Source organism: Schistocerca nitens, chromosome 4, assembly GCF_023898315.1.
Source record: "Schistocerca nitens isolate TAMUIC-IGC-003100 chromosome 4, iqSchNite1.1, whole genome shotgun sequence".
Lineage (NCBI taxonomy): Eukaryota > Metazoa > Arthropoda > Insecta > Orthoptera > Acrididae > Schistocerca > Schistocerca nitens.
The window spans coordinates 79,880,989-79,953,077 of NC_064617.1; the positions used below are offsets into that span (position 1 = coordinate 79,880,989).

General features: G+C 39.9%; 1 protein-coding gene across 1 annotated transcript; it reads left to right on the top strand.

Moving 5' to 3' along the window:
• The first annotated feature begins 24,028 nt into the window (after window positions 1-24,028).
• LOC126251451 (leucine-rich repeat-containing protein 38-like) lies at window positions 24,029-53,820 on the top strand. Its single transcript, XM_049951879.1, has 4 exons — window positions 24,029-24,182; window positions 24,638-24,884; window positions 33,036-33,310; window positions 53,478-53,820. Coding segments are annotated over exons 1-4 (723 nt in total). The 5' UTR covers window positions 24,029-24,180; the 3' UTR covers window positions 53,677-53,820.
• The last annotated feature ends 18,269 nt before the right edge of the window (window positions 53,821-72,089 follow it).

The window sequence follows — 72,089 nt, forward strand, 5'->3', positions numbered from 1 at the left end:
AAGAAGTCCTAAAAAAGCTTGCACTACACACACTGCAAAAACCAACAAGAAATAGCAAAACATAGTGTCGATGAAATGAGGTGAGCTGTGTAACTCAATTTGAACTGCTAATATTAATTCAAAAATCCTGAAAGAAATCACACTACAAAAAGCTGAAAAGTAAAACCAATACACATAGCAAAAAACTGCAAAAACTAACAACAGGCAGTATTGAAAGATCTGTCAATCTCCAGAATGAAATCTTCACTCTGCAACAGAGTGTGTGCTGATATGAAACTTCCTGACACATTAGAGCTGTGTGCCAGACCGAGACTCAAACTCGGGACCTTTGGCTTTTGAAGGCAAGTGTTCAACTGACTACCCCCCAGGCTGAGGCTAAGCCATGTCTCTGCAATATCCTTTCTCCCAGGGGTGTGAGTCTTGCAAGGTTCACAGGAGAACTTATGTGAAGTTCGGATGGTAGGAGATGAGGTACTGGTGGAAGTAAAGCTGTGGGGATAAGTTGTGAGTCATGCTTCAGTACCTCATTCAGTAGAGCACCTGCCTGTGAAAGGCAAATGTTCCGAGTTTGAGCCTCACTCTGGCGCATAGTTTTAATCTGCCAGGATGTTTTGTTATCTGTCATTCTGTCCATAGTACCACAAATCCATAACTTCCCCATATAACTAACATTAAAAACCTAACCTCACCAATGTAGGTAAAATAAACTTCACAATACCTGCCACTCACAACCGAAGATAATTACCAGCACAGCCAAAATGTTTATAAAAGGTTGCACTAACACCAGTTTCATTATAGACAATAAATACAGTTATGAAAATAAACACACACCTTAAAATATATATATATATATATATATATATATATATATATATATATATATATATATATATATATATATATATATATATATATATATATATATATATATATAAAAACAAAGATGATGTGACTTACCAAATGAAAGTGCTGGCAGGTCGACAGACACACAAACAAACACAAACATACACACAAAATTCAAGCTTTCGCAACAAACTGTTGCCTCATCAGGAAAGAGGGAAGGAGAGGGAAAGACGAAAGGATGTGGGTTTTAAGGGAGAGGGTAAGGAGTCATTCCAATCCCGGGAGCGGAAAGACTTACCTTAGGGGGAAAAAAGGACGGGTATACACTCGCACACACACACATATCCATTCATATATATATATATACTACCAAAGTCAATAGACACATAAAACTGGCAGTAGCGAAAACAATATGACACACAATCTCTTGAATAGCAAGTCTAGATTTCTCAAAGCAGGCACACCGCTATTTAGAGCACTGTACATCGTTCTGTTGATGATGACACATATACTGCTCCCTAGTTCTAGTTGCAACAACTTTGGTCAGTCTCTATTTTATCCACAAACATAACACTTCATGTACTTGGCAATTAAACAATCTTTTTGTTTTTGTTTTTGGGTCATCAGTCTTCCGATTGGTTTGATGCGGCCTGCCATGAATTCCCTTCCTGTGCCAACCTCTTCATCTCAGAGCAGCACTTGCAAACTCCATCTTCAATTATTTGCTGGGTGTATTCCAATCTTTGTGTTCCTTTACAGTTTTTGCCCTCTACAGCTCCCTCTAGTACCATGGAAGTCATTCCCTGGTGTGTTAACATATGTCCTGCCATCCTGTCCCTTCTCCTTGTCAGTGTTTTCTACATATTCCTTTCCTCTCCGATTCTGCGCAGAACCTCCTCATTTCTTACCTTATCAGTCCAACTAATTTTCAGCATTCATATATAGCCCCACATCTCAAATGTTGCACTACCATACAATAGTGAACTCCAGAGGTACATTCTCAGAAATTTCTTCCTCAAATTAAGGCATATATTTGATACCAGTAGACTTTTCTTGGTCAGGAATGCCTTTTTGCAAGTGCTAGTCTACTTTTGATGTCCTCCTTGTTCCATATTTCACTGGTTATTTTGCTGCCTAGGTAGCGAAATTCTTTAACTTAATCTACTTCATAACCATCAATCCAGATGTTAAGTTTCTCGCTGTTCTCATTTCTGCTCCTTCTCATTACTTTTGTCTTTTTCTATTTACTCTCACTCCTTATTCTGTACTCATTCGATTGTTCATTCCATTCAGCAGATCATGTAATTCTTCTTCACTTTCACTCAGTGAACCATATCATTGATATACTTTCACCTCGAATTTTAATTCCATTCCTGAACCTTTGTTTTATTTCCATCATTGCTTCTTTGATGCTCAGATTGAACAGTAGGGGCAAAAGATCACACGCTTGTCTTACACCATTTTTAATCCGAGCACTTTGTTCTTGGTCATCCACTCTTATTATTTCCTTGTGGTTCTTGTACATATTGTATATTACCCATATCTCCCTTTAGCTTACCTCTATGTTCCTCAGAATTTCGAACCTATTGCACCATTTTACATTGTCGAATGCTTGTTCCAGGTCAACAAATCCTAGGAACGGATCTTGATTTTTCTTTAGTCTTGCTTCCATTATCAATTGCAAGATTCGACTTGCCCCTCTGGTGTCTTTACCTTCTCTAAAGCCAAACTGATTGTCATCTAGCACATCCTCAATTTTCTATTCTTGTGTATATTATTCTTGTCAACAAGTTGGATGCATGAGCTGTTAAGCAGACTGTGTGATAATTCTTGCACTTGTTAGCTCTTGCAGTATTCGGAATTGTGTGGATGATATTTTTCCAAAAGTCAGATGATATGTCACCAGACTCACACATTCTACACACCAACATGAATGGTTGTTTTGTTGCCACTTCCCCCAGTGATTTTAGAAATTCTGATGGAATGTTATCTATCCCTTCTGCCTTGTTTGATCTTAAGTCCTCCAAAGCTCTTTTAAATTCTGATTCTAGTACTGGATCCCCTTTCTCATCTAAATGGACTCCTGTTTCTTCTTCTATCACATCAAACAAATTTTCCCCATCATAGAGGCTTTCAATGTACTCTTTACATCTGTCCACTCTCTCCTGTGCATTTAACAGTGGAATTCCCATTGTACTCTTAATGTTACCACCCTCATTTTTAATGTCACTGAATGTTGTTTTGGCTTTCCTGTATGCAAAGTCAGTCCTTCCAACAATAATTTCTTTTTCGATTTCTTTACATTTTTCATGCAACCATTTTATCTTTGCTTCCCTGCACTTCCTATTTATATCATTGTATTTCTGTATTCCTGAATTTCTCTGAACAATTTTGTACTTCCTTTCATCAATCAACTGAAGAATTTCTTCTGTTACCCATGGTTTCTTGGCAGTTGTGTTCTTTGTACCTATATTTTTCTTTCCAACTTCTGTGACTGACCTTTTTAGAGATGTCCACTCCTCTTTAACTGTACTGTCTACTGAGCTATTCCTTATTGCTGTATGTATAGCCTTAGAGAATTTCAAGCCTACCTCAACATTCCTTAGTACTTCTGTATACCACTTCTTTGCGTATTGATTCTTCCTGACTAATATCTTAAACTTCATCCCACTCTTCATCAGTACGACAGTGTGATCTGAGTCTATATCTGCTCCTGGGTATGCCTTACAATCCAGTTTCTGATCTCAGAATCTCTGTCTGACCACAGTGCAATCTAACTGATATCGTCCTGTATCACCCAGACTTTTCCAAGTACACCTCCTCCTCTTGCAATTCTTCAACATGGTATTCACTATTATTAACTGAAATTTATTACAGAACTTGATTAGTCTTTCTCCTCTCTCATTTCTTGTCCCAAGCCCATATTCTCCTGTAACCTTTTCTTCTACTCCTTCCCCTACAACTGGATTCCAGTCCCCCATGACTATCAGATTTTCCTCTGTCTTTTCATCCTGTATTATCTTTTAAATATCCTCATATACTTTTTCTATCTCTTCATCTTCAGTCTGTGATGTTGGCATGTGCACCTGAACTATCATTGTAGGTGGACCTAGGAATTTAGTCATGTTCAACATGTTGTCCTCCCACTGTGAGATGAAGGGTCCTACTTGTGCACTTCATTGTCACATCCATAATTAATAAAAAACAAACATAAAATTAAATATGCAACCACAAGCAACATACTGCACTAATAATATGAACCCAAGATTGAATCCGTTGTACATAACTGCCAACATTAAAATAATTCTCTAGCAAATCACCACAAACTCTTTCAATAGTATTATCCCAAACAGCACTCAAAGTGTCAAATATCACTCACATACAATTTATGAACATAAACACTTTGCATTAAAGAATGTAACATGACCTCTGAACATAATAAATTTCAAATACACTTTTATTTATTTATTTATTTATTATCATCCCAATGATCACATTTGTGATATAGGATTTGTCAGGGTACATTTTAACAACTATATAATATCTTTACAAAATTTGTATCTGTGCTGAATTCATATTAATCTATCTTATGTTTAATACAATATACAACTAATAAGTGTTTTTATAACATAATTTATTATGCACTGATGTAATTTCATTTGTCACATTAACTTAAACATATATTTTATACAGTTGCGCAGAGATATTCGCTTATGCTGTAATAGCATTTGTCAAGCATGTGGTTCTATAGAACAGTTTTAAATTTATCCTCATTTTCCAGCTCTTTGATATGTTTTGGTAGTGCATTAAAAAGTTTGATGCCTTGATTACATACATGTTTCTGGCTTCGGGTCCTTGTTACAGCTTGTATGTGGAGATCTTTACATTGCCGTGTATCGTAATTATGGAAGTCTGTATTGGTTTCCATTTTGTCCTGATTTCTTTTGATCACCAACAGACATTTCAGAATGTATAATGATGGAATTGTTAAAATTTTCAATGCTTTAAAAAGGGGCCTACAATGTGTTTGAGGTGGGCTGTGGGTCATTATCCGAATAGCACATTTTTGTAATTTGAAAATCTCATTTAGACGACAATTTGTTTTTCCCCAGAATACTATCCCATAGGATGCAATGGACTGAAAATAGCCAAAATATACTAATCTGGTACAGTCATTACTACAAACTCTTGAAATTATTCTAAGCACAAAACATGCTGAATTTAGTTTTAGTGCTAAGTTCACCACATGGTCCTTCCAATTAATCTTCTCATCAATGTGCATACCCAGGAATTTTGCACACTGTACTCTTTCAAGTTGTTTGCCCTCCATGGTGGGATTTAGGTCGTCCTGTTCACTTATTTTTCCATATTGCACGTAATTAGTTTTCTTTGCGTTCAGTGTTAGCTTGTTAGCATTAAACCATTTTTGTATATCTTGTAGGGCATGGTTCACAGTACTGTGCAATGACTGCTTCGTATCACTAACTATTAAACTAGTATCATCAGCAAATAACATGATTCTAGCTTTTCTCTCTGACACCTGAATATCATTAATGTAAATGAGGAACAGCAAGGGGCCTAATACACTTCCTTGGGGTACTCCTACTGTGACCTCCCTCGGATCTGATCTTAGTTTAATTTTTTGATTAATATTTAGTGCTGTAATTTCAACCACCTGCATCCTCTTTTCCAGATAAGACTCAAACCACTTTTTTACCGGTCCTCTGATACCTATAGCTTCAAGCTTTTTCAAAAGTATGCTGTGGTCAACAGTGTCAAAGGCTTTTGACAAATCTAGATTTATCCCAACTACACTGTTTCCCTCTTCCAATTTAGTGATTATTTCTTTTGTGTATTCTAGTACAGCTGTTTCGGTACTTCTCCCAGCTTGAAATCCATGCTGATTACTGTTTATCAGGTTGTGCATGTTAAGATAATGTGTGACTCTATATTTCATTAGTATTTCTAAAACTTTAGAGAAAGTTGAGAGGAGTGAGACAGGTCTGTAGTTTTCTATTTTAAGTTTATCCCCCTTTTTTAACAGGGGAATGACTTTAGAAATTTTCAGTTTTTGTGGAAACACGCCCTCAGCCATTGACAAGTTTGCTATGTGCGCTAATGGTTTCGCTATCTGATTAGCTGTTTTCTTTACTAATATTATTGGCACCTCATCTACTCCAGCTGACATCTTGGACTTCAGACTTTTAATCACTTTTAAAACTTCCTTTTCGTTTGTTGGAACTGCCATCATACTGCTGGCTGCCTTGGGTGCTTCCATCTTATTCTGCTCCCCAAGATTCCTGCTTAAAGTCTGCGGTACATTTAAAAAGTAATTATTTATATAATTAGGCATGGCATATTTATCTACCATTTTATTCTCCTCATCTTTTAGAATAATTTCCTTGTCTTTGGTAGGTACCCCGGTTTCTTTTCTCACAATTTCCCATGCTATTTTAGTTTTATTTCTGGACTGTTTAATTTCCATATTATTACTTAATAACTTTGCATTTGCAATTACTCTGCGGTATATTTTCCTATACCTCTTTACATATTCTATAAAATCAATATTTGTACACTCCCTCAACTCTGAATTCAGTTTTTTCATGTTTTCACATGATTTCTTAATTCCAAGAGTCATCCAAGAACTTGATTTTACGTATCCAGTAGACTTGATTCTGGTCAGTTTCTTTGGAAAACACATCTCAAAGTTCATCATATAAATCGATGCAAATACACTATATGCCTCATCTGTACTTCACTGTTTCATAACATCTAACCAATTTTCATTTTCTAAGATACTTATGAACTGATTACAGCTGTCCACAGAGAAGTTTCTTTTGTAAATATTATTTACACCTTTACCTTCCTTTGACCTTAAAGGGATTTCAATGCTGAGAGCATTGTGGTCAGACAATCCTAAATCTATGTCAGTTTCTGACATATTTGAGAAAATGTTATCTATGAGGCTATTGGAGGTGTTTGTTATTCTAGTTGAATTGTTTATATGTGGTGACATGTTGAAACTCTTTAATATGTCCAAAAATTGCCTTTTTTTGTTGACTTTCAACTAGAAGATTAATATTGAAATCACCACAAAGAATAATCACAGTTTCTTTTTTGTAAATAGTATTTAGCAACAATTCTAATTTATCAAAAAAGACTTCTATGTTTCCACATGGTGACCTATACACTGTTATGACGATGACTTTTTTCATCAGGCCATATAGCTGGACGGCACCTGCTTCAAAAAACTTTTCAACACTTAAGTTCTGTGCTTCACATCTCTTTTTAAATTCTAACTCTTGTCTAAGGTAAATACCGACTCCACCACCTTTTGCAATTTTCCTACTATAATTATTTGCCAGTTTAAATGGAATATGAATACTACTAATTTCTTGGTCCTTACACCAATGTTCAGTAATCCACAAGACATCAGGTTGGGTGTTACTTACTGCTATTTCAAGTTCACAATATTTGTTCTTGAGGCACTGCACATTTAGAGTCATAATCTTTAGAACAGGGGAGTGAGCACTGGTGGTATTTCTCCTTTCGTTTAACACTGTTATCTTGGAGTTTTCATTATGGCTGGATACCAAAAATCCTGTTGTACCACAGGTTTCTTGTTTCTGTTGCTTTTCCTACTTGAAGTGGATGATGCTGATTGATTGTTTATACTAGCTGTGGCAGCTGATGACATTTTAATATTTACAATAGCAGATGATGATGTTTTTAGTGTTTCAGCAAATGTGGCTCTTGTTAAGGTTTTCATTTCTTCTGCTTCTGCCCTCATTTGGAGTGGGATTTTAGGGAACTTTTCTACTGTTATGCGGCTTATTTCTTCTAGTATCTTTTCACCCATCATCTTTTTTCCATAATAGTTCCTGTGCTGTCCATGCCTCGTGAAATGATTTCTCACTGAGCTGTTTGCATCCACAAAAGTTGCACACTTAAAAGCACAGCAGATCTTCCTGAATTTATTATTTGTTGACTTTATTTCTTTGTTTACACATGATTCCTCGATTAGATCATGTCTATGTGGCACACTTACAACGAGAACCTTTAAATTTAGATCTGACAGCTTTTTTAGAGTTGTTTGAAGTGCCCTTGTCGCTAGTTGGCTTTCATTTTTGTATATGTCATTTGCTCCACCTATTAGCACACAGCATGTTCCAGTCTTAACTAAGTTTTCACAATTATTTACTATTTCATTAAGGGGAGCACCAGGTTTGACAATGGCTGTTACTCTGAATTGCGACTGCCGATCATTTATTATTTGTGCCACACCCTTTGCATGACTATCACCTAATACACAGACTTGATATTTGTTGTTCTCCAGGTGCCCTCGTTCTGTCGTTTTTATAGTACACTTTGGAGAAACATTGCTCTCATTAGAACACACAGATGATCTAGATTCACTTTCATATGTCTTATTTTTTGAGTTCACATTTCGTCCTGTCGTGTCTTTATTACCCGTTTTTCTTTGCACTCTATTTACTGACGATGTCAAACGGCCTAAAAGATTTCGTTTACTACTAGCAGAAGTTTTGTTTGAAACGAAAATTGCCGGTATGTTTTCATTACACTCGTTTTTTAAATCGTCATAATTCCGCTGCTTTATCAGTTCCTCTAACTTATTTACGTAACGATTTGCAAGCACAAGGTCTTGCTGAAGTGATGTAGTAACACTTTCTTCTATGCAGTTATCGTATCTTGACAAAGCTACCGTTAGTAGATCGCAGCATTCCATGCCACAGTCACATTTCGCGTCCCATTCTTCCGTTCCCGCGAAACACTTTGTATGAATCCATTTTTGCGACACTGCACATAACTTGATACCTTTCGCGATGTAGTTATTGCACTTTATACAATTTATACTCGATATGTAGCCATTTACCGGGGAACTATTTATACACACTTCGACACGCGACGCCATCTTTAAACCTGCCACCAATATATCTCTAAAAACAATACAGTTATGCCATGGATAAAAGCAGATGAGTGATGTTGAACACTCAAGCTGATCCTCTTGTTTAGCTTACAGTACAGTACAGTATGTGAGATAATGAAGTTCTGATCATCTCAAGGTAAGCTAACATGTCAGCGAAAAAAGTTGTGTGACTTGATGCTATTTATAGCATAGTTTGAGTGACAGCACATCATTTTAAGGAAAATGTGTGGTTATACTCACTGTCCTCCTAAATGACGACAGTTGATTGTGATATTTAATACGTTTTTTTTATCAATAGTCAAGTTTCGGACAGCATATTGTTGGCTTCCTAGTGAAGGACGTGAGTGTAGTGGTGCTACATGGAGGGGGAGGAGGGAGGGGGAAGGATATTTTTTGAGAAATTTATTGAGAAGAAACTAGAGCAGTACGCTATTGTCCTTGACAATGAGGGTCAATGGCAACAGATAAGTTTCTGCGTAAACACTATTAAAACACACTGCCAGTGAAGAAAGAGAAGAAATTATAGGTAGTAGATTGGCTAAAAGTCTTTTTTTTAATACTACTACAGATTACAGTTCATGTCTAGGAAAAGCAATGACGGCAGTTCGTACAACCTCTGCCTGTTGCAACAGCTTTGCCACAACACATTGCTAATGGCCTGCTGTGAAGCCATACTGGAACCTGGCGCTGTTCCGGCTTTGGTGACACTTTCAAGCCTGCTGACAAGTTGTGAGCAGCAATGAGCTACCTTCAGGTCAGCATTTCCTCACAACTCAGGTGAGCTGTGTTGGTGATGAATGAGTTGTTTTTTGTGTTATTGAGTGTGGTTGTGTGGTAGTAGCTCAGCATTTAGCAATTTAATGATGAGTGAAGTTTTTAATTGATAGTACTGATTAGTGATTTTGTACTGCTATAAGACTAAGTTAATTGTTACTAGAAGCATATTGTTGAATTTACTGGAAGTGTTTTAAAAAATTGAGGAACAAACTAACCAAATAAACAATAAAATACATAATTCCAATGTTAGATTAAGAAAAGAGGTAACTTGTTGTGTGAAAACCTACATTGATGATGTTTATAATAACTTAAGTACTAAGTGAGAAACTAGTAAAGATGAATTGTCCGGCAGGCTAGGTACAACAAAGGCGAACCTGGAGACACATCAAGGAGTGCAGACAGGAAAGAAAGAGAGTAATGCTAAGATTTCAGTATTGCAAACAGCTACAAGTAAGCTGAATGAGGTGTTACATGCAGAGGGGAACAAGCAATGTGATTTAGTGTGAAATGAGGTCAATGAGCAATTTTGTGAATTAAATTTTGTTTTATCTTATCTATTATTGCAAATATTTGTCCTTTCATTGGGGTTTTCAGCTTTGGGAAAAAAAAAATAATTCACAGGTGCCAGATCTGGAGAGTACGGAGGATGAGGCAGCACAGTGATTTCGTTTTTTTTGTGGAGTAGTCACACACCAAGAGGGATGAATGTGCTGCTGCATTACCATGATTCAGGAGCAATTAATTGCCTCACCATGTTTTAGACTTTTCTCACATTTTCTCGCAGGCATTGCAACACGTCCTGATAGTACCATCAATTAACAGTTTGTCCCTGTGGCATAAATTCATGACAAACTAATCCTCCAAAGTCAAATAAAATTATTAGCATGGTTTTGATACTTGACCTGACCTGATGAACGTTTTTCGGTGTTGGAGAATGTTTCCTGACTCATTCTGGAGACTGAATCTTGGCCTCAACATCATAATCATAGACCCACATCTCATTACCAGTTATGATTCTCTTAAGGAGCATCTAGCTCTTATTTGCATGATCCAAAAGTTCTTCAGAAATTGTGATGTGGTCTTTCTGGTCTTGACTCATGAGCCATGGGACGAACTTTGCGGCAACATGATGCATTCCAAGATGCTGTGACAGGATTTTATAACTTGATCCAACTAAAATGTTACATTCTTCTGCAATCTATTGGACAGTCAGTCTATGATTGGCTTGCACAATTTTGATAAGATTTCCGACATGAGCATGATTGGTAGATGTCAAAGGGCGTCCTGAATTAAGGTTGCCTTTAACTTCCGTCCAGTCATTTTGAAACCATGTGAACCACATATAAAACCAAGTACATCTTAAGCACACATCACTGTACACTTCCTGTACATTTGGTGTGTCTCTATAAAGGCTTTATTGAGTTTCACACAAAATTTAATGCAGGTGCGTTGCTCTTCTAACTCTACCATCTCGAAATTCATAAACTGTGTGACACGACATTCTACTCAGTGCAGCACTGAACAATAACTAACAGATGTACAACAATGAAACTTCTGGCAGTTACACATTAAACACAGGCATGTGCAGGGATGCCAACTGCATTTTGCTCCAATACAGTACACGTGCAAAGTTACGAATGTTCCAGAATTTTTTGAAGAGACCTCGTGAATCTCTTGATAATCCATTATAATCTTTAACTTGCTTTTTGCTTAATTCTTCTTTGTTTTCTCCAGTTCCTCACAGATCTTCTGAAATTCCCTTTCTTTTTTAACAGTATGTTTAGCACAATTAGTTGTATTAATAGGAGAATCAATTCTATCCTTCAACTACCATTCAGCTACCTCATTTAAACGTTCCTCAAAACTAGCTAACATAGGGTGTGGATATTATTTACATTCCATTCATGTTGTTAGTCTGCTCTATGTTCATCCCTACCTTGGCATTGTTGAACATTGTTAAATTGCCGTTCCACACATCATATCATTTGTTTCAAGTCATTATTTAATTCACAAAATTGCTCATTGACCTCATTTCACACTAAATCACATTGCTTGTTCCCCTCTGCATGTAACACCTCATTCAGCTTACTTATAGCTGTTTGCAATACTGAAATCTTAACATTACTCTCTTTCTTTCCTGTCTGCACTCCTTGATGTGTCTCCAGGTTCGCCTTTGTTGTACCTAGCCTGCCGGACAATTCATCTTTACTAGTTTCTCTCTTAGTACTTAAGTTATTATAAACATCATCAATGTAGGTTTTCACACAACAAGTTACCTCTTTTCTTAATCTAACATTGGAATTATGTATTTTATTGTTTATTTGGTTAGTTTGTTTCTCAATTTTTTAAAACACTTCCAGTAAATTCAACAATCTACATCTACATCTACATCTATACTCCGCGAGCCACCTTAAGGTGTGTGGCGGAGGGTACTTATTGTTCCACTATCTGATCCCCCCTTCCCTGTTCCATTCACGAATTGTGCGTGGGAAGAACGACTGCTTGTAAGTCTCCGTATTTGCTCTAATTTCTCGGATCTTTTCGTTGTGATCATTACGCGAGATATATGTGGGCGGTAGTAATATGTTGCCCATCTCTTCCCGGAATGTGCTCTCTCGTAATTTCGATAATAAACCTCTCCGTATTGCGTAACGCCTTTCTTGAAGTGTCCGCCACTGGAGCTTGTTCAGCATCTCCGTAACGCTCTCGCGCTGACTAAATGTCCCCATGACGAATCGCGCTGCTTTTCGCTGGATCATGTCTATCTCTTCTATTAATCCAACCTGGTAAGGGTCCCATACTGATGAGCAATACTCAAGAATCGGACGAACAAGGGTTTTGTAAGCTACTTCTTTCGTCGATGAGTCACATTTTCTTAGAATTCTTCCTATGAATCTCAACCTGGCGCCTGCTTTTCCCACTATTTGTTTTATGTGATCATTCCACTTCAGATCGCTCCGGATAGTAACTCCTAAGTATTTTACGGTCGTTACCGCTTCCAATGATTTACCACCTATGGCATAATCGTACTGGAATCGATTTCTGCCCCTATGTATGCGCATTATATTACATTTATCTACGTTTAGGGAAAGCTGCCAGCTGTCGCACCATTCATTAATCCTCTGCAGGTCTTCCTGGAGTACGTACGAGTCTTCTGATGTTGCTACTTTCTTGTAGACAACCGTGTCATCTGCAAATAGCCTCACGGAGCTACCGATGTTGTCAACTAAGTCATTTATGTATATTGTAAACAATAAAGGTCCTATCACGCTTCCTTGCGGTACTCCCGAAATTACCTCTACATCTGCAGATTTTGAACCGTTAAGAATGACATGTTGTGTTCTTTCTTCTAGGAAATCCTGAATCCAATCACAAACCTGGTCCGATATTCCGTAAGCTCGTATTTTTTTCACTAAACGTAAGTGCGGAACCGTATCAAATGCCTTCCTGAAGTCCAGGAATACGGCATCAATATGCTCGCCAGTGTCTACGGCACTGTGAATTTCTTGGACAAATAGGGCGAGCTGAGTTTCACATGATCTCTGTTTGCGGAATCCATGTTGGTTATGATGAAGGAGATTTGTATTATCTAAGAACGTCATAATACGAGAACATAAAACATGTTCCATTATTCTACAACAGATTGACGTAAGCGAAATAGGCCTATAATTATTCGCATCTGATTTATGACCCTTCTTGAAAATGGGAACGACCTGCGCTTTCTTCCAGTCGCTAGGTACTTTACGTTCTTCCAGAGATCTACGATAAATTGCTGATAGAAAGGGGGCAAGTTCTTTAGCATAATCACTGTAGAATCTTACGGGTATCTCGTCTGGTCCGGATGCTTTTCCGCTACTAAGTAATAGCAGTTGTTTTTCAATTCCGATATCGTTTATTTCAATATTTTCCATTTTGGCGTCCGTGCGACGGCTGAAGTCAGGGACCGTGTTACGATTTTCCGCAGTGAAACAGTTTCGGAACACTGAATTCAGTATTTCTGCCTTTCTTAGGTCGTCCTCTGTTTCGGTGCCATCGTGGTCAACGAGTGACTGAATAGGGGATTTAGATCCGCTTACCGATTTTACATATGACCAAAACTTTTTAGGGTTCTTGTTTAGATTGTTTGCCAATGTTTTATGTTCGAATTCGTTGAATGCTTCTCTCATTGCTCTCTTTACGCTCTTTTTCGCTTCGTTCAGCTTTTCCTTATCAGCTATGATTCGACTACTCTTAAACCTATGATGAAGCTTTCTTTGTTTCCGTAGTACCTTTCGTACATGATTGTTATACCACGGTGGACCTTTCCCCTCGCTTTGGACCTTAGTCGGTACGAACTTATCTAAGGCGTACTGGACGATGTTTCTGAATTTTTTCCATTTTTGTTCCACATCCTCTTCCTCAGAAATGAACGTTTGATGGTGGTCACTCAGATATTCTGCGATTTGTGCCCTATCACTCTTGTTAAGCAAATATATTTTCCTTCCTTTCTTGGCATTTCTTATTACACTTGTAGTCATTGATGCAACCACTGACTTATGATCACTGATACCCTCTTCTACATTCACGGAGTCGAAAAGTTCTGGTCTATTTGTTGCTATGAGGTCTAAAACGTTAGCCTCACGAGTTGGTTCTCTAACTATCTGCTCGAAGTAATTCTCGGACAAGGCAGTCAGGATAATGTCACAAGAGTCTCTGTCCCTGGCTCCAGTTCTGATTGTGTGACTATCCCATTCTATACCTGGTAGATTGAAGTCTCCCCCTATTACAATAGTATGATCACGAAACTTCTTCACGACGTTCTGCAGGTTCTCTCTGAGGCGCTCAACTACTACGGTTGCTGATGCAGGTGGTCTATAGAAGCATCCGACTATCATATCTGACCCACCTTTGATACTTAACTTAACCCAGATTATTTCACATTCGCATTCGCTAATAACTTCACTGGATATTACTGAATTCTTTACTGCTATAAATACTCCTCCACCATTGGCGTTTATCCTATCCTTGCGGTATATATTCCATTCTGTGTCTAGGATTTCGTTACTGTTCACTTCCGGTTTTAACCAACTTTCCGTTCCTAATACTATATGCGCACTATTTCCTTCAATAAGCGATACTAATTCAGGAACCTTGCCCTGGATACTCCTGCAGTTTACCAATATTACGTTAACTTTTCCTGTTTTTGGTCTCTGAGGACGGACGTTCTTTATCAACGATGCTGATGTTCTCTCTGGTAAGCCGTCAGGTATTTTATCGTTTCGCCCAAGGGGGGGTCCCTCTAACCTAAAAAACCCCCGTGTGCACGCCACACGTACTCTGCTACCCTAGTAGCTGCTTCCGGTGTGTAGTGCACGCCTGACCTGTCTAGGGGGGCCCTACAGTTCTCCACCCAATAACGGAGGTCGATGAATTTGCAACCATTATAGTCGCAGAGTCGTCTGAGCCTCTGGTTTAGACCCTCCACACGGCTCCAAACCAGAGGACCGCGATCGACTCTGGGCACTATGCTGCAGATATTAAGCTCAGCTTGCACTCCGCATGCGATGCTGGTTGTCTTCACCAAATCAGCCAGCCGCCGGAAGGAACCAAGGATGGCCTCAGAACCCAAGCGGCAGGCGTCATTCGTTCCGACATGTGCTACTATCTGCAGCCGGTCACACCCAGTGCGTTCAATAGCTGCCGGAAGGGCCTCCTCCACATTACGGACGAGACCCCCCGGCAAGCACACCGAGTGCACACTGGCATTCTTCCCTGACCTACCCGCTATTTTCCTGAGGGGCTCCATAACCCGCCTAACGTTGGAGCTCCCTATAACTAATAGGCCCGCCCTCTGTGACTGTCGGGACCTTGCCGGAGAATCGGCCACTGGCCCAACAGGCGATGCATCCTGTGGTGGCTCGGAAACGATGTCATCACCACTAGGAAGCACCCCGTACCTGTTGGAAAGGGGTAAGGCAGCTGCCACGCGGCCAGATCCCACCTTCGCCTTTCGGCCAGGCACGCGCGAGCCCACCACTGTCCGCCATTCACCCTGGAGTGATGGCTGACCGGTAAGATGCTCACTGCCGGAAGACGCAGCGACATCAGAGGTTCCATGTGATTCCAAGGCCACCGAAGTAGGCATAGGTCTCACCACAGTTGCCCCAACGCCACTACGAGCCGACGCCTGCGCCTCGAGCTCGATGAGCCTAACAGACAAAGCCTCCACCTGCCCCCGAAGAGTGGCCAATTCTCCTTGCGTCCGCTCACAACAACCACAGTCCCTACACATGACTATGTTTACCCTACTCTATACGATGACAAATTCCCAAGATAATCTTCTGATGAGCTACTCTGATAATCAAGAAACACTCACTGAAATACGAGACGCGAAAACTGCGCTAGGTTTTCCCAGAAAAACTATTTAAAAGCTAAGCGCAGCAAATAAGTACAAAATAAATTTCTCTCCTAACGATCAAGAACTGTTAGTTTCTATGCAGAGCAGATAAACACAAATAGAATCCCTTCCTTAGTGGAAGGTCGTAAACAAAATGCAAAATAAACGCTTTATACAAACAGTACTCGCTGCTGCTGGTGCTCTCGCTCTGGCTGTCAGAAGACAACTGCTGATTCAAGTGACTAGTGGCTAACGGCCGCGAAACAAACAAAAGACGGTTTTAGGGCGCTTTCTGTTCTAAACGATCAAGAAAACACTAAGAAATCTAACACGAAAACTACGTAAAGTTTTATCAAGAACTGTTAGTTACTATGCAGAGCAGATAAACACTAATAGAATCCCTTCCTTAGTGGAAGGTCGTAAACAAAATGCAAAATAAACGCTTTATACAAACAGTACTCGCTGCTGCTGGTGCTCTCGCTCTGGCTGTCACAAGACAACTGCTTCTAATAACAATTAACTTAGTTTTATAGCAGTACAAAATCACTAATCAGTACTATCAATTAAAAATTTCACTCATCATTAAATTGCTAAATGCTGAGCTACTACCACACAACCACACTCAATAACACAAAAAACAACTCATTCATCACCAACACAGCTCACTTGAGTTGTGGGGAAATGCTGACCTGAAGGTAGCTCATTGCTGCTCACAACTTGTCAGCAGGCTTGAAAGTGTCACCAAAGCCGGAACAGCGCCAGGTTCCAGTATGGCTTCACAGCAGGCCATTAGCAATGTGTTGTGGCAAAGCTGTTGCAACAGGCAGAGGCTGTACGAACTGCCGTCATTGCTTTTCCTAGACATGAACTGTAATCTGTAGTAGTATTAAAAAAAGACTTTTAGCCAATCTACTACCTATAATTTCTTCTCTTTCTTCGCTGGCAGTGTGTTTTAATAGTGTTTACGCAGAAACTTATCTGTTGCCATTGACCCTCATTGTCAAGGACAATAGCGTACTGCTCTAGTTTCTTCTCGATAGCTTGAAGCCAAGCTATCGAGCAAGAGGAATACCAAGTCCCCTTCCAAAAGTGGAAATGGCATTAGGAGCTGTGCATTAATTGTTGAGGAGAGTATTTCAGAGGAGACCATGCACAATAAGTAAAAGGTAAGTGTATAAAAAATTTGTGGACAAAATTCCAGAATTTTTTGAAGAGACTTCACAGTAGAAGAAATTCAGTTGGTAAATGGGATGAGTTTGTCAAAACAGTTTCCTAAATTTAAACTAAATGGTGAAGTATATCCCTCTATTTTTTGAGTGTTCCATAGATCCTTACCAAAGAGATGAGAAGATCCATCATCCCAGAATATTAGAGGAGGAACGTAGGTGGAGAATGTTGTGTGTTACAGAGGAGGGAGGAAACTGATTTGTAAATAGATGTAATAGATCGGGTGAGGCCATACTGAAAAGAAAAAGAGTCCTTCAGACTGATGAATACGGAAGGAGGAGGGTACTTCATCTCTATTTTTTTTAATTGTCATATTGTACCTTGAATAAATTATACATTGGAGGAAAATATTAGATGGACCCAGGGAATGAGGGACCTACACCGACTTAGGTGGACCCATAGGATGACTGACCTGTACTGTGTTAAGGGAAATAGATTTTGAGAGGAACAATAGCAGTGTAAGGATTTTAACTGATTGAGAAGCATCTTTATACAGAAGAAAGTGTTTAAATAGTTCTTACAAATGTAATAAGTGGTGAATTTTGTTTGCCATTTGTGAAGAGTGTTCTAAACTAGTAAAGTATAGGAAGACTTACCTTGATCATGCTGGTTAGTGAGGAATGTCTATATATATATGAACTTAAAATCAGATGTCCAAGTTCCATGACTGATAATATAGAGTTGTGATTACCTCACAATGCATAGGTTCCCCCACATGATGAAGCAATGTTCATTGAAAAGGAATATAAATGGCCTATGTATAAGCTAGGATAAATCACAGGAACAAGTCGGAGATTACATCATTAAACATAAAGAGGCAACATAGGAATTGTAATATAAGGTGGAAAACCAAAACGAAGATTATTTATTTTCTCTCATATAGGGGCTCTATGTATTACAGAAATAGTGATGTAGCAATTAGTTAACCAATTTGAAATTTCAAAATGATACCAACCTAAATCGGGATGGCTGGATGCGGGTTTGAACTGTCCTCCTGAATGTGAGTCTAGTGTGCTAACCCCTGCATCACCTCACTTGGTGCTTTGAAATTTGGCTAGGTCAGATTTTAATATTTTGTATGGACTCTAATACTTTACTATTGTTTGATTTATGAAAAAGGTGTCAGGTTAGTAATTCACAAAAGTACATGGAACATTATTATTAGGGGTCTTCTGAATTCCCCTATTACGAGCATGGCAACCATCTTGAAATAAATACTTTATGATTCTAAATTATTTGAAATCTTAATTATTGACTGAATTAATTAGTGGGAGGTGTTTTCCGATTCAGAGAAAATACAGAAAATTAATGCCGTCTAAGTTCAGAATCTTGTGAACTTCATTCTGAGTGTCCAGATTTTTGATGCCAATTATTTTGTAACTTGATTTATTTCAGATAGTTCTAAACATGTTCTCAAAAAATTTGGAGTCCCTGTTTTCGAATGTGGGGTAACAATACCTCCTTTACTGATTATTTGATTACAACACGTTTCCTTCTGTATGATGCTGTTTTAACTTTAATTAGATGTCACTTGTAATTATTCAGTGTTTCAGTAAAATGCATCATTATATTGAGGAACATAAATATAAACAACTCAGCTATAAGTTTAAATAAGATTTTGCATAAATTATAATTTTACACATTCTGTGCATATTGCATATTACTGGTGCACCTGAATTAGATGTAGAATGAGAAAGTGAAAAAAATGTAGTTATGCTTTGGAGCAGAAAACATAACAGATGGTTTTCAACATGCTATGCCTCAGATTTCTATGAGAATTGCCAGGAAGAGCAGGTAAATATTAAGATTCAGATTGTGAGATAATATTAACCTCAATTTACTCAGCAGACATGAGGTATTTGAGGCAGAGACCACTTAGAACTAGCAGCAGTGAGTGTTGCAACCTTAGGCACATGAAAATCAGTTTCTGTGAAGCCTTGTACTTCTTGAGCTTTGATTACTTTAAGTACCTAGAGACAAGAGTTGTAATGCTTTAGAATCTCAGCCCACATTCTGTTGTCCGCAGGGTTTCGAATAATGGGATTGCAAAGCACTTCATCTTGAAAAGAAGCTCCACAAGTGCAATGAAATTTACAGTGCCTGGTCATGTTGTAAATTTCCCTGTAAGGTTGGTTACTATGATAAAATTGATTGCTATGAAGGTTGCCCAGGAAGTAATGTGCCATATTTTTTCTTCAACAGTTCTTTATTGAACATAAGGAGAATTACACACATGAAAGAATGGTGTTTTATCTACACAACCCATTTTTCCACACAATCTCCATCCCATTCTATGGCCTTCCTCCAGTGCAAAACAAGGGTATGTATGCTCTGTCGGTACCAATCCTTGTCCTGGTAGTGGAGCCAGTGCTTCACTGTGTCAATTACCTCCTCATCGTCCTCAAAATCTGGGACAAGTGGGCCTCCCTCTCAGCTTCAAAACATTGCAACAAATCAAGACAAATGTTTTTTTTCTGTGTGATTTGTGATCCACCATTAGACAGTGCAGGACCCATCTTGCACACACTTTTGAATATCCAACACTGCAGATAATTGCGACCATAGTTCCTTTGCTGATTGACAGATGCAGCACCAATAGCCAAGTCATAATGTATCTATCCTTGCAAATGACAACATCAGCTCACTGCAACATGTCAGGTGTGACAGCTGTGGATTGTCTCCACTGCAAATTGTGGAGCTTGGCCAAACTGCCTTCTGAAGATCTCACCCTCCATGCCCAGTGACTAACTGTACTTCTGTTGGCAGCAGATGCTCCATAGACATTTAACAAGCTTTTGTGAATATTCTGCACAGGTTCTTTCTTTACAGTGAGAAATTCAATGGTGGCACTTTGCTTATAATGTACATCACCTGTAGATGCCATTTTGAAACCGGGCAACCCTCGTATGATGCTACATACAGCCGGCCGCGGTGGTCTAGCGGTTCTAGGCGCTCAGTCTGGAACCGCGCGACTGCTACGGTCGCAGGTTCGAATCCTGCCTCAGGCATGGATGTGTGTGATGTCCTTAGGTTAGTTAGGTTTAAGTAGTTCTAAGTTCTAGGGGACTGATGACCACAGATGTTAAGTCTCATAGTGCTTAGAGCCAGAGCTACATACAAAAAAATTTGAAATGAGCAGAAGTTACACGAATCTGTGCTTCAAAAAATTCAGCAAGCTTGCTAATGAATTCCTCATAGGGTAGGGTTTGGGGCTCTACTTGGGGGAACAACTTCTGACATAGCATGAAAATTGACACTCCTATCCAAGAAAAGAAGAAAGAACATTGTGAGTCACCCGTGATTTTGTTCAAGCAGAATATGGCACTCCATTCATTGCTCTTATTTTTCATTTGGCATTCTGTGCTGCATTTTTTGTTGATCACTGAGCTTCCACCAGTTTACTTATGGAGTTTAGCAAAGCCTGAATATGTTGGCTCTGAAACTGAATAAGAACAGTGAGTGTTCATTCTCCAGAAATTACCATTGCATACAAAATTTAAATCACCTCAAGAGTAGAGATAATAAATTAGGAACATGGTAACAATAATGAAAAAATGAAGATATCTAGACTATCTATGCTCCTGGCTGTTTGAAGGAAAGAAAAACTTGAATTAATTGCATCAACATGGAAAGAAATATTGATTAGTGTAGTATGCAAAGACACCACATTTTCATAGAAATGTCTGTTGTGTCTGTCAGTATAATGAGGTGGATGAACATTCTAGAATACATCAAACACTCTAGAAGAATTAAAACTTAAATCCATATATTTACAATATATTCAATATGCATATGCAGGTTTGTATCCAGTAGTCCCCCCCCCCCCCCCCCCCTCCGCTCCCTCTCTCTGTACCACTAACACTGGACTTAGTATTGACTAGCTGTTGTGTAATAGTAATAGCAATGGTGTCAAACCAGAGTTGTAGAGTTCTCTCTGGCTTCGTGCTGCATCTCACATCTCACTGCAGTGTTGCCTGCATGCTTGATATTATCAGAGAGTAGTCTAATGATAAGCGAGACATAATTTGAGGACAATCTGAAGCGGAGTGCTGAATGTGTTGCCTTAAAAAGATGCTTGGCTCAGTTACATTTGAAAACAGTGAGGTGATGTGAAGTCACCTTCCTCTGGTGCCGCATGTAGTGACATCTGGCAGCATCTGGAGACCCCTCTGCAGCACTGGCTCATTGCAACCAATTTAAAATTTTTTTCAATGAAGATGAGAGTGACACTTAACATGCTGAGTGCTGGCAAAGAAGACAGCTTCAATACCACAATTAGTATTTTTAATAAGTGGTAAACACAGTTTTACAGTGGTTCTGAATATTATTTAGTAAGAAACTATCTTCGTTTCCTTCACTTCTTTTCCTTCTAGAAACAAAACTAGTATGAGTCCTCCCCTGCTTCCTGTTCTGATCAGGGTACAGTCTTTAATTACAGTACTGAAAAACAGATATTGCATTGTAATGGGAAAGTTGCTTCCATTACTATATTCCTGCAATATATGCAAATTTTCCATGAGAACTGTTATAGTTACTTAATTTTTATTCTTCTCTTTCTTTTTTCTCAAAATGTACGTATATTAATCACACACTTTCGCTTGGCCGCTATCTTATTGATGAAAGTCAGCTGACTTTGGGCACCTTGGAATGTTTACGGTCACTGCTGATTTGCCTAACAACATAGCTCACTCTGTCAATGATATGCTGATGATACAATACTAATTACCACATATCAGAGAATTTCGAAGCTGAATAGGATTACAAAAGAAACTTTTCATATGGACTTGGGCTATCCAATCCAATAAAACCCAACAACTGCTGATGAGAGTGTCAAATGAAGTAGAAAATAAGTCAGCAAAACTTTTAGGTGTTTGCTTTGACTCCGAACACTGCTGGGAAGAACATATCAATCACATATCTAAAAAATATCTCAGATGTCGTACTTCATTTTGAAACTTAGAAATGTAGTGAGTTTGGATTACCTTAGGGTGACATGGTTTGGACTACTCAAGTGACATGTTTCATAAGGTCTGATTGTGTCAGGATACTTCCCTCACAGCAAGAGTATGTTAAAAATACTGAAAAGTATTACCCATAATGTGTAAAACAGGTCATGTGGAACACTGTCATCCTCTTTTTTCCAGAAGCTCAGAATACTCACAATTATAAATTTATACATCTGTGTATATGTGTTCTGTGTGTGGGGGGGGGGGGGGAAGATTTTCCTGATTGGGGGGTGGAGGGTGGGGTGGGGGGTGGAGGAGGGGGAGGAATTAATGAACATTTCAACCAAGGCACAAGATAGCAAGAACTTGTGCCTTGTTTCGTCTATGGATTTAAAAGTTTTTAAAATTAAGTGGTAGTACAGCTGACTATGAGATCACCCATTTCACCATTTTAAAGAATTCTTTGAGCTCCCTGAAAAGGTTATTAGCATCCAACAATTTCTCCTATAGTTTATTGTATTATTGTGTGCTGTGGTTATGTGCTGTATAATTATGTCCTGTATACTCTGTCCAATTATTATGCACAGTGGTTGGTTGGTTGGTTTGGGGAAGGAGACCAGACAGCGAGGTCATCGGTCTCATCGGATTAGGGAAGGATGGGGAAGGAAGTCGGCCGTGCCCTTTGAGAGGAACCATCCCGGCATTGGCCTGGAGCGATTTAGGGAAATCACGGAAAACCTAAATCAGGATGGCCAGACGCGGGATTGAACCGTCGTCCTCCCGAATGCGAGTCCAGTGTCTAACCACTGCGCCACCTCGCTCGGTATGCACAGTGTTTACACCATACTATGTTATGGTATAACTTACTGACACTAGCTCTTAGAAATTTTTCTGCATTGTATTTTATTATTTCCGTGCTTAATATATTTACTGAAATTTATTGACATTAGTTAATTTTATTATTATGTACCAGTATGTGTTACTATGTCCTGTACTTTACTCCAATGGCAAAGCCTATTTCACGCAAAATAATCAATGGCGAATAAAAATTCTTGATTCAACATACATGGCAGTATTGTGTGCCATAGCAATAAGTAGCCATTGCGTGAATAGTGTTATTTGTGCGTGGCATTGTGTGTAGTGAATGTCACTATTAATTACAGAAATCTGTAAAGAGGTTTTACCTGTACCTGATCCTTTTTAGTGACTTGTCATCAACTTTTGTGTCACTTCTGTGACACATTAAAGTGTTACATGTTCATTCCTTTTACAAGATGAAAACAGGCTGACCTTGAAGAAGGAGGTGGGGCTTCTCTCAGTAGCTAATGTGCTATAAGCTGATGATAACCTCTGGTTCTAGAATTCCTTCTTACAGGGGCCAAGTTAAAGTGTGCAATCAGTACCTATTACTGAAGAAAAACAGTTTAAACTTCAAATTAAATTCAGCTAAGAAGCTGCTGGTTGGTAGTCATTATTGGAAAATTTCATTGTCTGAGGTAGTCTCATATCTCTCTGTAGCAAATACAAGGGGGAAAACATTTGGTTAAACTTATGACCAATAAACACAACCAAACATGAGTTTTCATGTCATTTAAGTGGTAACTAAGTAAACTGCCCAGTAAGCATTTTGCTTAGTAAATAAGAAGTAACTTTCTCCACTATTCATTTAATAAATAAATAAAATGGATTACTTATAATCAACAATTGACAGAATAATTATTCAGCTTTGCAGAAATGAAATTATCATTTCTCAGAAGACAGAGTTTCTCTCGGCCGCTTATCATAATCCATACAATAAAATGAAGAAGTACTAGTAATTTATCCCAACAGCAAATGTTGTTTGTTGGCTACTTGAAATATCAGGAATTTCCAATGCATGAGTATTTCGTGGAATGAAGCATCCTTGTTTTTAGGTCATTTTAATTTTTGTTTTATAAGAGGGGAAAACCAGCTACTGTTTGGATAACCTTTCTTATCTCTCATGGCGCCTGTCTAGATAAAAGTCCTGCGCTTCACACAGTATTGTTATTATAGAATCTGGATAGTTAGCAACATCACTTAAGATGTAAGTACATTATAGAGATTAGAGTTTTCAATAAATTCTGATGATTATTGCACCCATCCCTTTGTTTTTCTCACTTTCTTTGCACAATTTTGCTGTGAATTTAAGAGTAGCTTATAATTCAGTGTCATAAAAGTGACTTACATATGTGCATGTGATACTTGAAATAATTGAATAGGATACAGCTGTAATAAAATCCACAATTATTTGTTACATTGCTGTTAATCCTTGCACAAAATATTATGAATAAAAAAGTGAAGAGTGTATGTTTAATTCAGACTAAAGGCATTGTCGTTATATTCTCCATTCATCTGTATGGTGCATGTGGTAAACATATGAACTCATTGAAATACGATTTCACCATTATTATTGACAAATGGATTTTTTTATCATCACATTAACAAACTTAGACTTAAGTTGCTTAGAAAGTGTAAACATTAATATTTTTTATAATATAGGAAGCACCTGTTAATACTGTTCTTGGCAGTACTCTCTGCTGGGAGTAATACTGTTGATGATGGTGGCTGTATATGTGATGTGAGTCCTAGTGGTCATATAGCAAACTGTGAGTACCGTAATTTAACAGCTGTGCCTGACTGTGTTCCCCGTGAAGTCCAAATGCTCCTTGTCTCAGGAAATCCACTGCTTTTAAATAAAGAGACTTTCCATCGTTTTGAAAACCTGACAAAACTTATCATGCGGAAAGTAAGTATTGAGTACAACCACATCTATGTGTACTAATTGTATTATATTTTGTATAGCAAATAATAATAACATAGATCATAAAATTAAAAAAGTGTTAAATTATACATCATATTGGAATGTGGAATCAGTAACTTACACACTGAAACAATGAAGCAGCAGTTAGACACTGCATTAATAAATAACTAGAACTGAACTATTATAAACTGTTTGCCACTTTTTTTTATTTTTTAAAGGGGGGGGGGGGGAGGGAAGGGAGTTGCTTTCATGTTTGTACTTCCTATCACTAGTTTAATATCAGCATATCAACACTGATATTTATCATATGTCAACAGTTATCTATCCTGCAAGGAAAGAAGCCTAATTACAATGAGCACTGTTAGTTGACATGCGTGTAACAGAATCTTCAATTCCTGAATCTAGATAACCAGATAATTCATATAAAGAGCAGTTTTCAGTATTGTTTGACTTTATAGAGATTCTCAATTTCTTGTTTAACATGTTCTGGATCATTCTAAAGGGAAAATGATTCTGAACAGGTGGAAAATAGAGGAAAAATAAGAATTACGTATTCAATTCCAAGGATATAAAACTTGTACTTCTCCAAAAAGTATTAAGTGAGGGAAAACATTGAAAAAGAGAAACTTTTGTTGTACATTTTGGCACAAAGAGTAATATTGTTTGTAAAATTATACTGAAAAATTGTACATTTGTTACAAACAATAAAATTCCACCTGCCATTAAGAAAAATATACGTTTTATCAAAATAGTGGAATCAACTTATAACTTGATGAAATTCATTGTAATGATACAATAGATCTTTTAGAAATTTGTCAACATTTTTCAGGAAAGTTGGAACTTATCAATATTTCAAAATTATGTATTAAATATGCCAGCTTGTTTTATTGTCTTCAAAAATGAGAGACCTTTCTGAAAACTGTAGTGCTTGAAAATATTATGAGAAAGAATGATATATTATTTATATTACAGTTATTCTAATTGGTTCCTTTTCTGCCTAAGTAATATTCACATTTAGTAAATATTAGTATGGTAATTATTGTACTGGGTCTCAGGTCCAAGAAACAAGAATTGAATAGGTAAAGTTGCAAATAAGAGGCAAAGACAACAAAGGTAAATAATGAGAGAAATTATTTAAAGTCCTAGGTCACAAGAAATATGATGAGTAAGAGAGGTTATTAATCCAAACTGTAAAAGTAGGACTCAGATAATAGGATGCTTATAACTGTTATCCTCTGAAAATTATCAGAGCTCTCCTGTAAATGCTAAGTTTGCAGTAGCACTTAAACAACAACTGAATAATGTCACTGAAAAACTGAAAGTACTCTTTATAATACCTGCATTCCTGGCAACTGTGTAAGTTGTCAATTTAGTCTTTTGAAATGTGGATGCAGTAAAACAATATCTTTGATGATAGCTATTATTGATATTACATTCAGATACAAATTATGAATCAGACCATACATTGATATTTCGGTATTCCCCTTATAATCAACCTTGTCAACATATGTAATGGAGTCAAGCTTTATACTTTCATCCCCAGTGGAAAGATGCTAGATTGTTCACTGAGAGACCTAGTGTGATTGTCGAACCATTTCTTAACTGCCATAATTTATTCTCAGTTAAGGTAATTGGATAGATAAAAAGTTTACCCACCAAGCGGTGGCAGGACACACACATAGAAGAAGATCATAATTATGCAAGCTTTTAGAGTCAGTGTCTCTTTCTTCAGGCAGAAGAGTTGAAGTGGAAGGAAGAGGGATGAAGAAAAAGGACTGGAGAGGTCTAGGAAAAGGGGTAGATTTCGGAAAAGTCACCCAGAACCACAGGGTAGCAGAGACTTACCTCTGGTCCAGGGTTCTGGATGATTTTTCTGAAATCTACCTCTTTTGCTAGACCTCTCCAGTCCTTTTCCTTGACCCCTCTTCCTTCCCTTTCACCTCTTTTGCCTGAAGAAGGAGCCACTGACTATTGAAAACTTGCCTAATTATAACCTTCTTTTATGTGTATGTACTGGCACCACTTGGTGAGTAGATTTTTTATCTGTCCCATTACATTAATTGTCAAAAGTTGATTGTGTTCATTGTTATATTTTATTCTCATTCATCACTGGTCCCACACAGTAACAGATCAATAAGAAATCATGGAAAAGTTTTAAAAATTACTAATGTCCCCCTTCAGGATTGGGAGCTCATATCCCACCCATGCACTGACTACAAAATATTATATATATTTCAAATATTGACTCAGGACTTATTCAACTTAACTTTATTGCCTGCTTCCATCTTTTGGTTATTTAGAATCCACAAGTGTAATTAGTTTGGCTACAAACCATGTTAATTACAAAATACCAGTAATTTCAGATTTCATTCTCATTGTTCATTTGTAAACATATACTCAATTACTAACTTCCTGATGAAATAGGTGAAAAAGCTACACAAATAACTAAAACATTCATACAATCTGTGACAAAAATATGTTAGTATTCTTGCATTCATTTAGTTTCAGAGTAATTAAGATCCTTAGTCAAAACATTGTTACGAAAATAGAATCCCATATTTAGACAAACTATCCAGTAAATCCTTTTTAAAATGAATCTTACTCTGATATTCTATTACCCAGAAGTGCAAATCTTTAATTGTAATTTACAAAAATCTAATAAACAACAATAGCTAATTTCAGTTTTGATTAAGGAAGCTTGTTGTAAGCCGTGTAAGGCCAGACTGGGTAATTTGAAAGGAGCCAGTATGGGAAAATGTATCACAGACAATGCAGTATAAATTAAAAGTGAGAAAATGTACTGTGATTTTTCTAGATTTCATGTCCAGGAGTTCATTCAATTATCCAGTAACTGTTCTAAATGCTTAATGGAACATAGAGTGCATGATTATTATTATTATGGACTATGTCAAACTTCAGTATTGCTCACTATGACAGTAGGATCACACTGTGAACTGCGTTATTTCCAAATGATAATCCTGTGCACGTTTTGTTCGTATCTATTTTAAGGATGGATCTGAAAGACAGTAAATTAAGAGTTTTAATTTATAATTATGTTAATTATCTGTTTTCCACTTTAGAACTTTTGTAAAAAATGTTAGTTTACTGCACTCAAACAATCACATTATAGAACATCAGCTGAGTTTAGTATATGGGTATCCATTTTTTCTGTGCATAATTTAATTAGATGAGACTCGATCTGGTTGTTAACAATAGTTCATTCAACATCTCAGGGCAAGTAAAGTGGCTGAACTGTAAATTTAGTGTAGTCTACATGATTGACAACAGCCTACTTTCAACCACCAACTTTTCAGCCAGATTTGTCAGGGGTGCAGCTGCTGCAGGCATATTTGTACAGGGAAATGCTAGCCTATAGGTTGTGTAGCACACCACAACATACATCTATTTCTACATCCACAAGGAACAAAAGCACAGTCTTAACAAATTAAGAAAACCTTATGTATATCCATTGGGCTGTAGGCACTACTGGCCCAACTCTCGCTAAAGTCCTCTTAATATAAGGCCATTAAATGCCATTATGAATTAGAACACAGATTTTGATGGACAAATATTTACTTAAAAACATATCTTTAAAATCATCCTCTGCACTCTGTTGAAAATGTTCTCCCTAACTTGGTGATCAACAGTAGAACAACTTCACATTCTGTCTGTATGTATAATGAGTTGTTCCTCTCCCATGAAATCTGTACTTATCTGTAGGTAGTGCACCGTGGACAAGGAGACCCCTCTTCTATTTTGATAAAATATGTCAAAAGTGACCAGAATGTTTACAATCTTACATCACTGGTCTCAAATAATTGATAAAGAATTCACAAGATGTGCCTTTTCCTATCCACAACTATCAAACTCAATGTTTCTTTTGCAGAAATAAACTGCATTTTCTTTCTGTGGAAACTGTAGCTTCAGTACAAGTCTTATAGTATGTAACTTGTAATCACGTTTCTAAGGTCTTCATCCTATAAGATTTCACTGTGTCTTTTGCTGTCTGTATTTCATAGGAACCAAAACTAGAGAACAAGCAACCTCATCTACCAGGTGGCACTTCATGCCATATGAAACCCAAAATCAAACAATATAATTCATGTAGCTTAAGTCTCACCACAGCATTATTCATATTGAATAAACTGATCTATATGCTAAACAAATTCACATTTCAAGGGAAAGCAAGCACAGTAGGTTTTTTTTCTGTTAATCATTAGAAGTATGAACTTACAAAAAACAGGGACCCCTAAGAGAAATGTTAGCAACAGATAGAAAGGATCACCCTGTGCATTGAATGTGTGTTTCTGAAGGCCTCATTCAACATGTTAAAGAGACTGCACCACCAGCCATTTGATAAGTATAGCAGATGGAATGAACAAAGCTGTGATCTGGGCTTTGAAGCCATACTTAGAACATTCCAGCAACTGGCAGACAAGATTGAGAAGACCAGTCATGTCCAAGGAATTTCAACAAAGCTCACAATTCGCAGCATTGTCCACAGAACTGATCATGGCCTTCCAATTCTGAGTTAAGTGGAAGGCTTCAACCAGAGACTTCAAGGATTCTGTGACAACCTAGGCTCTGACTTCCCAGAGTTGCATCATACAGTTGTGAACAGAGTTAAAAGTCTCATGAGCGCACTCCCTCTGCAGGTAATTTCTGTTTTCACACAAGCAATAACTCAGATACATCACTTAAAACTTCCAGGCTAATAGGCCATGGTTGATGTACAAAACTTTCTCCTAACATTTTTATACAGTGAACATGGCCAATTAGCATGAAAGTTTTAGGCAATGTCTGTAGCATCCATTAAAGCTCACACTGTATGATCATATTACACACTTTTGGACTTGGAAAACTTTAGGTTGGTTTGATGAGCTATCCCCAACAAATGATTATGTATGCATTATGGAATGAAAGGGCCTAAATGAAGTGTGTTAGCTTTTTTTATTTTTATATTACCTATATCTGACAACATTTGGCTAGGAACTATTTATTTGCATCCATGAATATATCATTAACCAACGTTTTTAAAATGTAGTTGATGCTGTTTGCTGTCATGTTTGTGTCTACCATCTGCAAACAAAAAATCTTGGCATTGGATAAAGTGCCTGACTAAAGGATAAAATTCCCTTGGTTTATATTGGACGTTGATTATTTCTTCGGTAATCCATTGTCTATGGTGACCTTGCTTTTTCTGAGAGGTTGTTTTTGGAATGCAACTTGAAAATGGCACATTAGTGTGTTAGGAAATGAATCTTACTTCTCAGTTGTGCCTTGTGCTCGAACAGATTTAGTATGACTTTTCCTACCTCAGTGTAACTTTAAAACTGTCATTTTTTATTGTTTTATAACTCTGATTTCTCTCTTTTGTACCATCGTTTTTGTTATAGAGCTCCTATTTTTGTAGATGTAACACATAAAGCCATAATGAGTGGAGATTATTGTTTGCAGAACTTTTACACCACAGTCACTATTATCAATAATGGTGATCACAATATCAATGAATGTCTGGCTTCTATCAGTCAGTCTTGTGGGTACATTCACTATTATTTTTATATTACACTGTAATAATGCTTCTTTTAATATTGTTTTGTTTTCGGCAATATTATGAAAAGGATAGATTGTTACTCTCCTTATAGCAGAGATGTTGGTCATGTGTGTGAGCTGCATTTGTGACTGTGTGTGTGTGTATGATGTCTAGTTTGGAAGTAGGCCCTCTGGCTGAAAGCTTATTTGTATAATAGCCTTTCTGCCATACCTGTCTGTGACTTAACATCTCTGCTGTATGGTTAGTAGCAATCTATCCTTTTCACAACATTGTAATTATTGCATCCTGGATTTTCCATTGTTTGTTTGGATTTTGATTATTTACTGTTGTCTCCACATATTGCAATATTGTTCATTTTAAACTTCAGTAGTAATTTTGTTAGTTTTGTTCAAAAATGTTGTTTATCGAATGCAACAAGTTCTTAATGGGGCAAAATTAACAGATGTGTACAGGAGTACACTAAAGATGTGTTGTAGGACTGTTACTGCTTACAGTATTGTGAGACTATTCACAGATGATTCTACTGTATACAGGATGAGTCACTAACTATTACCACCAAGAATAATGCTGAAATTATGATAGGAGCTGAAAAGTTTTGGGACAAATGTTGCATGGGACAACAGGGGCCATAATATGACGTTGGTTTTTTTTGCTAGGTGGGGTTGCTTCAGAGATATGAAGGTCATCTTTGTTTTTTTAAATGGGATTCTATATTTTGGTACTTATTTTCTGATAACGGCTATCAAGATGAATTCAATGATGTGTAACAGTAAGGTCTTTGAAGGTCAACGAAAGTCACAAAGGTGGCATGATCAACCATTTGCAGAAGGTTTTTGAAGTGATGACCATTGGTATCAGTGCAGTGCTGCAATCTTCTTATCATGGATTAAGTGGTATTCCTTATCACTTCAGCACTTATCAAAGCACATGCTCCAACAATTCTCTCTCATATATCGTGCAAGGAAGGTATGAAATGATAATGGAATCAGAATTACCCTCTGCCACACATCATAAGGTTGCTTGCAGAGTATATATGTAAATGTATGCAGGGTGTAACTAAATTCCCTTTACAGACTTTGATCACAGGTTCATAACATCAAAACAAGCAAAAAAATATCCAGAAAATGTGGGCTCTGAAATGCATACCTTAAGAGTGAAGGACACTTGCTCATCTCATTTAGTATGAAACACATCTCCTCTATTGAACAAGTGCCCATAGCTCGTAAAATATGCATTTTGGAGCCCATGTTTGCTGGACATTTTCTGATTATTTTGGTCCTTACAAACTCTTCCTAAAATATAGAAAGCAAGGAGCTTGTGGTAGAAATGTTGAAGATGAACACTGTTGAAGATGAACAAGTGTTCATAGCTCTCAACGTATGCATTTTAGAGCACATGTATACTAGTCATCTTTTTCTTGTTTTGACATAAGGAACCTGTTCTCAAAAAATCTGTAAAGGCAATTTAGTTACACCCTATATAAAGAGACAAGTTCATTCAGTGTTGAAGTTTCATCCAGACAATTAGTAATCATAGTCTTTTATCTGATAAATTAACATATTTTTTTATCAGAGAGTTACATAATAGGGTTTTACAATGACTGCTATGACGTAAAAGTAAAAATTAATCCAAGAAAGAGGGAACTCCCAAAACTGCTTTGCATCTTTATGAATCAACTAAATGGTTGTAGGAAAATAACTTGGTGCCATTTAGAACTTTTAAATTAATATTGGAAAGGTGTGAACCATTAAATAAGTATTCAGAGGAATGAATGCTGAATAATTTTTTTATAAAAAATATGATTTACTTAGCAGAATGAATCTTCACTTTGCAGTGGAGCTTGCACTGATTTGAAACTTCCTGCCAGATTAAAGCACTGTGTTCAAGTCTGGGACTCAAACCTGGGACCTTTTCTGGTCCAGTACACAATATTAATCTTGCAAGAAGTTTTGTTATTTTCTTAGTTTAAATACGAACTATGTTGCACTTTATCTTTGTATCTGAAGTACTTCCAGCTGGCGTCATTTTATGCCTGGCCACTGCAAATCATATCTACCACTGACCACAGCAAATCATAGCTATCAAACAACACTGTGTTCAGTAACAGTGTAATAGCTATTGTTTATTATTATTATTTCATTTCAGTGATATTTAATTTGCAGCAGTATGTATAATTACTTAACATTCCAATATATAAGGCAGTTTCAGTTTCTTTTGCAGTTAATAAACACTTAAACCTTTGTTAACTCCTTGTTGTCATTTCAGCTTTTGTAGCAGTTTGCTACAAAGCTGAAAGCACAGGTGTGTTGCTTGTGCCCCTAATTTCCCCACAGCAGTCTGCAATCATGGTAAGATTTCTTTCATCTCATCCTTTGCCCTCCATACCCCTCTCTAAAATCAAGTTAAATATCATGCATATAATAAAATATGTAACAATATTATGAAAAGGAAAGTTGCTACTCATGATATAGCGGAGATGCTGATAATAAAATATGAATTGTTTATTGTAGCATTGTGTTTGGAAATACTATGTGCCACAATTCATTAATTTATAATTTTGTAACTGCTCACATTTGATACAGGTAAATGGAGTAAACACACATCTGCCAGGGAATCTGTTTTCTGGAAACCCATATATAGAGTGGATTTCAATGGGTTGGAATAATTTAAAATCATTACCAAACAACCTTTTTGCTGGCTTGCTTTGGCTGAAGAACTTGGATTTGTGGGCAAATGAACTTACAGAAATACCACAGGCTGTAAGGACCACAACATCTCTTGAAATTCTTACCCTGGATCGGAATAAGATTGAGACACTGGACGTTGAAATACTGGCCCCACTTTCCTCACTTAAGAGGTATGTTAAAGGTAACAGTCATTTCAATTAGGAGTGAAGGAAACAAAAATGACCAAATACAAGACCTGAAATGGCTTATTAGAATTCATCTATTAACAGTTTACTTTGCATGGTTTTTGTCAGTTCACAAAATTATAACATTAAAGATAAATTTAAGTCTGTGCATATTTATATTTTTCTGATAATTATAAACAATATTTATTGGCTTAAAAGATCACACATGATTGTTTATCAACACATATACAGAAGTCATACACAAAAATTTCCACAGTTACATGAGTAAATGAACTCCAATGATTTCAATACAAACAAAGCACATTTTATAAAAGAAGCCTGATATCCACATAAGGTTTATCACCTTTCAATTTCTTCAGCAGTTCTTCTCCATTTACTTACACACAATCATGCAGACTTACTCTTGATCCAAATAAAACGAGTTTCCATTAAACACTGTTTAAAAGCTTTTCTGAAAGTTATGTGTTATTTCAGTCCTTTAATTTATCATTGAAGATTATTAACAAATTTTATTGCTTAGTAGGAAAGGTTTTTCAAGATTTTAGTTCCCCCCCCCCCCCCCCCCCCCCCTTTGGAATATGAGTGCCTTCCTTGTTATTACCGTATGATATGAGGGCAATTCGAAAAGTTTATGGAATCACAACCACATGTCAGCACAAGTGCCCACAACATAATAGGTCATCCTTATATGAGAAAAAATGTGGTGTGTCAGTGCTCTGGGTAAAGATCTATGCTGTGGGTATCTCTCTGTTGTTTCCATGTAGTGATTTGCGATGATGGAAAAAATTGAGATTCGAGCAGTGATTCAATATTTTCTAAAGAAATGTTTGAAAGCAAAGAAAATTCATGTCAATTTTCAAAACACAGGGGGCTCTTCTCCTTTATATTAAATTGTGGCCAAGTGGACAAACTAGTTTGAATTTGACCTAGTTTAAATTTGACAGGGACAGGTTAGGTGATGATCTGCATAGCTCTCGGCCATGATGTGCTACTGCCCAGTAAATTATTGCAAAAGTGCATAAAATGATCATGGAGGATCACTGAATGAAAGTACAAGAAATTTCTGAAGCTACACAGATGTCATCTGAATGGGCATATTGCTTTGTAACTGTGGAATTGTATATGAGTAAATTATCTGCTAGATGGGTGCCACTATTCTTAACACAGTATCACAAATGCATCAGAATGGAAATGTCCAAAAACCGTTTGAACCATTTTCAAAGCAACCAACAAGATGTTTTGCAGTAAAAAAAAGCCAGGTTTGGTAAGAAAGAAAGTCATGTTTCATCAAGCCAAAGCACACCCACACACAAATGTTATTCTCATGACAAAAATACATGAACTAAGACATTATGAAAAGGACAGACTGCTACTCACCATACAGTGGAGATGCTGAGTAGCAGACAAGTGCAACAAAAAGACTGCTAGACAAGTAAGCTTTCAGTCGAAAGGCCTTCTTCTGAATTAGACAACATACACACAAATGCATATCACACACACACATGACCACTGTCTCTGCCTGCCGAGCACAGACTGCGAGCAACAGTGCATGATGGGAGAAGCAGTCTGGATGGTGGGGATAAGGAGAAGGCTGGGGTGAAGAGGGAAGGGATAGCAGGGTAAGGGTGGGTTGATAAAGTGCTGCATGTGGGTGCATGCAGGGATGAGGAGATGGGGAGAGGCTAATGCAGCTGAGTGCAGTCGGGAGGTTAGGTGGAGGGTGGGGAGGGGGGGAGGGTTGAAAAAGGAGAGAAGTAAGAAGGCTTTGGGTGCATTGCTGGAATAGAAGGCTGTGTACTACTGGAGTGGGAACAGCAAAGGGGATAAGTGGGTGAAGGACAGTGACTAACGAAGGTTGCGGCCAGGAGGGTTACAGGGAGGTAGGTACATCACAGGGAGAGGTCCTACCTGCACAGTTCAGAAAATCTTATGTTGGTAGGAAGGATGCAGAAGGCTCACATTGTGAAACAGTCACTAAAATGAAGAACACTGTGCTGGGAGTGTGCCCAGTAGTTGGGTGGTCCAGCTGTGTCTTGACCACAGTTTCTCGGTGGCCATTCGTGCAGGCAGACAGCCTGAAACAGGTGAGGGGTTTGGGATTCTGGGTAGTTAGAGACCATTCCTCTAGATGGCCCATGAACAAGTCAGCATAGGGTGGAGTCATGTGTGTGTCATTGTGATACTGTGGATTTGTTTGTAGGAGATGCCCTCAAAAGAGAAGTAATTGTGGATGAGTAGGTGACCCTTCTGGCCTCAACCTTCATTAGCCAATTAGCCACTGTCCTTCACCCACCTATCCCCTTCGGTGTTCCCACTCCAGCATTGCACAGTCTTCTGTTCCACCAACGCACCACTCACAGTCTATTTACTCCTCTCTTTCCCCCCCCTCCCCCCCCCCCCCCTCCTCCAATACTCTACCTAACCTCGCGACTGCAACTAGCTGCCCTACCCTCTTCCCACTTCGTCCCTGTCTGCACCCACAAGCAATACTTGCTATCCCTCTACCTCCCCACCCAGCCTCCTCCTTACCCCCACCACACGAATTGCTTCTCCCATCATGTGCTGCTGCTCGCAGTCCAGTCTCAGCAGCCAGAGACAGTAGTCATGTTTGTGTGAGTTGCATTTGCATGAATGTGTGTGTGTGTGTGTGTGTGTGTGTGTGTGTGTGTGTGTGTGTGTGTGTGTGTGTGTGATGTGTAATTCAGAAGAAGGACTTTCCCCCGATCACTTACTGGTCTAGAAATCTTTTTGTTGTGCCCACCTTTGACTCAACATCTCCACTATCTGATGAGTAGCAACCAATTCTTTTCATAACATTGTCATATTACATCCTGGATTTTTCATTGTTTGAACTAAAATATGGATTGCTGCCACATCCCCCTCTTATTCACCTGATTTGGGTCCATTATACTTTCATTTCTTCCTGAATCTCAAAATTTTCCTCTGTGGATGATGATTGACTGTCAGTTCTTCAGTTAAAGACAAAGTTTATGGGTATTTTGCAGGCATAAAGGAATCTAACACTTTTTTTAGATGTGATCAAAGCATTGGAACATCACCAGGCCAAGAGCATTGGTGTAAAGGGAGCCTACATTGAAAATTAGAAAAGGTTCACTGAGGCAGGTTGTTTCTTTCTATCCACACTGGGACTTTTTGGACTACCCTTGTAGTAAACAGAACAGCTAATCATATGATTATACTGTATGTTATACTTTGAATCAGGGCCGGCGCAAGCCCAAGTGCTGCTCCGTAAGAGCTGCTAAATTTCAAATTTCCGCCCCCCCCCCCCCCCCCTGATATAAACGGAAAATTATATTACTGTAGGATACACTGTTCAGGAGATGAAGCCATAAGAATCGAATTGTGTGAAATTGATTTTCAGGCCGAATTTCACTACAGATGCAGGTGAAATGGTCAAAGAGTGGGACGGAAGACAATGGAGAGATTAATAATGAGATGGAGTAACATAATAATGCAATAAATACACACCCAGGCATGGACGGGTACTAATGCTAGTCAAAATATGTTAACTCACTGCACTGTGGTTGTTCATTTCAAAGAACTGACACTCGACATCAGTCATAATTTCCATGTGTCACTTCTTTCATGTGTAATTATGGAATGAGGGGTCACAAATTAGTCATCGCCGTATCACTTCACTTTTCTTCGCTTTATTTTCATTCTAGCTATTGGGACGACGCGTGCTTATTTGCCGACTTGCCAATTTTTGAAGTAACAGATCATAAGAAAAATAAATTTTCCTATTCTGCAATCTTGATGGAGAAAAATTCTAACTTATGAGTAACATGCATGCCCAATACTAATTGCATGTTATATCGAAAGCACTTACCTATTACATCCCAAGTTGCAAGAAATTCGGATGTACCAATTCTTCTGTTTTTACGAAACACAATGAAAGTGCTTCTGACCAATCTTGACTCCCTCGGCCAACTACTGAAATGAATTTTGCAGTTTTTATTGTAGAGAACGCAACAATACCTATTGCCTGGAAAGGTGGTGATGTGACAGTGCCAGGAACTAGGTCACGTGACGAAGTACAGCAAGGCTACGGTTAAACTAGCGCCCAAGAAGAAGAAGCAAGAAGCTCACAATAAGTATGTGACTGATGATATGGATGAATGTATTATCAGGCAGCAATTTCTATGGCATTATGAACAATAGAAAGAAATACGAACTTGGCGAAAACTGCACAACTTTTGTCAAACAGAAATGAGCTTCAAAGCTAGCAAGGAAACCCTTAGAAGCAATGTTCTGTCTATGGATTTTCGTTTTAGAAGGTGTCAAAATGAACATTTTATTTTGTGTGGAGGAGAGGGCATTGTTGCTAAAAGATCATACATTCTCAGGTTTTCATCAGAATCAAAGCGACCAGTAGTTTCCTAAGATGAAACATGGATTCACATGCATTATACAGTAAATAAATGTTGGCAAAGTGATTGTGTGTGAGTAGTATTGTCAAACAAAAGTGCCGGTCAGAGTTTAATTGTTGTTCATGCAGGCGGAGACAGGTGTTTCATGGCTCAAAGACCAAAACGTCTGACTATCACTCAGAAACGGATAGCAAAAATGTTCAAAAATACATCAAAACCCAACTTAGACCAGGCTTATTAGCAATATCTTTATCCCTTGTAATTACTCGTAGTGTATTTATCCATTTGGAATACTTCTAGCCATTATAGGTGTTGGACCTGTTTGACTACAATAATGTTCAACCATTTTTTTTCCATAATGCAGAAAGAATAAAACACTCGGAAACTGCCATTGAAGGGCTTAGCAAAATTGCTTCAGGCTTAACATGTAACTGCAGTATTGAACATTGCATTCGAATTTCCAAATTAGATTTCATCTTCGGCAAAATTAGTTGTATGTAAACGCATGGCACATAACAGGCTGGCAGCGCTCTACTCATAAGAATTCTGGTGTGTATGCCAGACTGCTTCCCTGTCTCTGTTCCTCCGGCATAAACACGATGGTGCTGCCACAGTGACAAGGAAGAATTTAGTCCTCCTCCCTCCCCTTCTTCAACAGGGGTGGTCAGCAGATAATCAAGATGCCCTGCCACAGTTCCCAAAGCGCCTCCCTCTGAGGTTTGGTTTCGAATCCCCTCTTGGGCATGAATGTTGAGTTTGTTCTTAAAAAAAAAAAGAAAAGGGAGGGTTGGGGGTTGGGGTTGCCACCCCGTGCGGCCACATTTTTCACATGTGCCTTGCACCGGGGCCCTGCTTTGAAGGAAATAAGTGCAAAAGGACTGCAAGGATACCAGGTATTCTGAAGAGATTAGTACCATGTTTCTTTTTCTTCTTGTTATGATTCTTATTGTTTCACTTACTTGAGATTGGTGAAAAGATTGTAAGGACTTTTTTCTCCAAATGCAAATGCCATATCTTTGGAACAAATCAGTGTGTGAGAAATAGGGTGTTTGGTTTAGAGGCAGACACTGTTAGTATTACATTAGACTCCTAGAGCATAACAAGCCAAAAAAAAAAAATACTTTTGCTATTGTCAAAACATGCCAATCCTATTTCAGTCAATAATCAACAGTCACATCTAGAAATTTCATTTTTGCTACACATTCAGTTTCTTCTTTCTGTGTCTGATCTACAATCTCGTTCTCATTTTTGAGTGCTAAGAAATTGTTCTGTTTGACTTTTTGGCCTTGAGTGTTAATTAATCAGAATCTGTTTTTTTGAGGATCAAAGAATGCTAATTTACTTTTGACTGTAGCCCTTCCATTATTTTGTTCAGCCTGTTGTATTACTAACATCTGCAGACATTTTTTTTTTATATCAGATACTATCTGGAAAATCACAGACATAAATTGCTGGTCAATACAACTGCAGTTTCAGGTAGTATAGACAATAAACAAAATGTTACTTATTGTATGTATACAGTGCAGTAAGAAGAATACATCATTAAATTTGTTTGTAGTTGACCTGGAGGTGTACAGGGTGTGAAATTTATTACATTGAACTCCCATCTCTGGCAGAAATAATGGCTCTAAGCTAGTTATGCACAGAATTGAACTGAGCTTAGGTGACATACACGAGTAGGTCATTCATTGCTGCTGCAGCTCTACACAGAGGTCATCAGTTATAGTGGCTGGTGAAGTCCTGGCATGCCAGTCTCTTGGTAACCCATGACCAGATGTTTTTAGTGCACAGGAGACCTGGAGTATGTGCTGGCCAGGCTAATGGTGAAATATCCTCTGTATAAAGGTAGGGCAGGACGGAATGGGCAAAGTGTAGTCTTGCATTATCTTGTTGAAAGATAATATCATGGAGACTTGGAAGATAGGATACAGTGACCAGCCTCAATACATGAAGAATTTAAGGGTATAAGGGCAGCTATCCAAATTACCAGCTTTGGGGTGATAAGTAGTCAGTGGTATCCCATACCATCACGCTAGGTGCTAGCCCATATGATGATGATGAATGCAATCCAGCAACATTCATTTTTCTCAAAGCTTCTATACATGATACTTCCCATTGTGTTGCTGTACAGGAAACAACAAATTGGAAAGATGACATGGTGCCCCTACTGCATCCAATGTAGTCTTGAGGTGCATGACTGTCAGCACCTCAGTCTCTGCTTCCGGTTGACAGTGCATTTATTTTGATATAATCTATCCCTGTTTCTGTGACATCCATGAGTGCCTGGACAACTGCTTTTCCTTGAGATATGACACTATTCGGTCTTTATCTATTTTAGTTAACATATTAAACATTACAACTTGTTTTGGATGCTTTCGTACTTTGGTAGTCATTGCTGTTACAATTGTTCCATGATCATTCACAACAGTTTGAATGTGGAATCCAGAAATTATGTGATTCACTATTTCACTTGTACAAACTTGAAGCTGAAAGTCAGCTGTGGTTGTATGAAAAGTACCATTCCAGCAATTTCCTGAAGCACTTTAGAAAAACTATGGAACACCTGTATCAGGATAACTGGATGGGAATTTAAAACCTGGTTATCTTGCTCACGTCGGCACCAATGATGCCTGTCGCTTGGATTCTGAGGTGATCCTCAGTTCGTACAGGCGGCTGGCAGATTTGGTGAAGACCGCTGGCCTCGCACGCGGGGTGTAAGCAGAGCTCTCTATTTGCAACATCGTTCCCAAAGTGGATCGGGGTCCTTTGGTTTGGAGCTGAGTGGAGGGTCTCAACCAGAGGCTTCGTTGACTCTGTGACAGCCTTGGCTGCAGATTTCTAGACTTGCACTATTGGGTGTGGAATTGTAGGACGCCCCTAGATAGGTCAGGGGTGCACTACACAAAGGAAGCGGCTACTCAGGTAGCAGAATACTTGTGGCGTGCACATGGGGGTGTTTTAGGCTAGGCAGTAGTGCGAGGGGTCCTGATGAACACTCACCAGTCGACGTGCAGGCAGGGAAATCAGGATGCACTCAGTGTAAAGACACATCAGCTATCAAGATATTAGCAGTAAATTTTCAGAGTGTTCGGAATAAAGTTCCTGAATTTACTGCCCTCCAGGAAGCGTGTAACGCGCAAATTATTCTCGGGGCTGAGACCTGGCTGAACCCTGAGGTATGAAGTTCTGAAATATTTAGTGAGGGTTGGAACGTGTATCGGAAAGACAGATTAGACACTGTAGGCGGTGGTGTCTTCATTGCAGTTGACAAAAATATTGTGTCTACTGAGGTCGAAGTAGAGTGTGATTGTGAAGTTATCTGGACACGTTTAACAGGGCTAGAGGAAATAAAGTTAATTGTGGGGTGTTATTACCGGCCACCAGGTTCCATTGTGACAGTTCTAGAATCATTCAGAGGGAGTCTACATTCTGTATCGCAGAAGTACCTGGATCATGCTATATTAGTCGGAGGCGACTTCAACCTACCTAGTATAGACTAGGATGTCTATGGATTCATTACAGGTGGTACAGACAAGCTGTCGTGCGAATTACTTTTGAACACGTCATCCGAAAACTGTCTTGAGCATCTAAATCGACAGCCAACACGTAATGAAAATATTTTAGATCTGGTAGCCACAAACAGACCAGACCTCATTGACGGTGTCAGTGTTGAGACAGGGATTAGTGATCATGATGTTGTCATTACGACTATGGTTACAAAAGTTCCAAGAAGGCTAGGAGAGTCAAGAAGGCTAGGAGAGTCAAGAAGGCTAGGAGAGTATTCTTACTAGAAAGAGCAGATAAGCAGTTGTTAGCATCCCACTTAGTAAATGAATCAACTTCATTTACTTCCGGTACGATGGACGTGGAAGAATTATGGGCAAATTTTAAACACATTGTAAATCATGCATTGGATAAGTATGTGCCAAAAAAGTGGGTTACAGATGGAAAAGACCCACCGTGGTTTAACAGCGCAATTTGGAGAATGCTCAGGAAGCAAAGGCAGTTGCACTCGCGGTACAAGAAAGATCAGGAGAATGAGGACAGGCAAAAGTTAGTAGAGATTCATGCTGCTGTAAAAAGAGCGATGCGTGAAGCATTCAACCACTACCACCGTCATATCTTGGCAAAAGATCTTGCTGAAAACTCAAGGAAATTCTGGTCTTACGTAAAATCGGTAAGCGGGTTGAAGGTTTCCATCCAGTCACTCACTGATCTGTCTTGCCTGGCGATGGAAGACAGCAAAACGAAAGCTGAAATTTTAAATTTAGCATTTGAGAAATCTTTCACAGGATCGTACAAACAAACCGCAGTTTGGATCTCGTATAGATTCCCGTATGGAGAACATAGTGATAGACATCCCTGTGGTTGTGAAGCAGCTGAATGGGTTGAAAATAAATAAATCGCCAGGTCCTGATGGGATTCCAATTCGGTTTTACAGAGAGTACTCTACTACATTGGCTCCTTACTTAGCTTGCATTTATCGCGAATCTCTTGCCCAACGTAAAGTCCCGAGCGACTGGAAAAAAGCGCAGGTGACGCCAGTATATAAGAAGGGTAGAGGGATGGATCCTCAAAATTACAGACCAATATCCTTAACATTGGTTTGTTGCAGGATTCTCGAACATATTCTCAGTTCGAATATAATTAATTTCCTTGAGACAGAGAAGTTGCTGTCCAGGCGTCAGCACGGCTTTAGAAAGCAACACTCCTGCAAAATGCAACTCGCCCTTTTTTCACATGATATCTTGCGAACCGTGGATGAAGGGTATCAGACGGATGCCATGTTCCTAGACTTCCGGAAAGCGTTTGACTCGGTGCCCCACTGCAGACTCCTAAATAAGGTATGAGCATATGGGATTGGTTCCCAAGGATGTGAGTGGCTCGAAGACTTCTTAAGTAATGGAACCCAGTATGTTGTCCTTGATGGTGAGTGTTCATCGGAGGTGGGAGTATCATCTGGATTGCCCCACACATGAGTGTTACGGAAATGCTTCAGGAACTCGGGTGGGAGTCTCTAGAGGAAAAGAGGAGTTCTTTTCGTGAATCGCTACTGAGGAAATTTAGAGAACCAGCATTTGAGGCTGACTTCAGTACAATATTACTGCCGCCAACTTACATTTCGCGGGAAGACCACAAAGATAAGATAAGAGAGATTAGGGCTTGTACAGAGGCATATAGGCAGTCATTTTTCCCTCGTTCTGTTTAGGAGTGGAACAGGGAGAGAAGATGCTAGTTGTGGTACGAGGTACCCTCTGCCACACGCCGTATGGTGGATTGCGGAGTATGTATGTAGATGTAGATCTTGAATATGTGCCCCATGTTATAACCATTGTGCTTTCTTAAATGGTGAGTAGGAGGAAAAAATGCACTTTATGTTGCAGATAAGTTAGTGAGTTATATTCTGCTTATATCTTTTGTGTACAACATGGACTGTTGGATTGTCAGTTTTGTATGAATTTTTTAGACTTGTATCATGAGTGAGGAAAAGAGCAGCATCATAATAATTGCAGAAATGTAATCCATACATTTAAAACAAACATTTAAAAGAAATTAGGTAATGGGTATTTTCTCTCTCTGAATATATCATAGACATCAGGTAAGGCAGATAATACTTGGTTTGGTTTGTAGATTAAAGGGACTAAACAGGTAATATTTCTCCTTTGTGAGAAAGTAAATGCATAATTTTTCTAGATACCAAGGAATCAAATAACATTTCTTTCACAAACAATTTTGTTAAATGCATATGACAGGGAGTGTTGTTGTCCATTATAAATATTCAGAATTGAAAGATCTGTCTTTGGTGTTACTGTGGACACTCAGATACACTTGACCAAGTCCTACTAAAATGTTCTATGTACATAAACTTGATAAAGAGCATGAACATACTGGATATTTCTGTGGTTTGTGAGGCTTCCTCTTCCTCCTATATTCTCATATGTTCTTGAATGTCAGAATATGCTTTTTCATTAATGACACTGGTTGATTTTGTATTACTTTTTTCACAATCATATCTTTTTTATTGTCACCACTTTTATTTTTCTGTGTGAGGTGGCACAGTGACAAGGGTCTAGCATTCGGGCATTCGTGAGGTTCGAGGCTCAAATTCCGCTCTGATAACCTCGATTTAGGTTTTCCTTAATCACTTCAAGGGAATGCCAGGATGATTATTCCTTTTAAAAAACTGGAAGCGATTTTCTTTGCCATCTGTGTCCAACCTGGGCTTGTACTAAACATTTTTTTTATCTTCTTCCTACTCATTTTTATTTTGGATTAGTATGTGAGTAAATTTCAAGGTATTCCTTTGTTATTGTTAGTATTGTGTCACATCTTTACAATCCAGTTTAAAAGAACAATCATAGAACACTGACTATCAAAAGAATGCAACTAAAACTAACTGTGAAATCATGAGTGGGGAATTACTCACCACTCACTACTTCTGTACAGCTGGGGGAAAAAAGTTGGAGAGGAAGTAGAAACAAATATACAGCAAGAAGTATTGCCAAAACTGATTGCCAACCAGTAGGTAATAAGGATATAATGGTTGGGTAGGCGTTTCAATAAATTGATGACAAATAACCTGAGGAGCCAAAACATTATGACCACCTTATTAATAGAATGTTACTCTGCATTTGGAATGCAATACAACAAGGATTATGTCTTAGGAATGCAATACATGAATTATTATGCATGGCATGTATTCTATAAGTCCTTGGTATATTCCGGAGGTATGTAGTACCAGATGTCTATGTACACGTTGTTTACTTTCCATAAATTATGGGCTGGTTCCCAATAGTGTTCCAGATCAGGCGAATTTGGAGGCCAAGACATCTGAAGTATGATTCTAAACTTGTGATGCCGACAGTTATCCTGATGAAGGATGCCATTGCTGTTGGGGTAAACATTATGCATAAAGGGATGCTGGTGGTCTGCAGTAATGTTCTCATACTCCACAGCTATTGTAGTCCTTGCACTACTACCACTAGTCCCGCAAAATTTCAGGTGAATGTCCCCAATAGCATATTTCTACCTACATCATTGGCGCACTGTTGTTTCGAGACATTGTTCACTTGGATGGTGGTGTCCACAGACATGACCTTCAACCTGATGTAACAAGAAATGTTATTCCTCTAACTGGGCAATTCGTTTTTAATGATCCAACACCTATCTCGATTATCATGTGCCCACTGCAATCGTAAGCGAAAATGGCATGGGTTAACACATGGAAACACAAAGGGGTCATTTGCTGCGGAATCCTATGCTCAACAATGTGCATTAAACAGTGTTCTTCGAAACGTTTGTGCCTGCACCAGCATTACTCCGTCATTGGATCTGCCACAATAGCCACCTATCCAGCTTTACAGAACATGCAAACCTCCAATCTTTATGTTCCATAATGGGGTGTGGACATACAGCATCTTGTCACCTACTTGTTTCACCATCCTCCATAGGTACTCCCTACAGTACCAAATGAACAGTTGGCAGCTTCGCCGTTTCTGAGATACTCTTTACTAGGCACTGGATTATAACAATCTGCCCTTTGTTCAAGTCGCTTTCATCAGCGGATTTCCTCATTTGCGACCCGTACGGTATCACTGCTAGAATGATTCCCACTTGCCTCCACTACATTTACGAACTTTATTTAACATGTCACGTATCTGCAACGCCAAGAGGCAACATTTAATCTCGAGGCAGACAGCCTTCATAATGCTTTGACTTCGAAGTACAGAATCTGCTATTGCACAGATCACAAAAGTCAGACTTGAGGCACAGGGCAAAGGTGACCATGTGACTAGAATTTTAATTGATTTATCAAAGGCGTTCAAACAGCAAAAATTGTAAGAATTTATGTACGCTTATTTCACAGGAAACATTATACCAACAACTGATAACAGCCATATGATTTTTATTGTTCTACGGATGAAAAAAATACCAATCAGTCAATCATCAGTCTAGGACAGACAGTTGACTGAGTTCATTGTATGCACAGGATGTAACCAAAGAAAATAAATGAATGTATATTTGCGTCTGATTCCTGCAGATACTATTTTGAGGATTTCATGATGTGTAGGCTATTACTATGTGTGTTCTAAAAGTACGTAATGCAGGGTTTGTTATGCGCAATTTTTGAGTTGGTAAACATGTCGTAAAGTGCTGTGGCTATACAGTGTTAGCTATTTATTACTAACACAATGAAAAATTCTCCTATCGTAACATAAAGGCGAAGAAGTCCTGGACAAATTTAGGGATATAAAAGAAGGGAACTAGCTTTTCAATTTATCTGGCAGCTTCAAAGACATTTGAATCAAATAATCTTGACATATTTGTGGTTTTTTGCTAGTAAGTATTAGTACCCATATACATGTAATGCATCGTGTCAAGTTAAGTAACATGATACATGATGTAATGTCGTATAACATGACACATGCCATTACGCCATCCAACATGACATTTGTCATGTCATGCAATATGACACAATGTGTCATTAAAGTTAAGGAATCAAAAAACCCCACTGTGAGGTACGTTCTATTGCAAATGGACCCCAACTTTCGGATACTTCCTGTAGCACATGCATCCAACTCTTTGGAAGCACATAAATTTGTGACTAATTGTTCTTACACCTCTCAACATACTTGTAACAGGGGGTGAGTTTGGGGGAAAAGTGGTCCCCTCAGTGAAAAAGATCGCCTCGCCCCTCTTCCCAAATCAAAAAACTGATATAGCGTCCCTCCAGGGACAAATAGACCCTTAGAAATTTTATCCCCTCAGAAAAACTTTCTTTAGCTGCAACATGTGTGCTCTTTATACACATGACTTTACATATTGTTTACTATTGCCTAGATTTTGGGCTCAGGATCAGAGACCTTAGCCCATAAATTGCAAGACGCAGGTGTGCCAACACCTTGAAGCCAAAAGAACTCACTGTGCTGTGCTGGGGACGTGGGGTTAACTCGTAAAAAAGAATGAACGTGTCAAGATGTTTTGATTTAAATGACTTTGAATCTTCCAGTTAAGTCGAAAAGCTAGTCCACTTCTTTTACAACACTAACTCTACTCGGGACATATCCATCTTTTTTTGTTCTACGATAAGATCCTTTTTCATTCTGGTTATGAGCTTTGGTTCTACCACAGTTTTGAAGTCAGAGTGCCATAGCTTGGTACTCATTGAAGATATTATTAGCTCAAGCGATAACTTGTCTGGTATATGGTTCTTCTTAATTGTCTTTCGAACCATGTTGTTTGTATCGTAGCAAATGGATAAAGCTTTCACAAAAAACAAAACGACCATTAATTACAATATTTGAACATGTTTTTTGCACGTAAAATCCGAATGAAATTAGGTTTTTGAAAGCGAGTTTCCAATTTTAGCAGAAGAACGCATTTTTTATTCATTGGATTTGCTTTAAACAGTTCCTGCGCATTCCGTTCACCAAGTACAAAATTTACAGTCTATGTTTAGCTCGACTTTAAATCATCGTATCTCGACAACGGATAAAGATTATTGGATTAAAAAAAATTCTTTTTGACTTTATACATTCGTGCAAAGTCTGAACCGATTTGTACAAATTAAAGTATTGAAGCGGCGTGCTTCAAAAACCTCATTTTTTGCTTGTTTTTGCACGTAAAATGCGAACGGTGCATATTCAAATGCCGTCATCAGCGGAGCATTAGTTTCCGTCAAATTAAAATCTTTTGCAAGAGGAATTAATCGATTTGCACAATTTGCCTGGGTGTCAGTTCCAATTCGTCGTTCAAACTGCCTTTAATATACTGTAACATAGCTACAACAAGACAGATGTTTGAATGGCTATACAAATGGAAACGGCCACTAATCCGAGCTAAACGAAAAACTTTACTCCTTGTTCTTATCTCAAAAAGGAACCGAGGACCCACCACCCGAAACAGCGATTCAGCATGCGGCCATTTCAGACGTATTTGTTACAGCACTTCCACACTGCAATGAATTAGTCTTTCATCAGCTACCAGAAAGGTTGCATGTTATAGTGGTATCTCTGGTTATATATTTTGTATAAATATGAGTCAGAGGATGTCTAATAAAATTTCTCTATACGAAATGGTTCAAATGGCTCTGAGCACTATGGGACTTAACTGCAGTGGTCATCAGTCCCCTAGAACTTAGAACTACTTAAATCTAACTAACCTAAGGACATCACACACATCCATACCCGCGACAGGATTCGAACCTGCGACCGTAGCGGTCGCGCGGTTCCAGACTGTAGCGCCTAGAACCGCTCGGCCACTCCGGCCGGCTTCTCTATACGAACTGAGGTAGAGTGCAGTTAAGTTTTGGAAATATTAAATACTGCTTTTGGTGAGTCCGATAAGAGTAAAACAACTAGCTTTTCAATTTATCTGGCAGCTTCAAAGACATTTGAATCAAATAATCTTGACATATTTGTGGTTTTTTGCTAGTAAGTATTAGTACCCATATACATGTAATGCATCGTGTCAAGTTAAGTAACATGATACATGATGTAATGTCGTATAACATGACACATGCCATTACGCCATCCAACATGACATTTGTCATGTCATGCAATATGACACAATGTGTCATTAAAGTTAAGGAATCAAAAAACCCCACTGTGAGGTACGTTCTATTGCAAATGGACCCCAACTTTCGGATACTTCCTGTAGCACATGCATCCAACTCTTTGGAAGCACATAAATTTGTGACTAATTGTTCTTACACCTCTCAACATACTTGTAACAGGGGGTGAGTTTGGGGGAAAAGTGGTCCCCTCAGTGAAAAAGATCGCCTCGCCCCTCTTCCCAAATCAAAAAACTGATATAGCGTCCCTCCAGGGACAAATAGACCCTTAGAAATTTTATCCCCTCAGAAAAACTTTCTTTAGCTGCAACATGTGTGCTCTTTATACACATGACTTTACATATTGTTTACTATTGCCTAGATTTTGGGCTCAGGATCAGAGACCTTAGCCCATAAATTGCAAGACGCAGGTGTGCCAATACCTTGAAGCCAAAAGAACTCACTGTGCTGTGCTGGGGACGTGGGGTTAACTCGTAAAAAAGAATGAACGTGTCAAGATGTTTTGATTTAAATGACTTTGAATCTTCCAGTTAAGTCGAAAAGCTAGTCCACTTCTTTTACAACACTAACTCTACTCGGGACATATCCATCTTTTTTTGTTCTACGATAAGATCCTTTTTCATTCTGGTTATGAGCTTTGGTTCTACCACAGTTTTGAAGTCAGAGTGCCATAGATTGGTACTCATTGAAGATATTATTAGCTCAAGCGATAACTTGTCTGGTATATGGTTCTTCTTAATTGTCTTTCGAACCATGTTGTTTGTATCGTAGCAAATGGATAAAGCTTTCACAAAAAACAAAACGACCATTAATTACAATATTTGAACATGTTTTTTGCACGTAAAATCCGAATGAAATTCGGTTTTTGAAAGCGAGTTTCCAATTTTAGCAGAAGAACGCATTTTTTATTCATTGGATTCGCTTTAAACAGTTCCTGCGCATTCCGTTCACCAAGTACAAAATTTACAGTCTATGTTTAGCTCGACTTTAAATCATCGTATCTCGACAACGGATAAAGATTATTGGATTAAAAAAAATTCTTTTTGACTTTATACATTCGTGCAAAGTCTGAACCGATTTGTACAAATTAAAGTATTGATGCGGCGTGCTTCAAAAACCTCATTTTTTGCTTGTTTTTGCACGTAAAATGCGAACGGTGCATATTCAAATGCCGTCATCAGCGGAGCATTAGTTTCCGTCAAATTAAAATCTTTTGCAAGAGGAATTAATCAATTTGCACAATTTGCCTGGGTGTCAGTTCCAATTCGTCGTTCAAACTGCCTTTAATATACTGTAACATAGCTACAACAAGACAGATGTTTGAATGGCTATACAAATGGAAACGGCCACTAATCCGAGCTAAACGAAAAACTTTACTCCTTGTTCTTATCTCAAAAAGGAACCGAGGACCCACCACCCGAAACAGCGATTCAGCATGCGGCCATTTCAGACGTATTTGTTACAGCACTTCCACACTGCAATGAATTAGTCTTTCATCAGCTACCAGAAAGGTTGCATGTTATAGTGGTATCTCTGGTTATATATTTTGTATAAATATGAGTCAGAGGATGTCTAATAAAATTTCTCTATACGAAATGGTTCAAATGGCTCTGAGCACTATGGGACTTAACTGCAGTGGTCATCAGTCCCCTAGAACTTAGAACTACTTAAATCTAACTAACCTAAGGACATCACACACATCCATACCCGCGACAGGATTCGAACCTGCGACCGTAGCGGTCGCGCGGTTCCAGACTGTAGCGCCTAGAACCGCTCGGCCACTCCGGCCGGCTTCTCTATACGAACTGAGGTAGAGTGCAGTTAAGTTTTGGAAATATTAAATACTGCTTTTGGTGAGTCCGATAAGAGTAAAACAACTAGCTTTTCAATTTATCTGGCAGCTTCAAAGACATTTGAATCAAATAATCTTGACATATTTGTGGTTTTTTGCTAGTAAGTATTAGTACCCATATACATGTAATGCATCGTGTCAAGTTAAGTAACATGATACATGATGTAATGTCGTATAACATGACACATGCCATTACGCCATCCAACATGACATTTGTCATGTCATGCAATATGACACAATGTGTCATTAAAGTTAAGGAATCAAAAAACCCCACTGTGAGGTACGTTCTATTGCAAATGGACCCCAACTTTCGGATACTTCCTGTAGCACATGCATCCAACTCTTTGGAAGCACATAAATTTGTGACTAATTGTTCTTACACCTCTCAACATACTTGTAACAGGGGGTGAGTTTGGGGGAAAAGTGGTCCCCTCAGTGAAAAAGATCGCCTCGCCCCTCTTCCCAAATCAAAAAACTGATATAGCGTCCCTCCAGGGACAAATAGACCCTTAGAAATTTTATCCCCTCAGAAAAACTTTCTTTAGCTGCAACATGTGTGCTCTTTATACACATGACTTTACATATTGTTTACTATTGCCTAGATTTTGGGCTCAGGATCAGAGACCTTAGCCCATAAATTGCAAGACGCAGGTGTGCCAACACCTTGAAGCCAAAAGAACTCACTGTGCTGTGCTGGGGACGTGGGGTTAACTCGTAAAAAAGAATGAACGTGTCAAGATGTTTTGATTTAAATGACTTTGAATCTTCCAGTTAAGTCGAAAAGCTAGTCCACTTCTTTTACAACACTAACTCTACTCGGGACATATCCATCTTTTTTTGTTCTACGATAAGATCCTTTTTCATTCTGGTTATGAGCTTTGGTTCTACCACAGTTTTGAAGTCAGAGTGCCATAGCTTGGTACTCATTGAAGATATTATTAGCTCAAGCGATAACTTGTCTGGTATATGGTTCTTCTTAATTGTCTTTCGAACCATGTTGTTTGTATCGTAGCAAATGGATAAAGCTTTCACAAAAAACAAAACGACCATTAATTACAATATTTGAACATGTTTTTTGCACGTAAAATCCGAATGAAATTCGGTTTTTGAAAGCGAGTTTCCAATTTTAGCAGAAGAACGCATTTTTTATTCATTGGATTTGCTTTAAACAGTTCCTGCGCATTCCGTTCACCAAGTACAAAATTTACAGTCTATGTTTAGCTCGACTTTAAATCATCGTATCTCGACAACGGATAAAGATTATTGGATTAAAAAAAATTCTTTTTGACTTTATACATTCGTGCAAAGTCTGAACCGATTTGTACAAATTAAAGTATTGAAGCGGCGTGCTTCAAAAACCTCATTTTTTGCTTGTTTTTGCACGTAAAATGCGAACGGTGCATATTCAAATGCCGTCATCAGCGGAGCATTAGTTTCCGTCAAATTAAAATCTTTTGCAAGAGGAATTAATCAATTTGCACAATTTGCCTGGGTGTCAGTTCCAATTCGTCGTTCAAACTGCCTTTAATATACTGTAACATAGCTACAACAAGACAGATGTTTGAATGGCTATACAAATGGAAACGGCCACTAATCCGAGCTAAACGAAAAACTTTACTCCTTGTTCTTATCTCAAAAAGGAACCGAGGACCCACCACCCGAAACAGCGATTCAGCATGCGGCCATTTCAGACGTATTTGTTACAGCACTTCCACACTGCAATGAATTAGTCTTTCATCAGCTACCAGAAAGGTTGCATGTTATAGTGGTATCTCTGGTTATATATTTTGTATAAATATGAGTCAGAGGATGTCTAATAAAATTTCTCTATACGAAATGGTTCAAATGGCTCTGAGCACTATGGGACTTAACTGCAGTGGTCATCAGTCCCCTAGAACTTAGAACTACTTAAATCTAACTAACCTAAGGACATCACACACATCCATACCCGCGACAGGATTCGAACCTGCGACCGTAGCGGTCGCGCGGTTCCAGACTGTAGCGCCTAGAACCGCTCGGCCACTCCGGCCGGCTTCTCTATACGAACTGAGGTAGAGTGCAGTTAAGTTTTGGAAATATTAAATACTGCTTTTGGTGAGTCCGATAAGAGTAAAACAACGGTTTGCGAGTCGTCTCAGTGTTTCGAAAAAAACCGTGAAGATGTTCAGCATGACGAACGCACTAGACACACCAGCACATAATCAATGATGAAATCGTGGAAAAAGCGGAAGAAAAGACTATGAACGATCGTCTAATCATAGTCAGAGAAGTTATTAGTGATAGTGGCATATCAACTGGCTACTGGCTCATGCCGCGACATTTTTGTCGAATGTTTTGGGTATGAAATGTGTGGCAGTAAAATTTGTTACAAAATTGTTGAATTTCGAACAAAATCAGCGGCGGCTGCATATTGCTAGACGAAGTTAACAATGATGCAAAACCACTGAAAAGTGTCATGACAGACGACGAAACGTGAGTTTACGGATATGACGACAATCGTCCGCTGGAAGAATTCTGGACTCACAGGACCGAAAACTGATCGACGAGTGCAGTCAAAAGTGAAGTTTATGCTCACTGCGGTCTGCGAGTTTAACGGCATAGTGCACCACGAGTTCTTGCCACAACGCCGAACGGTGAATAAATGAGTACTGCTTACAGATTCAATGCCGTTTGCTTGATGCAATCCGAAAATAGCACCCGGATTTGTGGCGAAACATTTCATGGTCTTTGCAGGACCGTACCGGTACAATAATGCACCTGCTCACACTTCGTTTCTTGTTGGCGAAATTTTGGTAAAAAAAAAAAAAAACTATATTTGCCTCTATATTCACCAGACGTGGCCCCCGTGTGACACTTCTCCTTTTCCAAAAATTAAGAAAATCTTAAAGGCTGTTGTTTTGCTAGCACAGGCTCGATAAAGAAACGCATAGCTGGAACAACTAAAAACTGTCCCAAAGATCGAGTTCCAGAAGTGTTTCGGCGATTGGAAACAGCGTTGGCACAAGTGTGTAATGTGTAACTGGGGATATTTTCAAGGTAATGACATTCATGTAGATTAATAACTCTTTCCGAAAAACAAAAATTCCCATTATTTTTTGAACACACCTAGTATTTTGCCTGCTAGGCTGTTGTGGCTTGCTGGGCTGTTTGCCACTGTTTTCTTCTTCTGTCGCAATAGATGCTACGCTCGTTCCGAGATTCAGCAGTACCGTAGTTTAAGTAATGTATGCAGCTTAGACTTGTGGATGTCCTCCTTCACAGGGCTCTGCCGTAAGGCTACACCAGTGTTACTTATTTAGAGGCTAGGTAATGGGGTGCGGACATTGTGCTTTGCAGGTTGAGCCTGCGCCGGAACCCTCTCCGCTGTGACTGCGAGCTGCAGCCCGTCTTCCAGTGGGCCCAGGAGCGCAACGTGACCCACGTACTGACCGCCCAGTGCGAGACGCCAGACAGCCTGCAGGGCCGAACCTTGCTCTACGCTTTCTCCAGTATGGACTGTGAACTCTCAAACGACTTGGCTCTTAATTTAGTCTGATGGGACCTCATTATCAGCATCATCATCATGACATCTTATGTGCCTCGATACGGAGGCTGACCACACTGTGCATTTTTTATTTGTTTAGAAGCTAGTGGCCATTAATCTTAAGCAATAAAATAAAATGTTCTGATTGACTGCTAACTTGTTATAAAATCAATGACAGAAATATATCATCGTTCTTGTTGTAATATTATCTGTGGATTTGTGCAAAGTTTCAATCGACGACATACACTCCAAGAAGAGGAAGAAGACGAAAAAAAGAAACACACACTGCGAGGGAACATACGAACGAGACCAAAATCACTAGATGTGATGCAGGTGTACAAACAACAGATTTGAGAAAAATTGAATGATTTACTCAAGAGAAAGAGCATCACAAATTGATCAATGACACATTGCTCCACCTCTGGCCCTTGTGCAAGAAGTTATTTGGGTTGGCATTGATTGACAGAGTTGTTGGGCGCCCTCCTGGGGGATATCGTGCCAAATTCTGGCCAATTGGTGAGCTGGATCATCAAAATCCTGAGACGGTTGGAGGCCCCTGCTCATAGTGATCCAAACGTTCTCAACTAGGAGCGATCCGGCGACTTTGCTGACCGAGGTAGGATTTGCCAAGCACAAAGACCTGAAGTAAAACTTTTGCTGTGTGTGGGCGAGCATTATCCTGCGGAAATGTAAGCCCAGGATGGCTTGCCACGAAGGGCGACAAAATGGGGCGTCGAAGATCGTCGACACACTGCCGTGCTGTAAGGGTCCGCAGAGGACAACCAAAGGGGTCCTGCTATGAAGAAAATGCCACTACAGACCATCACTCTCGGCTGTCGGGCCGTATGGCGGTTGGTATCCCACTGCTGTCCGGCGCATCTCTAAACACCTCTTCGGCCTGGGATATCATTGATTGGAGTAGAATCGTCTTCTGTGGCGAGTCCCGCTTCGAATTAAGACCCGAGGACAAGTGACGAAGTGTTCTAGAGACGCCCTGGACAGGAGTGAGATACCAACCCTACTGTGTCGCCCACCATACGGCGCGACAACCAGGAGTGATAGCTGCAGTACCATTTTTTTTTTTTTTCGCAGTAGCACCTCTGTTATTGTCATCTGCAGCACCCTTACAGCACACTGGTACATCGGCAATATTCTACGCCTCGTACGATTGCCCTTCATGGCAAGCCATCCTGGACTGACATTTCAGCAAGATAATGTTGGCCCACAATCACAGCGAGAATTTTTACTGCTTGTCTTTGTGCTTGTCCAAACCCTACCTCCGCCAGCGAGGCCGCTAGATCTCTCCCCAGCTGGGTACGTTGGAGCATTATAGGAAGGTCCCTCTTACCATCTCGAGATTTTGACGATCTCACCCGCCAGTGGAAAAGAGTTTGGCACGATATCCCCCAGGGCAAGATCGAACACCTCCATCAATCAGTGCCAAGCGGAATAATTGCTTGCATAAGGGCCGGAAGTGAACCAACACATTATTGACTTGCTCAATTTGTGAAGCTATTTCTCTTGAATATATTACGAAACTTTGTTTGAAATAATCATTTGTTTGTTTGCACATACAAATCACATTAAACCTTTTCCACTTTTAGTAAATTTAATATTTATTTAGTGCATTAATATTATTTGCAGAGTGGTTGTTAGCTCATTTACGGGGTTGATCTTCTGTCCTCGGATATTGGTACACGAGTAAAAACGCGAATAAAAAACATTTCTGCTTCACTTGACTTCAGGCGTTTGTAACAATAACTCGACAAAGCACTAAAAACTGAATAATGCATATCACAGCAAACAAACACTGAACCCATCTAAAACAAGAGTGAGCCAAGCAAAACTGAAGAAAAAGAACAATGAGTTGTAGCTGAGAGTGTGATGATAATGAACCAAAACTGAGACACAGCTGAACCATAACTGAGCTTAAAACAATGAAGTGTCAATGGCCGCAGCCGCCATTATTTAACAAAAAATACATTTTTGCTTTCTTAAAATGTTATTCTCACAATCAATTTTAAGCAGTTTATAAGTGAGAAGTTATTCAGTATTCTCGTTTAAATTTGTCGTCATCAAAATCGTCTTCAAAATTCGTCTCTCTGAGAGAAGTGATGCTTGCATAACATTCACAAACTATTCCAGTTTTATTTAAATTTGTACTTGTCTTAATGTTTGTTAAATTATTTCATGTATGTAGCAATTACACATTATATAGGATCACTCAAGCTCTGTTTCATCCCAGTTGTAATGATACTATTTTTCTATGATAAATTATGAATTTACATGACTTAAGATAATAAGACACTTGCATATTAATATTATAGGTTGTCTATTACGCAAATTTTGGTACTTAAATTCAGGACAAAACAAAATACTCAAATCATTAACAAAAAGTATTAATTTTCTAATCAATTCTACATTAGTGCTAATAGTTAAAAATTATATATTACTGCCAATAATCTGAAATGACAAGTTATGTGATGTAAATATACGAGTATAACGGGTTATTCATTTGAAGTATACATGTACGAACCAAAATCTAAGGCGGTACATTCCACTGTATACGAAATATATGACAAGAAACAGGTTTCAAGATGCATACCGACAGTTACTTAAATATAATGTATTTATTTGGTGACTCTATTATGTCACTTGGTGAGGCTGTCCAGCGGTTACGACACTTTATTAACATTCAGGAAGTGCAGGATCGAAATTTCCGTCTAGGCATGATAATTTAGGAATTCCTTGGCTTTTCTAAACTTAACTGGCAACTGTTCCCTTACCTACTTATGTCCTGTTGTATATTTCATGATGTTTGGACAGATAGCAGCACTGTTCTCCTTTATCATGTATACTGCCACGACTCCTTCTTTAATGCCGAGCGAGGTGGCTGGCGTTCGGAAGGACGACGGTTCAAACCCATCTCCGGCCTTTGATTTAACCAGCGTCATCTTACTCATTCCGGGTAGCTGATTTACAAGGATTTTCTTCAAATGGCAAGCCTGTGAGGTATCATCTGCATCTGCATGATTACTCCGCTGTTCTGAATTAAGTACATGGCAGGGGGGTCGTTGACCCACCTTGAGCTTCTTCGCTACTGTTCCACTTTCGAACAGAGCGTGGGAGAAACGAAAAGTTAAACCTTTTCGTGTGAGCTCTGATTTACATACACATCAAAATAGTTTTGCATCACCCCGGTTACTAGAACTCCTGAAGGTAGACGTTGACTGTGGATACTGTATCACAGACGCAGTCCCTTTGACTATTCAGAGATGTCACTAAAACCACCCAAAGTTGTAAACAACCATGTATGAGCAGCGCCTATTGGACGGAGGGGGTCCGACAGCCGATCATTTCCAGTCATTCCACCAGGAAGGAGGTACACGGCTCGTGTTGTGTGTAGTTCAACCATGCCTAGACGGTCAATACCACGGTTCGATCGCGTCCGTATTGTTACTTTGCGCCAGGAAGGGCTCTCAACAAGGGAAGCGTCCAGGCGTCTCGGAGTGAACCAAAGCGATGCTGTTCGGACATGGAGGAGATACAGAGATACAGGAACTGTCGGTACATGCCGCGCTCAGGCCGCCCAAGCGCTACTACTGCAGTGGATGACCGCTCCCTACGGATTATGGCGCCGAAAACCCTGACAGCAACGCTACCTTGTTGAATAATGCTTTTCGTGCAGACACAGGACGTCGTGTTACGACTCAAACTGTGCGCAATAGGCTGCTTGATGCGCGACTTCACTCCCGACGCCCATGGCGAGGTCCATATTTGCATCAATGACATCACGCAGCACGGTACAGATGGGTCCAACAACATGCCGAATGGACCGCTCAGGATTGGCATCGTGTTTTCTTCACCGATGAGTGTCGCATATGCCTTCAACCAGACAATCGTCGCAGACGTATCTGGGGACAACCAGGTCAGACTGAACGCCCTAGACACGCTGTCCAGCGAGTGCAGCAAGGTGGAGGTTCCCTGCTGTTTTGGGGTGGCATTACGTGGGGCCGACGTACGCCGCTGGTGGCCATGGAAGGCGCCGTAACGTCTGTACGATACGTGAATGCCATCCTCTGAACGCTAGTGCAACCGCATCGGCAGCATATTGACGAGGCATTCGTTTTCATGGACGACAATTCGCGCTCCCATCGTGCACACCTTGTGAATTACTTCCTTCAGGATAGTGACATCGCCCGACTAGAGTGGCCAGCATGTTCTCCAGACATGAACCCTATCGAACATGTCTGGGATAGATTGACAATGGCTGTTTATGGACGACGTGACTCACCAACCATTCTCAGGGATCTACGCCGAATCGCCGTTGAGGAGTGGAACAATCTGGACTAACAGTGCCTTAATGAACTTGTGGATAGTATGCCATGACGAATACAGGCATGCATCAATGCAAGAGGACGTGCTACTGGGTATCAGAGGTACCGGTGTGTACAGCAATCTGGACCACCACCTCTGAAGGTCTCGCTGTACAACAGGCATTGTGTGGTTTTCATGAGCAATAAAAAGGGCGGAAATGATGTTTATGTTGATCTCTATTCAAATTTTCTGTACAGGTTTCGGAACTCTCGGAACCGAGTTGATGAAACCTTTTTTTTGATGTGTGTAATTTCCGGGGTTTAAACTTGAATATAAAAACTGAAATCGATAGCCAGAAAAAGAAAGGCTGCAAAACGAATATTCAGTACTGAGATCTACATCTTTCTTTACCACCACTCAGAACACATTTAATTTTAAGTAACACAAGGTATTTTGTTGGAGAAACAGGAAGGTTCTCATCACCATTGTCCTGAAGTTCTTCCTCTGAATGGTCCTCTTGTTCGCTAGCAGAATTGTGATCATTGGCTACTAAAAATCGTTGTCTTCTTCGTCTACTTCTTCTTCTGTATCATTGACATCATTCTCCATTCTTGCTAACAAGTTTTATACTGAACTGATGAAAGCACATGTGTGTGGATTCCTAAGGGACCAAACTGCTGAGGTCATCGGTCCCTAGACGTACACACTGCTTAAACTAACTATGCTAAGAACAACACACACACTCATGCACGAGGGAGGACTCGAGCCTCCGGCGGTAGAGGTGGCGCAATCCGTGACATGGCGCCTCAAACCGCGCAGCCAGTCCGCACGGCTGACGAAAGCAGGTTCGTAGTTCACGAGGCGCGGTGTAGGAGACCTCATCACATGTCCACAACAATCAAATAAGACGATAACGCAACTGACAATAATAATTTGTAAGGCTGGTGATTAAAAGAGGGTAGGTGGTGTATAAAAACGTTCCGGCATAATTGACCTACGAGAGCGACATGGAAAATTATGGTGGTGTGTGGGACCCCACATCTAGTGAGTTAAGGATTAAGAAACTCCAAAAACATATCAGAAACTGAAAAACAGCAGTTTGCTGGAATAATGAGACAGTACATAACCGCTATTGAATCTGAACATGCTAAAAAGGAAAAAAAAGGGATGCTTGGGAAAAGATATACGCCGAGTACAACGCAGAAGCTCTTCCGTAAAGATCACAAGAGCAGTTTAAATAAATGTGGGAGGACATGAAAGCGAAAGCAAAGAAAATGGAAGCTAAATTACATTGAGAACACTTCCAAACAGGCAGTGGAGTAGCCGAGACGGAGACACGATGTAAGTTAAATCGTTGTTGTTATGAACCAACAAGTTGTCGAAAGGATAATCGGGCAGGTAGGTTAGAAAAATTAAAAAGGGTAATGGATAGGTTAAAGTTAGATATAGTGGGAATTAGCGAAGTTCGGTGGCAGGTGGAACAAGACTTCTGGTCAGGTGAATACAGGGTTATAAATACAAAATGAAATATGAGTAATGCAGGAGTAGGTTTAATAATGAATAAAAAAAAAAACAGGAGTGCGGGTAAGCTACAACAAACATCATAGTGAATGCATTATTGTGGCCAAGATAGACACGAAGTCCATACCTACTACAGTAGTACAAGTTTATATGCCAACTAGCTCTGCAGATGATGAAGAAATTGATGAAATGTATGATGAGATAAAAGAAATTATTCAGGTAGTGAAGGGAGATGAAAATTTAATAGTCATGGGTGACTGGAATTCGACAGTAGGAAAAGGAAGAAAAGGAAACGTAGTAGGTGAATATGGATTGGGGCTAAGAAATGAAAGAGGAAGCCGCCTGGTAGAATTTTGCACAGAGCATAACTTAATCATAGCTAACACTTGGTTCAAGAATCATAAAAGAAGGTTGTATACATGGAAGAAACCTGGAGATAATGACAGGTTTCAGATAGATTATACAGGGTGATTCAAAAAGAATACCACAACTTTAGGAATTTAAAACTCTGCAACGACAAAAGGCAGAGCTAAGCACTATCTGTCGGCGAATTAAGGGAGCTATAAAGTTTCATTTAGTTGTACATTTGTTCGCTTGAGGCGCTGTTGACTAAGCGTCAGCGTCAGTTGATGCTAAGATGGCGACCGCGAATCTTTCGTTTCAAAGATTGTGTTTAGTGATGAAGCAACTTTCCACACTAACGGGAAAGTCAACCGTCACAATGTCTGTATATGGGGCACTGAGAATCCGCGGGAAACAACTCAGTATGAACGTGACTCGCCTAAGGTGAACGTTTTCTGTGCCATTTCAGCCAATAAAGTTTTTGGTCCCTTTTTCTTCGAAGGTGCTACTGTAACTGGACTACAGTATCTGGAGATGTTAGAGAATTGGCTGTTCCCTCAGCTCGAACAAGAAGCACAACAATTCATATTTCAGCAGGATGGAGCGCCACCACATTGGCACTTATCTGTCCGTAACTACCTGAACGTCAACTACCCGAGGCGATGGATCGGCCGCCAGGCACCCCGTGACAGAGCACTTCATCACTGGCCTCCAAGAAGCCCTGATCTTACCCCCTGCGATTTTTTCTTATGGGGGTATGTTAAGGATATGGTGTTTCGGCCACCTCTCCCAGCCACCATTGATGATTTGAAACGAGAAATAACAGCAGCTTCCAAACTGTTACGCCTGATATGCTACAGAGAGTGTGGAACGAGTTGGAGTATCGGGTTGATATTGCTCAAGTGTCTGGAGGGGGCCATATTGAACATCTCTGAACTTGTTTTTGAGTGAAAAAAAACCTTTTTAAATACTCTTTGTAATGATGTATAACAGAAGGTTATATTATGTTTCTTTCATTAAATACACATTTTTAAAGTTGTGGTATTCTTTTTGAATCACCCTGTATAATGGTAAGACACAATTTTTAACCTGGTTCTTAAATCTCTAAGACATTTCCAGGGGCGGATGTGAACTCTGACCACAATCTATTGGTTATGAACTGTAGATTAAAACTGAAGAAACTACAAAAAGGTGGCAATTTAAGGAGATGGGACCTGGATAAACTGACTAAACCAGAGGTTGTACTCAGTTTCAGGGAGAGCATAAGGGAACAATTGACAAGAATGGGGGAAAGAAATACAGTAGAAGAAGAATGGATAGCTTTGAGGGATGAAGTAGTGAAGGCAGCACAGGATCTAGTAGGTAAAAAGACGAGAGCCAGTAGAAATCCTTGGGTAACAGAAGAAATATTGAATTAATTGATGAAAGGAGAAAATATGAAAATGCAGTAATTGAAGCAGGTAAAAAGGAATACAAACGTCTCAAAAATGAGATCGATAGGAAGTGCAAAATGGCTAAGCAGGGGTGGCTAGAGGACAAATATAAGGATGTAGAGGCTTATCTCACTAGGGGTAAGATAGATAATGCCTACAGGAGAATTAAAAAGACCTTTGGAGAAAAGAGAACCACTTGTATGAATATCAAGAGCTCAGATGAAAAACCAGTTTAAGCAAAGAAGGGAAAGCAGAAAGGTGGAAGGAGTATATAGAGGGTCTATACAAGGGCGATGTACATGAGGGAAATATTATGGAAATGGAAGAGGATGTAGATGAAGATGAAATAGGAGATATGACACTGCGTGAAGAGTTTGTCAGAGCACTGAAAGACCTAAGTCGAAACAAGACCCTGGGAGTAGACAACATTCCATTAGAACTACTGACAGTCGTGGGAGAGCCAGTCCTGACAAAACTCTACCATATGGCGAGCAACATGTGTGAGACAGGCGAAATACCGTCAGACTTCAAGAAGAATATAATAATTCCAATCCCAAAGAAAGCAGGTGTTGACAGATGTGAAAATTACCGAACTATCAGATTAATAAGTCACGGCTGCAAAATACTAACGCAAATTCTTTACAGACGAATGGAAAAACTGGTAGAAGCTGACCTCGGGAAAGATCAGTTTGGATTCCGTACCAATGCTGGAAAACGTGAGGCAAAACTGACCCTATGGCTTATCTTAGAAGCTAGATTAAGAAAAGGCAAACCTACGTTTCTAGCATTTGTAGACTTAGAGAAAGCTTTTGACGATGGTGACTGGAATACTCTCTTTCAAATTCTGAAGGTGGCAGGGGTAAAATACAGGGAGCGAAAGGCTAATTACAATTTGTACAGAAACCAGATGGCAATTATAAGAGTCGAGGGACATGAAAGGGAAGCAGTGGTTGGGAAGGGAGTGAGACAGGGTTGTAGCCTCTCCCTGACGTTATTCAATCTGTATATTGTGCAAGCAGTGAAGAAAACAAAAGAAAAAATCGAAGTAGGAACTAAAATCCATGGAGAAGAAATAAAAACTTTAAAGTTCGCTGATGACATTGTAATTCTGTCAGAGACAGCAAAGGACTTGGAAGAGCAGCTGAACGGAATGGACAGAGTCTTGAAAGGAGCCCGCATCTCGTGGTCGTGCGGTAGCGTTCTCGCTTCCCACGCCCGGGTTCCCGGGTTCGATTCCCGGCGGGGTCAGGGATTTTCTCTGCCTCGTGATGGCTGGGTGTTGTGTGCTGTCCTTAGGTTAGTTAGGTTTAAGTAGTTCTAAGTTCTAGGGGACTTATGACCACAGCAGTTGAGTTCCATAGTGCTCAGAGCCATTTGAAACATTTTTCTTGAAAGGAGGATATAAAATGAACATCAACAAAAGGAAAACGAGGATAATGGAATGTAGTCGAGTTAACTCGGGTGATGCTGAGGGAATTAGATTAGGGAATGAGACACTTAAAGTAGTAAAGGAGTTTTGCTATTTGGGGAGCAAAATAACTGACGATGGTCGAAGTAGAGAGGATATGAAATGTAGACTGGCAATGGTAAGGAAAGCGTTTCTGAAGAAGAGAAGTTTGTTAACATCGAGTATAGATTTAAGTGTCAGGAAGTCGTTTCTGAAAGTATTTGTATGGAGTGTAGCCATGTCTGGAAGTGAAAAATGGACGATAAATAGTTTGTACAAGAAGAGAATAGAAGCTTTCGAAATGTGGTGCTACAGAAGAACGCTGAAGATTAGATGGGTAGATCACATAACTAATGAGTAGGTATTGAACAGAATTGGGGAGAATAGGAGTTTGTGGCACAACTTGACTAGAAGCAGGGATCGGTTGGTAGGACATGTTCTGAGGCATCAAGGGATCACCAATTTAGTATTGGAGGGCAGCGTGGCGGGTAAAAATCGTAGAGGGAGACCAAGAGATGAATACACTAAGCAAATTCAGGAGGATGTAGGCTGCAGTACGAACTGGGAGATGAAGCAGCTTGCACAGGATAGAGTAGCATGGAGAGCTGCATCAAACCAGTCTCAGGACTGAAGACCACAACAGCAACAACAACAACAACAACTGGAGTTAACGATTCAAGCATCATCGATAATGATAACTACTATAAAGATGGTAATGAAACTGCTGAAAGTGAAGCTTGATCCCATAGTCATGAATCTCGGCTTGCATTCTCTGGTGGGACCTTATCACAAGTTGTGCCCACGAAAAAAGGCAGACAACGTGCAGTTGTAGTGAAGAACAGAGAGTTGTTGGAAAAAGGAAACGAACTTTATTCGTCAAAAATGCGTTTAATACGAGAGCAATATAATGCAAAATGTTGTTAGCTGAAAGACAAACAGAAATCATGGAAGAAGACCATAACGTTTAATGGACATCACGGAAGAAGACCATCACGTTGAAATAGAATTTATGAATAACTTCAAGAACTAAACTGAGCAAACTTCAGGAGCTGGTCCTTCAGCCAATGTGCTCGAGAAACTTATGTTTTGTAAATAAGCAGGTATTTGTTTTATATGTATACAACATTTCAGTCGCTTGATATTTTTCCAGTGGTTGATATGTTCTGGTTTTTGCATGACATAATATTTGTGTTTATTGTTATAGCAGCAGTACATCTGATTTTTCTTGTATAATCTATTATTTCTTATGGTACGAGCATGGAAACAGTGTGTTTCAAGACACCGCAGTGACACACTGGACTTGTCAAGCAATGTCTTTGAGGGCGAATCCAAAGATTAATTGGCACAGAAACTTTGTAAGAGCATATATAATTTGTAGTCCTACGGCATTCCTGCAATTACGAGGTTTATAAAATTCATGCTTCTCCAACACAATCCTCCTCAGATAGGACTGATACACAGTTGGATGACTAGGTTGCAAAATCTGAATATTCAGAATGTAACTGCAATGCCGGACATATACAGATTCGGTGATTTCCAAGAATGTTTGCCTATCGAAGCTCGGGCTCAAAACGATAAACGTGCGACTCTTAATCGATCACGCCACTGTGGTGGCGGGCGTTATGAGCATGTTTATAGTGGTCACTACAGCAATGACAAAAGAAGAGCGTTAGTAAAATAGTTGTAATTACAAAGAAAACGACTTACCTCACTCGTAGTCGACGTTGTCGTCATGAGAAAGTCCATTTGATGTGTAGGATACGGGACGCATTCCCTTTTTACCGTAACCTGGTTAGAATCTGTCAGTGTCACGCAAAAATATGGATAGTGTGTCACATTTCCGACAAAAATCGAAACTGTTTTCTACACTGCATAAGCACGGAACTAGATTCTTCCTTGTAAGGCAATCGGCCGAAGAAACGTCTACAATACCAGACATCCGACACACTACCGTCATAAATCGTTTGGGTTTTCCTAGCATCTCACAACGCCCGCCATCACAGTCGCGTGATCGATTTAGAATCGCATGTGCGATATCTATTGTTTGCAGCCCTCGGCTGCAATAGGCAAACGTTCTTGGAAATTACCCCTGACTCATTGATGTAGATGCCCGTGATAATTTATGTTAAGCGTCAGCAGAAAGGTGCAAATGATTTGAAGCTTGTTCTTTAAGTGCCATGGATTGGCGGAAGTCAGATGATTATGGATGGCTTACCTTTTGGCGGCTATTATTGCTCCGCGCTTTAGCTACACTTAACGGTTTTCTTAAAGAGTCTGCTCACTGTGGATGGACATTCATGTCAGACTGTTGCTGACACACGGCGTCATCCGCTGCTGGGACCCTTCTGTTATTGAGAACTGCGCCACGTTGCGATATGCTGTTTATTCTAAAAGGATATGCGAAAACTAATCGTCGCACAACTAAGGAAACTATCCAGTGATAATACTAGCGGCGTAATTAAGCTGGACATTGTCCTCACGGACAAAGTGGCTCAGTAAAAAAAAGTTACTGAAATAAAGAAAGATTGTTTGGTAATATATCTGATATAAAGATATATGAAGTTTACTTCCTTTACATCAGAAACGGTCAAAAATTCGCTTGACGCTTTCCTAATAGCGTTTCCATTTCTTTCAAACTACCTTTGTAAGCGTCGACCAGATGGGGCTCAGATTCAAAGATATAGGTTGATAGGAATTGAGACTTTTACACGAAGTACAGTATCAGATCAAAAGTATCCGTGCACTCCTATGCAATGCGGAACTGACCAATAGACGTCACGAAAGCCGGCTTATCAGTGTAAAAGGAGACTGGCTCTACTGCACTGTAAGTAGACAAGCAGTAACAGAGGATGCGTCGGTCAGGAAAGCTCAGTGACTCCAAAGGTCAAGCAGTCATTGGATGTCACCTTAGTAACAGATCCATCAGCGACATTTTGGCCCTTCTAAAGTTGTCCGAGTCGACTGTGGTGGTGCGATAGCGAAGTGGAAACGCGATGGAACAACCACAACTAAACCAGCCTTAAACAAAACTCACATTTTGACAGACAGGGAACGTCGAGGGTTGTAGAGAGTGGCTGCAAAAATCGGATAAAATTAGCGGAAGGAATCACCCGGGAATTCCAAAGTGCTACCACCAGTCCAGCCAAAACAATGGCTGTGTGTAGGAAGTTAATAAGAACTGGATGCAACGGTCAAGCAACTGCTCATCAAACAAACATTTGTGCAGTCGGTGCTGAGTGACAGTAGAGGTGGGGTCAAGAGCGACGTTACTGGACAGCGGACGACTGGAAACGAGTGATCTGAAAGGGTGAATCCATCACGCTGTAGCGCGTGGCAGTCCGATGGAAGGATTTGGGCTTGCCGTACGTCTAGAGAACGCTAGCTGTCATAAAGTGTGGTGTCAAAAGCGAGGTGGCATTGCGGCATGGACGTGCCTTTCATTGTTAGAATATGATCCACTCATTGTGCATAAGAAAACGCTAAATTCGGAACGGTACGAAACATTTTACAGTACTGAGTACTGTGTACAATACAGGAACATTTCGGAGACGATGGTTGTGTCAGCATGGTAGTGCTCTCTGTTACGAAGCAGCATCTGTGGGGAAATTGGTTGTGAACAATAGCATTCCTAAAATGGACTGTGGTGCGCAGAGTTCTGACCTGAATCCAATGGAACACCTTTGGTTGACTTAGAAAGTCAACGTCGGTCCAGGCCACAGCATCCGACATCAGTACCCAGTCTCGTTTCGGCTTTTGGGGAATAATAGGCTGTCATTCCTCCATAGACATTCAGACACCTCACTGAAATTGTCCGCAGCAGAGTTCAAGCCATCATACACGCGACAGGTGGACGAACCCTAGTTCACTGCTCAACTAATAGGGTGATCAGATAGTGTATGTTGGCCATTATCCCTCCATCTTACGTGAAGAAATTCGCCACAGTCATGGGAGATTTCGAGAAGAGCGTCGTGGAGCAAGCTGTTTCTACCGTTACGTGTATTATACGTTTGTCGCTTGGCCAGATGGACGAGGCAGCTTAGGTGAATTACTCCATGACATCGACTCGCTTCACCCCAACATACATCTTATCATGGAGGTCGTACAGGATGACGTTCTCCCGTTTCTTGACATTGTGGTGAAACGGGAAGCAGAAACCAAGCAGGGACACAATGTTTACAGAAAGCCTGCACACACTGATCTGTATTTAAACGCCTCCAATAGTCACCACAAGGCGTTTTACGGCAACTAGTTCACAGGTCGCGATCCATGTGCGAGCAGGACAGACTTCCAACTGAGCCGAGGCACCTGGAGACGACAGTCCAACAGAATGGGCGTAACAACAAGCAGACAAGACTTGCATTTAGAGAGGTTGTACCGAGACAACAGCTGGAAGAAAAAGAACGGCGCAAGTCAGTAGCGTGTACAGCGTTTGTCGCAAATAACTCCAGAAAAGTTAGCAGAATGTTGGAACGATACTGTCAGATGTGTATTTCGCCCACCGCCCAAGAGTTTAACACAGCTAGGTTCAGTAAAGGGTGATCTAGGCCTTTACAAACTAGGGGTCTACTAAATCGCTACCACTGTGGCAAGGTATACAACGGGAAAACTGTACTCAGGCTAGAAGAGAAGTGCCTTGAACATACGCTGGAGTGACAAAAGTCATGGGATACTTTGTTTTGCTCAGCGTAGTACAGCAATTCGAAGACTCAACTAGTCACTGAGACTCAACTAGTCGCCTTGAGTCCCGTGCAGAAACATCGAACCACACTGCCTCTATAACCGCCCACAACTGCAAAAGCGTTGGCGGTGCAGGATTTTGTGTACGAACTGACCTCTCGATAGTGTTCCATAAATGTTCGAAGGGATTAATGTCGGGCGATCAGCGCGTCAAAATCATTCGCTCGAATTGTCCAGAACATTCTTTAAAACCAGTCGTGAACAACAGTGGCCCGGTGAAATGGCGCATTGTCATCCATAAAAATTCCGTTCTCGTTTGGGAACATGAAGACCACGAATGGCTGCAAGTGGTCTCCAAGTAGCCGAACATGACCATTTCCAGTCAATGATCGACTCAGTTGGACCAGAGTACTCAGTCATTCCGTGTAAACACAGCCCACACCACTGTCAGCTTGCACAGTGTCTTGTTGACAACCTGGGTCAATGGCTTTGTGGGGTCTGTGCCACACTCGAATCCTACCATTTTCTCTTACCAACTGAAATTGCCTGACGAGGCCATCGTTTTCCGTCTGGGGTCCAACCGATATGTCCAGCTGAGGCGCTGTAGATGATGTAGCAGTGCCCCCTAGCAAAGGTACTCGCGTCTGTCGCCTGCTGCCCATTAAAGCAAAATTTTGCCGCACTGCACTAACGGCTACGTCCGTCGTACGTTCCACATTGATTTCTGCGGTTATTTCACTCAGTGTTACTTGTCTGTTACCTCTGACAACTGTACGCAAACGCCGGTGCTTTCGGCCGTCAAGTGAAGACTGCAGCCACTACAATGTCTGTGGTCAGAGGTCATGCATGAAATTTGATGTTCTAGGCACACTCATGACACTCTGGATCTCGCAATGTTGAATTCCCTAATCATTTTCGAAATCGAATGTCCCATGCGTCTAACTCAAACTACCATTCCGCGTTGAGAGGGTGTTAATCCCGTGGCTCGGTCGTAATCTCGTCGGACACATCTTCAGGTGAATCGTGTGAGTGCAAATGACAGCTCCTCCAATGCACTGCCCTTTTATACCTTGTGTACGCGACACTACCGCCATCTGTACGAGGGCGGACCCAAAAGAAACCGGATTGTTGTCATAAAAAATTTATTGATGAACCTTTTTACAAATTATTTCAGTCACCTTCAAAATACTCTCCATTACATGCGATGCACTTGTCAAGTCTCTTTTCCCACTGTTGGAAGCATGTTTGGAACTCTTCAAGTTTGATATTGTCCAGTGCCCTTTGCGAAGCTGTTTTTACCGCCTCCACATCGTCATAACGCTCCCCTTTTAGCGTTTTTTTTCATTCGTGGAAATAGGAAAAAGTCGGCGAATACGGAGCGTGGGGAACGACAGACCACCTCTGAGATGCCAAATAGTGGGTCACTCGTAAGGCCGTGTGTGCTGGAGCGTTGGCGTGATGCAGAAACTAGTCACCTGATCGCCAAAGTCCCGGGCGTTTCCTCCTCTCATCCTCGTATATGTGCATATCGCTATCCCATTACTTTTGTCACACTAGGGTACAACAAATCCAACTTTTGGGACTGCGCGATTAAAGAGGCCATTGAAATTAGGGCCCAAGACCGTCTAATTAACGAAGACAGCGGGCTACAGCTGAGGCCGGCGTGGAACCCTGCACTGAGCTGAGAAGAAGCAAAACTTTCCCGTGCAGTGAAGTGCGCAGCCGGCGGTGGTAGCACGGAGATCAGAGGCCGCAGTTCGAAGCCGGGCGCCGCCATCCCCACCACCCGCCGCTGCGGCCGAACAGACACATACGGCAGCGGAGTGATGGAAGTGAAAACGGCCAATGTATACCGTAGACCGACTCTAGCAGAGCCGCAGTTATCAGGAACCACCCGGAAATCGTGGAGAACTTACCACCTGACCTGATCGGTCATCTGAGAATTCTAGAAAACTCCCTAAGAATACCAAACACAATGTTTAAGAAAAAGCCGCACAACTTATTGTTGGCAAACTCATTTTTACTGGTTAAAAGGACACTTCCAAATCCGCAATATGAGCATATGTTATTGTTGTGGTCTTTAGTCCGAAAACTGACTGGCTGCTAATTTGCTTGACGCTAGTCTGTACTGTGCAAGCCTCTTCATCTCTGGGGCGACCGAGCGGTTCTAGGCGCTACACTCTGGAACCGCGCGACCGCTACGGTCGCAGGTTCGAATCCCGCCTCGGGCATGGATGTGTGTGATGTCCTTAGGTTAGTTAGGTTTAAGTAGTTCTAAGTTCTAGGGGACTGATGACCTCAGAAGCTAAGTCCCATAGTGCTCAGAGCCATTTGAACCATTTCTTCATCTCTGCATGCCTGCAAAACACTACATCCATTTGCATCGCATACTGTGGTCAAGCTTTGATCTTCCTCTAAAATTTTATACCCGTAACCTCCCTCCATTAAAGAAATGACGTCCCTTGGTGCCTCACGATTTATCCTATCAACTGACCCCTTTTTAGTGAAATGTGCCGTAAAATTTTCTGCCCTAAGGATTCAGTAGATCTTCATTAGTTATCCTACCTACTGATCTAATCCTCAGCATTATGATGTAACAACACATTTCAAGCTTCCATTCTAGTTTTGTCTGAACTGATTGTCGACCACGTTTCACTCCCGTGCAAGGCTGCACTCCATACAAATACCTCTAAAAGGACTTCTTACTCTTAAATTTACACTGCCTGACACAAAAAATGAAACCCCCCAGAAGGCAACCAGGAAACGAAATGAAACCTCACGGGTTGAGAGGAGATATGTTATTTCAGCGATGACAACATCGAGTCAAATTTACTAAGAACGTTATATGAGCACACATATCAGTACGACGTTCCTTCCGCTCCGGCCTGGGCACGTGCGCTAATTCGTGTCACAGAACCACTGTATCCTCAGAGGCAAACTGGCCCACAACAGTTGTAACTGGTCCTTGAAATCCTGATACTGGCACTGGGACTGAGCTGATGTGCAAACTGGTCCCACACATGTTCTGCTGGGGACAAAACAAGGATCTCGTTGGCTACAAGAGTAGCTCGACATAGCGTAGATAGTTGGTAGAGACAAGCGTCATGTGTCGACGACCACTGTCCTGTTGAAAAATGACACCACAATTCTGTCACATGAGAGGTAACACATGATCACGCAGGGTGGCTGTGACTTACTGTTGTGCGCTACGATCGCAGGTTCGAATCCTGCCTCGGCCATGGATGTGTGTGATGTCCTTAGGTTACTTAGGTTTAAGTAGTTCTAAGTCTAGGGGACTGATGACCTGAGACGTTAAGTCCCATAGTGCTTAGAGACATTTGAACCATTTTTGAGTACGCTGCACCTCCGTGTCGTGCGCAGTGATCACTAAATACATGAGTGTGTTTACACCCCTTATATACCCTGCCAGGGCTGGTATCGGCACTAAACACAAACAATGCTAATGCCGTGTGTGTGTGTGTGTGTGTGTGTGAATTTTCATTGACATCAGACCATGTCTTCTGTGTGCTTCACTTTTTAGCCAGGCAATGTTTATTGGATGTTAACAAATCCCTCTTTTTCAGAACTGTTTTTTTTTTTGCTAGTGCGGGTCTGCATTTTTTTCAGTCAGTTATTTTGCTGCCGAAATAACAATACTCATCTACTAGTTTAATGTCTTGTTTCCTTATCTGAGTCCCTCATCATCGCGTGTATTCTATTATCCTCGTCTTACTTTTGTTGATGTTCATCTTATAATCTGTTTTTAACACGCTACATATTCGAATCAACAGCCCTTTCAGATCCTTTACCATGACTTTCAGAATTATTATGTCACCAGAAACTTTCAGATTTTTAAATTATTCTACCTGAACTTTAATTTCCTTCGCAAATGTCTCAACAACACTGAGACGAGCTGCAGTCCTGTCTGACTCCAGTCTCTGCTGTTGCCTCCATTTCATATCCTTCGAGTCTTACATTGTCGTTGTTGTGGTCTTCAGTCCTGAGACTGGTTTGATGCAGCTCTCCATGCTACTCTATCCTGTGCAAGCTTCTTCATCTCCCAGTACCTACTGCAACCTACATCCTTCTGAATCTGTTTAGTGTATTCATCTCTTGGTCTCCCTCTACGATTTTTACCCTCCACGCTGCCCTCCAATACTAAATTGGTGATCCCTTGATGCCTCAGAACATGTCCTACCAATCGATCCCATCTTCTAGTCAAGTTGTGCCACAAATGTCTCTTCTCCCCAATCCTATTCAACACCTCCTCATTAGTTATATGATCTACCCATCTTATGTTCAGCATTCTTCTGTAGCACCACATTTCGAAAGCTTCTATTCTCTTCTTGTCCAAACTATTTATCGTCCACGTTTCACTTCCATACATGGCTACGCTCCATACAAATACTTTCAGAAATGGCTTCCTGACACTTAAATATGTACTCGATGTTAGCAAATTTCTCTTCTTCAGAAACGCTTTCCTTGCCATTGCCAGTCTACATTTTATATCCTCTCTACTTCGCCCATCATCAGTTATTTTGATCCCCAAATAGCAAAACTCCTTTACTACTGTAAGTGTCTTATTCTTTAATCTAATTCCCTCAGCATCGCCCGACTTAATTCGACTACATTCCATTATCCTCGTTTTGCTTTTGTTGATGTTCATCTTATATCCTCCTTGCAAGACA

What these genes read in the sequence shown, in the direction of transcription:
- LOC126251451 (XM_049951879.1), top strand. An exon ending in CAAAACTTATCATGCGGAAA is followed by an intron (nt 24,885 to 33,035) that starts GTAAGTATTGAG and finishes CATTTGATACAG; the next exon opens with GTAAATGGAGTAAACACACA. An exon ending in CCACTTTCCTCACTTAAGAG is followed by an intron (nt 33,311 to 53,477) that starts GTATGTTAAAGG and finishes TGTGCTTTGCAG; the next exon opens with GTTGAGCCTGCGCCGGAACC.